We start from the raw sequence: 70,303 nt of genomic DNA on the forward strand, positions 1-70,303 counted from the left end.
TTCATCAGGTGCATAAAATGTACCTCAATTAGGTGGGTCCATATATAGGAAAGGCTGTGAACAGCAGAAAGTGGAGTGTGAGGTTAGGTAAACAAATTTTTATAAAGACAGCCAGGTTCATTTCTAAAATTTGGCTATATAACATTCCTCCAGCCTTTCTGTTGCTCACATCCATCAGATGAGAATCCTGGCTCAGGCAAACTTGTGCTGGCATAGGTTTCATCACTTCTAAAATGCCACTAGAGTTCTGTTTAGCTGCTGGAGACTAACATGACCATTCCTATTCAGTAGCTTTAAAATGGCTTTAAAATGTTGAGCTATCATAAGTTTAAGTCTCCAAAATGATCGCTCAACATTTTAAAGCCATTGCATAGGGATGCCCATAAGTGGCCCAGAAACACAGTAAGATACAGCAGATGAGATTACCTTGACCTAGCCTACCTCACAAGATAGTTGTGAAGTTGAAAGGGCTACATATAAGCCTAGAAAGAAGGAAAGAGCTAACTGGGGGGAATATCCCTCCTTTGAACAGAGGCTAACTGGATAGGTGACCTTTTGATCTCATTGCAGGAACTGTCATCACTTGGTGAATAACGGCCCATTAAACCTAATAAAGGTACATTATTTCCGGGGTGCTGGCAACAGCGCGCCCCAAGCGACATTTTTTTAAACTTCTCATTATACTAGCACTTTTAAAAAAAATCCAGACTGTTCTGGAAGTTCCCATCATTCCGGATCGTAGTAACCACGGCAACTGACGCCGGAGGCGGGGAATACCGGACCTCAACGGATTCTCACGATTTCTTCTTCAAATTTGATTGGAAGAGGCCGTTGCCAATCAGCAAGAGAAGACTCGTGATTGGCCACAGGCATCTTTTTCCGGCGGAGTCGCAGTTCATGTTCCGGTGTCAGTACTGACGGTGCGTGTTAGCAACCGAAAAGGCGGGTAGGCCTAGGCGGTGCTTCCTGCGGTGAGGAAGGGAACGGGAAAAGCCTCACGCGGAGCCGGCAACGATGGGGGCCAGCGGGGAGGATGCGGCTGACAGCGAGGAGCGCTTCGACGGCATGTTGTTAGCGATGGCCCAGCAGCACCAGGGTGGCGTGCGGGAGGTAAGATGGAGGGCTGAAGGAAGGCACACACACGCACACCCGGCCTTCTTTCTGCCCTTTTAGGTTATCTCTAGGGCCTGCCCAGCGGTGGAACATCTGTTTTGCGTGCTGAAGGTCCCAGGTTTGGTCCCTTCGACCTCCAATGAAAAGGGGTAGGAAGGAAGTGAAGACTCTTATCCAGAAAACTTGGACCGCCACTGACAGTCGGAGAAGATGGTGCTGATTTTGATGGGACAAGAGTCATATGAATATAAGGGTCTCTTTGGTCAGACCAGTGGTTTTTTCATCGCAGGGTCCTGTCGGACAGTGGCCATGTAGTTTCCCTGGAGGGTCAAACTGACAGTGTAGATCAGGGGTGTCCAACTCTGGCCTTCCAGTTGTTCGTGGGCATTGATACCCATCAGCCCCTGGCCATGCTGCCAGAGGCTGATGGGAATTGTAGTCCATGAACATATGGAGGGCCAGAGTTGGCCACTCCTAGAATAGAGACTGAGGTCCTCTTTTATTTTGTACATATAGACAACATATACAGAAAAAGCCCAAATCTGATCTCCCCTCCTCCAATATAATAATAAAAAATACACCCCACCCCTGCACATATATATGTGGTGACTTCCAGCTACCTCATTATGGATCCGAAAGCAAATCTAGTTTCATCTTTGTGGTCGATATCTGCATTTTTTTCACTTTTAATCTTTCTTGTAAAATTACTTTAGTCCAATACACTGTTCATTTAAATCTGGAAGCCTGCCGTTATTTCTCTATTCATATTTTTTTCAGTAGATAGTCTGCAAAGAGTTTCCAAATCCTTAAGGAAATTGCCCATGTTTTTGTCTCATATAAATGCCTTCAGCCTCACCATCTCTGCATATTCTGTGACTTTTAAAATCCAGTCTTGTTTTGTTGAAATTTTATTGACCCTCCAGTTGTATGCATATAAAATCCTTGCTGCAGTTGTTATGTGCATTAAAAGTGTTCTGTATTGATCTAGAATATCCTTCCCCATCAGGCCCAACAAGAATGTCTCAGTTTTTTTTCTCAATTGTTATTTTCATACTCTTTTGCATTTCCTTTACAATCATATTCCAAAACAATTTTGCCCTTAGCTCTCTTTTTTCTACGCTGTAGTGTCCCAGACTCTTCAGCTTTTCCTCATGGGAAAAGTGCCCGACTTCCTAAATACTTTGATTGCCCTACTTTGTATTTTTTCTGCAGTATCCTTTTTGAGATTCAGTAACGAGAACTGCCAACCATTTGCCAATCATAGCTTTATACAAGGGCATTACATTATTTACATTTATTTTCAGATCCTTTTCTAATAATTTCTAGCATGGAGTTTGCCTTTTTTTATCACCACTGCACACTGTGTTGACAGTTTCATCGTTGACAGTTTCATTATGCTTTCCACTACAACTCTTTTAAGTCTTAGCATATATTTAAAATTAGAACTGTTTGTTCCAGTATGCATGACCTTATACATAACCATGTTGTATTCCTCTTGCCATGTTATTGCCCACTCATCCAATTTAAGAAGATCCTTCAATTTTTCATTATCTGCCTTGGTTTTAACCATCCTGAATAATCTGGCATTATCTACACACTTGACTACTTGACTATCAGCCCCAATTCCAAATCCCTTATGAAAAAATTAAATAGCACCAATCCTTGTGGGACTCCCATTGCTCATTTTCCACTGTTAGAAATGTCTATTTATTCCTGGTCTCTGGTGCCTGTTATTTAACCAACTTATAATCTTTAATATGATCTATATTCTTATCCCACGATTGCTGTACTTACTCGGGAATCTTTGGTGAGATACTTCGGTCTAAAGCCTTTTGGAAATCCAAATACCGGTATCATGTCTGCCCTATTTACATCTGTGTTACCCCATCCAAACTTCATAAGGTTGGTGAGGGAGGGACTCTCTTTGTTTAACTGTACAAAGTGGAAATTCATCAACCTACTGGTCAGATATTCACTGATGCAGCTGTAACAACAGTGTGGTGTAGTGTAAGTCCCATTGGTCATGTTTTATGTGCCATGCTCAGTGTCTGGCATTGCTAGACAAAGTGTTCTGGGAAAAGGTGCTGGTGGGGGGAGAGGGGACTGAGCCCAAGACCCTGGAGGATCACTGCCAGGTAGAGGAGGCGGTACTGAGTTACCAACCCAGTTGTGATATCAACACTCTGTTTGCCTTTTTGAATTTCTGATGCTTTCTTGTTTTGGGAAGATGGATGTTGAACCAAAGCTGCAAAGAGAACACAGGAGGCATCGTCTTGATCCTATTAGACAAAGATTCCTGGACTAAATGGACTAAGCCTGGTGGCAGGCTTTTATGGTCTGTAGCCATTCATTTCATCCATGTTGGCACATCTAAACATCTTTTAACCTAGTTTGACTCGAGTTGAAAGCAGTGATGGTCTGGACCTTGTGGGGGACCCTCCCGCAATAGGCACTAGGCACACTGTTGCTTAGCATCACCTATTGTACTGTTTTAATTTAATTTTAATCTATGTATTTAGTGTATTTTAAATTGTGGTTACCCGTCCTGAGCCCTGCTATACAGGGGGAGTGCAGACTATAAATTTAAGTATAAAATAAAAAATAAATCAATACCAAATTTGAAGAACATGGTAGTTGTCCACCCATTCAGCATCGGTTTAGTTGTCATGCCAGAATGTGATCTGGCTTTTCTCAACACAGCTTGTGATTTGTAAGCTCCAATTCAGATAGCTGCTCATTTCATGCTCTGGTCTGGATAGCAAGCACAAGTCATCATTCACCAGATTAAATATAGTGGCCAGTTATTGTTTGTCCTAAATGTGGAATTTCTAGTTGACCTGCAGCATACAGACATGGTTGTGGGGAGGGCACAGTCATGTGACACCAAGCCATGACATGTGAACTAATATATAAACACAGTCTTGGATTTGGGGATTAGATTTAAAGAAGTAATGGTTTATACTGTTACATTTTTGTTAGGAGTAAGCAGAGTATTCCTGTTCAATGTTCCCTGCCTTTTCAAGGCTACACATTTTTCTTGCCTTTACTCATTATCTTTCCACCTCCATATCCTAAGGTATAGTTCAGTAGCTAGTGGTATTCTGTTGATATAATTGGAGTGGCATTGGGAAAAGAGGTCAGTGAGTAAGTTAAAACTTGTTATTCATTGTCAAATCCATTATTGGTGGAGATGATTGGAGAAATATAACTCCTAATTTGTTTACTTTGTTTATACCCTACCTTTTTGCCACAAATGGGGACCCAAAGTGGTTTACATCTTTGTCCCTTTCTCCAGAGGTGTGTCTGCACTCCTACATTCTTGCTGGGTGACCTTGGGCTAGTCACAGTTCTTCGGAACTCTCTCAGCCCCACTTATCTCACAAGGTGTTTGTTGTGGGAAGAGGAAGGGAAAGGAGCTTATAAGTTCTCCTTACAGGAGAAAAAAGTGGGGTATAAATCCAGACTCTTCTTCTTCTTCTATTTTACTTTCACAAAAACCTTGTGAGCTGGGTTAGTTAAGTGTGTGTGACTAGCCCAGCAATTTCCCATAGCAAATTGGTTTCCAACCAGGGTCTCCAAGATCCTAGTCTGACATTCTGATTACTACACCACACTACTGCATTAGAGATGTCCTTGTACCTTTGCTCTCTGAATGCTGTAAGCAATCATGAGTGGGATAATTACTTTGTTCTAGCACATTTCCTTCTGGAACATTTAACTATGGCTGTTTCTGCAAAGCCCAATAACAGTGCCCCAGGGACAGTAAAAACACCATCCCTGGGCCACTGTTCACACAGCCGGCACTGCTGCATCTCAGCAGCACCATGCTCATGCCGGCCAAGCAGCACGAAAATGTCACTTTTGAACCTCGCTCAACAAGCGAGGTTTTCCAAAAGCAGTGTCTTCCACCCACTGCCGTTTGCACGGCAGCGGGTAGAAGGCAACATCCCCTCCTCCCGCCCTCCCCAAGTGGCTCTTACCTTCTCCTGGCTTCCGTCGCATTGTGGAGGCCAGGGGACACACCTCCAACTCCAGAGCCGTCGCTCTGGCCACAGGGGCGTGTACCCTGGCCTCTACAACATGGCTGAAGCCATGAGAAGGTAAGAGCCGTTTGGGGACGGCGCAGCCTGTGCAAAGGCTGCGCCATCGGCTGCGTACCCAGTGGGACCGCCCATGCAAATAGTTCCGGGGTGCATCGGCATAAACCCCCACTCAGCTGGCCGTGCAGAAACGGCCTTAAAGACAAAGTTCTGGGGTAAAAGGACTATTACTCTGAGCAGTACTGCAGTTGTGATATCAACACTTTATTTGCCTTTTTGGACTTCTAATGCTTGTTATGGAGAGATGAATGTTAAACGAAAGCTGCGAAGGCTACCAGAGGACTCTGGTACAGGCTGGGGAGGGTGTGTGTGGATTGGATTCTTGAGGAGTAATCTGTGCATAGGTGTAGCCTGAAACAAGTATCTCTGACCTCTTAAGAATACCTTGTCTCTCTTCTGTGCAGCTTGTGAATACCTTCTTCAGCTTCTTGAGACGCAAAACTGATTTCTTCGTTGGAGGAGAAGATAATGCTGCAGAGAAGGTATCAGATCTGTTACGACTTGTCTTGTGGAGGGACAATTACCTCTCTGTGTCAGTGAGAGCTGTTTCACATAGTGTCATTTTTATATCTCACATATACCCTTTAGTTACCCTTGGCTGGTATATAGGAATGGCATCGTGTCCTGTTCTTGGAAACACTAGAGGCCAAACTGGTCAAAGTCTGACCTTGTCTGACCATGTTTATTTCTCTGACACCTTATTGCTTTGACCAAAGGCTAGTTTTGCTTGCCAGATGTACTGATTTTATTGTGACAGGTGAGTAGAGAGTCATAATTCTCTGCTTGCTTTGTTTGTTCACTTTTGAAAAAGCACTAAGTCCACTTCTACAGCTATAGCATTGTCCCTGATAACAAAATTTGGTCAAACCTCAACATTGTTGGCAGACGTGAAAATATTCATTCAGTACATAATCTGATGCCAATTGGGGGGGGGGGGGGCCATTCATCTTTAAACGTACAAGTTCTTATTAATCTGGCAGTTGATTAAGTAGGTCTAAGAAATCAATTTTTTCTGTAAATTTTCAGGGACTCAATGGATAACATCTGTCCTTTTCTCTTTTTAAAAAAAGTCTGAGGCAGCAAACATAGCCATGTTGTTGTTTCTACGGCTGGCACAGGTTGCCAACATGTCACTGTCCAAAGGGCGCATGAGATCACAGGTTACCAAATTTCAGCCATCTGTTCATAGCCTTTCACTGAAGGTCACCAAGCAGTGAGAACCCTTGAAATATGGCCAGTTATGGGGACAGGTGACTGCGTCACCTCTTGCAGCAAGCATGCTAGAGTCCAAGCCCTCGGTCCTTTTGTTCTGGAATCCAGACAAAAGTAGCAACGTTCATTCTGAGTCTGGAGAAAGGGTCATGGGAAATACATTCCCATAATTCCTTCTTTTCTCCTCTCTGCGGACCCAAAGTGGCTTCCAATATCATACGCCCGTCCTCCATTTTATCCTCCCAGCAGCCACCCTTCGAGGTAGGCCAGGCTAGACAGAGTCACTGGCCCAGAGCCACCTACCAGAGTGGGGATTTGAACTTGGATCTCCCAGATCTTAGTCCGACACTAACCTCAAGTATTGTTTGAAAATATATTTCCAGGATTTTGGTGTCTTGGCATCCTGGGGAATATTTTTTTTTTTTGGGGGGGGGGGGGTTTCCACATATTGTAGACACTCACTTAAAGTGGGCATTGTTGACTTTGCATTATTCTTCTCATACCCTTGTCCTGTTATGGATAATATCTTGTGAAGTGCTGGAACTTGGAGTCAACCTATTTTTTCCAAAAAAATTATTTCCTCCCACTTTCATCAGATTTTGGGGTAAGGCGCGGTACTGATTCCGTGGAAGAAGCCCCCTTCCGTTGTTGCTGCTGTTTAGGCACTAGAGGAATGTAAAACATAGAGAATACTAAAATCTTAGAACCTTCATGGTTGAAAAGTTGGGTGCAGATACAGTGGAACCTCGGTTTTAGTTGGTAATCCATCCGAAAAGAATCGATGAAAACCTAAACCAATGAAAACAGAGGCAAACTTTTCCATAGGAATCAATGTAAATCCAATTAATCCGTTCTAGGCACTCCAAAAAACATACCAAAAACACATTTTTGGTGAATAAACATAGTGTTTTATGCTGAAAACACTAACAAGCAATAACACTAGGACCAGCGTCAGAGCCAGTGGACCAATGTCGCACCAGAAAGCTGTCCAAAGAGGTCTGTTTCTAACGCCTCTTTAAGATTTGTCTGAAATGGGGAAGACATTGTCATTAAACAAGTTGCAGACATGGCCTGCAACAGCTTTGTCCGGGTGATTTTTCTCCACAAACCCCTGCACTGCAAATCGATGAAACCCGAGGCAAATATTTCACTGAAAAAAATCGATGAAAACCGAAACCGATGAAAACCGAGGTTCAACTGTATCACCACTCTACCGGATTCTTTCTCTCCCCCAGTTAATCACAGAGACATTCAGTCGCCACAACAAGCTGGCTCAGAAAGCACAGAAAGAGAAGGCGGCTCGCCAAGAGGCAGAGCAGCGGGAGAAAGCAGAGCGGGCTGCTAAGCTTGCCAAAGAAGCAAAGAAGGCAGAAGATGCTGCTGATGCTGAGCCGAGGATTAAGGAGCTCACTGATGAGGAGGCAGAAAGGCTGCAACTAGAAATTGATCAGGTAGACATCCAGTTCATTGTACAAGGGTGGTGTGTTTGTGGACTGCTCATTGTAGCAGCAAAATGAGTATGTTTGTTTGGGATTAGTTTGGATTTATTAGTAATAGGAGGTTTACGATTTGATGAACCTGCAGTCTTCAAATCTCCCCACACACAAATCAAATGTTGTCTCGAAGTAGCTAATTTGCTTAACTCAACTGTGTTCTGATCTAAGCAAATGAGCAGTTTTGAGACAGTTTGTCTACAGTTTAATTTGACATTTTTCTTCCTTTCTGGCTACAGTTTGCAAAAATCTAGAAATTCTCCACCTTCTTGGATGCTATTAGGCAGTGGCGTACCTAGGCAAACTGCAGCCCTGGGCAAAACCTGAGTTTGATGCCCCCCCCCCCCCCCACCCATGGGTTGTCACCCTCCTCCACCGTGACCAAACAATGATTTTTTTCCATTAGGTCGTTTCAAAGTCACCATCACATTATAGAACATGCCCCAACGCACAAATCTGAACACAGCAATGGACCATGCCCACAGCAGAAATATTTTTTGAAAACATTTTCAAAATGCTTTCAAAATGTTTCATTACTGCTATGAAAACATGTTATGGTGTTGTATCCAGTCCCCCCAATTGGGGGAAACAGCATCACTTTCAATGTTATTTAACCTGGGGACCCCAGATTCTCCCTTTAAGGTGGATTTAAAAGGAGAATCTGGGCTCCCTCGTTTAAACAAGTGATGCTGTAATCCACCCCCAAACAGCATAATTTTCAATGGTGTTTAAACTAGGGAGCCCAGATTCTCCTTTTAAATCCTCAGAGGGAGTTTAAATCCTCAAAGGGAGAATCTAGGGTCCCCAGTTTAAACAACATTGAAAGTGATGCTATTTTGGGGTGGATTCTCCCCCACCCTGAAACAGCATCACTTTCAATGTTTAAACTGGGGACCTCAGATTCTCCAAAGGGGGGGGGTTAAAGGGAAATCTGGGGGGTGCCTGCTGTCAGGGGTGCAATTGTTAAGCTAGCAGCACCAAACTTTCAGGGTATATTTAAGAGACTCTCCTAATGATACCACCCAGGTTTGGTGAAGTTTGGTTCAGGGGGTCCAAAGTTATGGACCCTCAAAGGTGTAGCCCCATCTCCTATTAGCTCCCATTGGAAACAATGGGGATGGGGGCACCCCCTTTGGGAGTCCATAACTTTGGACTCCTTGAACCAAACCTCACCAAACCTGGGTGATAGCATCAGGAGAGTCTCCAAAAACATCCCTGAAATTTTGGTGCTGCTAGCCTAAAAACTGCACCCCTTGCAGGCCAAAAACGGAAAAAACACTAAAAATACAAATGAACCTGTATTTTTGGCGTCCACCACAAGGAGGCAACCTGTGCAACTGTCCACTTTGCCCAATGGGAGGAATGCCTCTATTTTATTCCTAGGTGTTTGCTGCATTGCATTTAATATGGTGAGAAGGATACCCCTATTTCTGCTGTTAGTCAATAACATTTTAACACTTGTTTATGAATCTCAGCTAAAACCCTGAATACTTTGGGGGTATCTTTCCAAACAGAAAAAAGAGAATAAAGAAAATGAGTCCAAGGCAGTCACTACAGAATCATCTGATCATCCAATGGAATCTTCAGGGTCCACCAAACAGGTATTGTGTTCTCTGAGTTTTGTGCAACTGTGAGCAGATGTTTTTGATGGGTTCAGGTCTGTGCGAAAACACACAATAGACTAACTAGAAGTCTTGCACAGAGACGTTGGTACAGCTGGGCACCATGTAACACTATTCTGAGATCTGAGTACTCAAAAACTGGTTTCTTCAGCAGGATTCTCTATAAGGACTTTGAACTTGGTGAATGCAGAACCACCAAGTGTATAAACAATATGGCAGGCATAGTAATCCCGCATGAATTTAGTAAATCATATTAAAAAGATGGAAGTACTAGCGTTGGTGTAGTGCAGTGTAGTGGTGTTGGTCTGGGAGGACTGGGTTCAAATTCATACTCTGAATCTACTTCACAGGGTGGCTGCAAACATTCTTTTTAAAGGCAGGGAAGAACCACATATGCCATTATCAGCTCCCTGAAATATAACTGGGGTAAAGGTGCAATCTTCATCGTCACTGAAATCTTGAAAATATTTTTGCGTATGCTTTATGTCTGATTAGGAGACAGATGAAGAGGAGGAAGATGAGAAGGACAAAGGCAAACTGAAGCCAAACTCTGGGAATGGGGCAGATCTTCCACACTGTAGGTGGACACAAACCCTCTCTGAAGTGGATGTAAGTGTGGTCTTTGAGCAGAGGGTCTGTGGCTTGACTTGATTAATGTGGAGTAGGTTGTGTCATTTGCTTCTTCAATGATATACTTATTCACAGGAAGAAGCATCCCTGTCTGTCTATTAAAAAGGCCAAATGGTGCTCGGAGGCCTTTATATTGTTGTTAATCTCCCTTTACCTCGTGTAATGGCTTCAGTGCAAAGTGCAGCATGGAGATCAGAAACTGATCCCTGGACCACACAAACATCACTGTAACAAACATGATTTTCATGTTCTTTTTTCAACAGAGGAATCTGGTGATGCTTGAAGTCTCTCTTAGGGATCTAGTACTCATGTCCCTAATTGCGCAAACTCTCAACTGCTAATTCCAGAATCTACAACTAAGTGCATTTTATCTCTCAATGATTACACTGTCCAAATTCTGCTGATAATGCTGGCTGCAGAATTCGTCCCATCTTCTAATGTAATTTGGATTTACAGAAGAGGCAGTTGGTGGCCCACATAGGTGCCCAGTTGGGGCTGTGGAGGGAGCTGGTAGGGTGAATCTGAGGAAGTTCTGTGGCACCGTTTTTTAAAATGAGAACGCTTCCCTTTCTGGCTGTTTGAGAATTCAGAGAACCTTGCAAGGTGTCTTCTGTCTAGCAATTGGTCAGGCTGAGGCTTCATTTACTTTAATAATGTAATAGCTCAGTGTCTGGGCCAGCATGGAGCAGTGGTTAGACTGCTAGGTGAGGAGCTGGGAGATCCAGGCTCAAATCCTCACCTTCTATGAAAGCTTGCTGACCTTGAGCCAGCTGCACACTCTCGGACGAATCTATTTCACAAGAGAAAATGGAGGAGAAGAGAATATTGTAATTCCCTTTGGATCCCCCACTGCAGAGAAAGGTGCAGAAAGCTTATCAAATTGTCACAGCCATCTGTTAGCTGACAGCGTGTTCCAGTGAAGCTGGAAAAATTAAGACATATTCACAGCCGTTTCTTAAACTTATTTACTCAGAAGTAAGTCCCGGTATATTCAGTAGAGCTTACTCCCAAGCATATAAGGAATGCAGTCCACAGGAAAAGCTGTGAACCCCCAGAATGTAATGGGGAAGGGGGGGTGAGCCATCAAATTTAAGAACTTTGATGTTCATGATTTTTTTTTCTTAAAGTAAGTTGGAGTTTATCCATCGAAGTTGGGAACTTGCTATTTTAAAATCAAAACTTACATAAAGAATGGAGTCAAGTTTCACAGTAAAGTTATGCTCCCTTTTGTTTGGAAAGCACAAGAAGTTGCTACAGCAGGGATGCCAGGCTACTGACCCCAGAATATGCAAGGACTGCAAGGAAATACTTTATTGGTTGGGATAAATAAGGTATATTGTGGTCATGCTTTGTCAATCCTGGTTTAATATAGTTCCATGGTGGCGAACCTATGGCACTCCAGATGTTCATGGACTACAATTCCCATCAGCCCGTGCCAGCATGGCCAATTGGGTTGATGGGAATTGTAGTCCATGAACATCTGGAGTGCCATAGGTTCACCACCACTGAAATAGTTGAATCTGTAATGTTCACATTCTGCTGCAGTACACATTGTCTGTGGCCAGAAGGGAAAATGCCTGACTTTTCTGTGAAACCTCTCCCTTCTCCCATCTTGCTTCTGTTATCTAGCTGGCCATCCCATTCAAAGTGAACTTCAGGCTGAAGGGAAAGGATGTGATCGTGGACATCCAGCGACGGCATCTGAGGGTGGGGTTGAAAGGCCACCCCCCCATGATTGATGGAGACTTGTGCAATGAGGTGAAGGTGGAGGAGAGTTCTTGGCTGATTGAGGATGGGAAAATAGTCACCGTTCACTTGGAGAAGGTAAAAAGAAGGACTTCAGTTACAGTTTCAAATTCTCAGCTGTGCTGGTTTGCTTTCCATCTGCAGTCCTGCAGAGGTGTAGCTAGGAAAAAGGGGTCCCGGGGCAAAACATGGGTTCCACCACCATATGGGCGGCTGCCCTCCCCCACCGGTGAACGGGATTTGTTTCCCCACTCCTTCACATGAAGCCTGTTGGGTACCATGAGCTTATCACAGTTCTCTCTGAACTCTCTCAGCCCCACCTGCCTCACAAGGTGGGTCTGTTGTGGAAGAAATGAGTTTGTAAGCCACCTTGAGTCTCCTTACAGGAGAAAAAAGTGGCAGTGGTGGGGAGGTATAAATCCAAACTCTTCTCCTTCTCTTCCACCCCATTCTCATGGGCTGCTGAAGGGATCAAATTTTAATTTGGGGGGCGGGGATGTTAATGTTACCAGGAGGCAGAAAGTCTTTAAGTTGGGTGGTGGTAGGTCTAAGATGGAGGCAGTGTGTGTATGTCAGGGAGGTTGAGTGGCTCTTCCCCTCTCCTTCCCCCCTGGCTCCCTTTGCTGAATGCTGGGGGAGGGTCCCCTGCCTAAACTGTCAGGCAGGTCTCCAGGGGGTGGGGGTGCTGGTGAACCACCTGAAGGACCCTCTCCTCTCCCACCCACCACCTGGCAGTGGCTCACCTGGGCTTGAGCAGGATGTTCTTGCTGGCACGGCCAGCAGGTGAGCTCTTGCTCTTTTCCATGGCCATCAGATAACTCATGTCAGCCAGGACCGCCTCCAAATCGGCCATCTTGACCCCGCCAGCTGTGGGGGGCCCCAACAGCACCCTGCCTTGCAAGGACCACCCAGACACCCCCCCTAGCCTCATCCCATCTCAGCACCCGCATCCGACAGAGAGCCTGGCAGCAGGTTGTTAGGGGGGGATGCGGCTAGTCCAGGGGGGCCAGGACCCCCTCGCAGTACTCCCTGGAGGCGCACCATCTCCCGTTGCCACAGCACCCTCCTCCCCCCAGTCTCAGTGCTCCTCTGCTGGGCAGGACCAGGTGACCACGGGGGGCACCCCAACCTCCCCAGGGAGCGAGGAGGGGCAGCTGGGGTTGCCTTTGACACGGGGGAAGGAGGAGGGGTGTGGGGGTGATTTTCCACCCCCCATGTGATCAAAAAGGCGGCCGCCCAGAGACATATGACCCATATGTCTCCGAGGGCCCTACGCCCCTGCAGTCCTGAGTAATTTTTTAGACTGGTGTTGAGTAAGTCATCCTAAGCAGAATTAGTCCCAGGTAAGTCCATGAAGTCAGTAGACTTAGAAAAGCACATCTCTGCTTAGGACGGCACTGTGAGTGTCTCAGTCAGAATAGATTACCATGTTGTGACCATCCACCCCAGTTGGACGTTATCTTTGTTCTCTAGTAAACCTGAAATATTAAATCCTTAAAGATATGTCCCCTGTCTGAGGAAATTGCTTTAGTTGTGAAATACTTTGTACCCACAGTCTTTGTTCTTTTTTAGATCAACAAGATGGAATGGTGGAACAAGTTAGTCCAAACAGACCCAGAGATCAACACCAAGAAGATTAACCCAGAGAATTCCAAAGTAAGCATTTATTCTGTCAGAATTGGAGGGAAGGGTGAGGACTGGCCGTTTGGCCATTTCTCAGTTGTGTGATCTTCCTCTAAATGTTTCCAATCGTTTGGAGTCAAATTGCCCAGGGGCTTGTATGGAAGAGGTTCAGGGATGTTCAGAGATGCCTTAATTGGGGGGAGCGGCATATAGAGAGCACGAAGCTGGTGGAGACAACCGTGTTGTTCCCAAAAGGAGCTTCACCCAGGAGGACCCTCTAGATTTGCACCTTCTTATGGTACCTCTTTGAATTATAAAGCTGTCAGACCTGGATGGCGAGACTCGTAGTATGGTGGAGAAAATGATGTACGACCAACGGCAGAAATCAATGGGGCTCCCAACATCCGATGAGCAGAAGAAGCAGGACATTCTGAAAAAGTGAGTAGGGTCCATTCATAGCTCTTGGGGCATGCAAAGGAAAGGAATGGTTGAGCACAGAATGAAGGGGGAAGCTTTGTTTTTCATATGGAAACGAGTGCATGCTGAGCATACACCCATATCTGGTTGGCCGGCAAACCCAGGAAACCATTATTGCAAAAATGGCTGATCTGTGAGAATCAGCTCAGTTCCTAAGTCTAAGGCACAGGAGGGGACTTGTGGGCCTGGTGGTGCCATCTCTGCTTGAACTGTGATGTGAAATGTTTAACTGTAATCTCCACGTGCCTACAAGCAAGATAACCTTCCCTTCCCCTGTGCCAGGACTGCTAGACAGTCATGATTTTTATGATTTTATTGCCCTGTTTGGCAAAAGTATGCCTGGAAGCTTCTGTGAGTAATCCTCTGCTAAGGCTACACAAGGTCACAGCTCTTGGGGTTGGAAAAGAGGGGAATTGGAGAGCTCGCAGCTTTCTTTTGGGCATCCCTGAACACTTCCAGCCATCGACAGCAGTGGGGGGAAATCTGGAAGGGAGGAAGTGCTCATCCAGCATCAGCCTTCTCTTTCAAACAGGTTTACAGCCCTGTTCTGATGCTGGCAAGCCCCACTTCTGTTATCTCTAATGATTCATTTGAACTAAAGATACCCAGAGGAAATGCATCGTGAGTTGCTGATAAGTTGAGATCTTGCACTATACTGGGGTAAACACCATCTCATAAGCAGGATCTCTTCCTCCCAAGATTCCCTTTGTCAGAAATCATAAGGAGGTTGGTTTCAGTCAATAATGTTAACTCTAAAAACTCTATTTCTTTGGCTACCCCCATCCATTCTGGACACAGCTCTTCAGATCCCAGAAGGAAAGAGCCTTCATTATCTAGTTAACCATTTAGTAAGGATGACCTCTCTTTTATGCAAGGTTACGTGTTAAATATACTTTTATTTTTATTTTTGCTTAGCATTGTACAAAATAGAAATGGTCTAAATTTACCACAATACTGTCTGAGGAAATAAAACAAAAGTTAATAACAGTTTTTTCAACAGTACTGGGGCCTGCTTATAGGAATGGCAGGAATGGATTTATATTTTGAGGTTACCCAAGCCACAATCCAGTTTTGTGCAGAGTTACTCTAGATTTAAGGCCGTTGATTGGTAGAGCAACTTGGCATAGGATTATACTGTCAAAATTACAACTAGCTGTGGTACTGACTGGCCAGTGAAGTGTCAGCTTGTGACTCAATGATCTTGGAGAACTCTGTCTCTCTCTTAACACAGTTCAGCTGCCTCTATCCTGCTGAACTACTTCAGGATATGTAGTTAGATACTCACTGAGCAACACCCACGTCTTTGTCCTATAAAACGGCAAATATGGAGTTGGATCCAGCCAGCTTTTTCAAGTTTCCCTCTTACTACATCCCCAGGCTCCCATGCAAGTTCTCCTGATCCTCAGCTTTGCCTTTGGGAGGGGGTTTACTGGAGACCCCTCCTTCTTTTTCACCAGCAGAACTGATTGGATCCAAAGTATATAGTGACACAGAATTGTCATGAAGAATGCTGTTAATCATGTCACTATGTGAACCTGCTTTATAATATTTAATGTGAGAATTCCATATCCCTTATGGAAAGAAAGTGGGCTTAGGTTGTCCCATAACATTAATGAACAGTATTCTAGATATAATCTTGGTAACGTGGGAGAGAAAAATCAAAGTGAATCTACCAATTCTGAGTTTGTTTAGCAGTTATCTCCAAAGCTCTCCTGGTCAACATCCCGTTTACAGTACAAAAATAAATGATTCCTGTATAGACCAGAGTTCTGCGCCTAATGAGACAGGTGCTACGTGTCTGATCGGGAGCTAATAGTTCCCAAGGGCGTATTTGATTAACAGTTACTATGAGGATTTTTATACTGATATTACTAAGGAGATAATTGATTGGCAGCTGTGATCTCTGCACAGCCCCACTGATAGTAAGGAGACCTGCGACCTACAGAACACAAAGGTGCCTTGTACCACCTCAGAGTATTGTTCTGTCAAGAGCAAGGTTGTTGAGGGCAGCAGCTCTCCTAGGTTTCAGGTCAAAGTCTTCCACAAAACCTACTTTCTTATCAGCACAGAAAAGTGGGGAATTGAACTTAAAGACCTTCTTCGTTCAAGAAAACAAACCTTCATATGTTGGGCAACTGAAGGAAGCCCGGAGAAGGAGTTGTTCTTTACAATGGTTTGGATAGCCTTTAAGGTTGGTGTGATTTGTTATTTAAAAAATAGAGACGAGAATTTTATTGAGTCCCAGGGTTAGATTTGCCCATTCTGTAAATGGAAAACTGGCTAGAGGTGGCTGGAGGCTAGTCCATTGCTCTCAGCCTCCACTCACTCTTGCTGGGAGTTTTAGTAAGAGTAAATTAGAACATTGTAAGCCGTTTTGGGCCCCCCACTGGGGAGAAAGGTGGGGTGTCTTTTGTCTTCCTGATCACTGCTCTTCCAGTCACTGACCTGGCAGCTGGAGATGGTCAGCAGCATAATAAAATCAGGGCCATCTTGCTGTAAGTGTTTCCCAGTGTGTTCAGTGCCGCTTGGTACAGGCCAAAACTGAGATAAGGCAACATTGAAGTCTAAATCCATTTTTTTTCATCCTGGCAAAAGCGCTGTTTAAAGCTTTCTTGAGGGGGGGGGGGCACGGCTGCCTGGCTGGTGTGGTGCTTCTTGAAATTTTCCCTGCTCAGCTCTTCACCAGTGTGAAGTCTTTTCCCTCCCGGTGTGGTTGGCATTCCGCCTCTACTAGGAGCTCCGGGGCACTTCACATGGTCTTCTCATGCATGCACTCTTATTCTAACCTCATAACCCTGCGAGGTAGGTTAGGTTGGAAGACAATTTTTGGTAGGTGGCAGACTGGGGATGTGAATGCTGGATTTCTCTGTCCTCGTGGAACACTTCTACTATAATACCACACTTGCTGGGCGCAATACTTGCGAGATTTCTGTGGCATTGCCCATGCTGACTATCTTTTCCGGCTTCTTGTTTCAAAGAATGCGCTTCCTCTTGTTTTGCCAGATTCCTTGGAACAGCATCAGGAGTAGTTTTTTATAAAAGCAAAATTCAACTGATGATCCCCTTTCTCTCCTTACTCCCCCACCCTTTTTTGTAAGAAAAAATATATAAAACCCAAGCAGGACAGGAAGTGCAATTTGGGTCACAGTTAACACTCTCATCGTCTCCGAGTCAACTTCCTGTGCAAAAATAAATTAAATAAAATCTATTCTGCCTAACAGCACAGCACGTTGCCTAGGTGTCAGGTTTTACACAGCAGGACCCGATTTGGGAATAAAATACGACGAAGCTTACTTTACTGGGGGGGCTACAACTCTTTGAGGTTGCGCGCGAAAAGAGATTTCCGCGCTTTGGTTTCTGGCCGCCATGTTGGTTTCCTGAGGACATCAGGCAGGTGTTTCATCACTTTGGGAAACCTCTTGGTCATCCTGTACTCTCTCCACCCTGCCCTTAAGTTAAGTGCGTGGGTCCCCTTTGGACACCCCATTGTCAGTTCTTCCTGTAATCCAGTTCTGAACCAAACAGCCCCTCCAGAACGCTAGCTTAATACAGCACCACTGAGAGCAGTTTCAGGCGGACATCCTGATAAAGGAACCCACTTGTGATAAGTACCCTGTAACATCCAAAGAAAGACTGAGCAGGAGTGATGGGTGTGCCTCCCCCTACGCAAATTCTCATTTGGTCATTATAGCAAAAGTAGGAGCAGGCCCCTTATCTGCTCATCAGCATTTTCTGTAGCCTTCAGAGCCCCTCTCTTGTTGCAAGCACCTGCGCTTGGACGCAAAAGGAAGCGTTCCCTGCAAACATGTTTCAAGCTCAGGATAGAGTATGAGTAAACTGTTTAGGCTGGAGAGGAAGTCGCATCTGAATCGGGTATACTGAGACATTTATTGCAAACGGTCCTATCTCTGAGCTTTTTTGGCAAGGCTCTCGGTTGCCAAATGATGCCTGTCCTCTGCTGATTCTTTTAGAGATGTTGGCACTAGTATGAGCTCAAATGACTTCCTTACCTTCTGTTACAAAGCCAGTGGTGGTGTGGCCTTACAAAAATCAGATTTAGAACTAGGGTGAAGTCTGTTAAATAAGTGATCGGTTGGGGAGGTTAGCTCACTCTCTGTATCCTTGCTTAAAATACATTTGATCCCAGCTCAGAGATCTTACTTTAAAGTGGGAAAAGTTTCTCCCTATGTCAGTGAGAATGCAGTGGATTGCAGGCAGCTCTCTGGTTTGCTGGAGACCAGCGAATCACCTGGCTAGAATGGTTCGGTGTACATTCTTCTGTACATGTTGGCCATGCCAAGCAAGAAGCTTTGTCTGTTCCCTCCTTTGGGTGATTATTGCTGAAAAGGCAGCTTGTAATCTGCATGTACAATAAAAAGAGATGTTTTCATGGGCCGATCTGGTATTGCTTGTCTGTGATGCAAATTGTCGTGGTGGCCAGAAATACTTCACAAGAGGTGGCTGGGATTTAACTAAATAAACTCTGTACCTTTACTCTGTTTTTAAGGTGTGTTGCCTGCTGTTTTTACTCCTGTGATGAAACAGCAGTCCCAAGAAGAGCATGAAGGGTTCAGTGTCTGATCCCTGTCTTTGGTGAAGCCTGTCTTAAAGTTTAAGAGTGAATCCATACAAAACTTAGTAACTGGTGGTTTTCAGTACACTGCAAGCTCTGCATCTTCTCACATGCATCTGAGGTCTCTCCCTCTCGAAGTTGTGGCCATTCCTTACACTCTAGCATGTGTAGTCGAGGGGGCCGGGTCCCGCCAGGCTCGGTTCTAGAGCGGGTGGCGGGAGATCAAGATCGAGTTTTTATTCGAGTTAGAGTTTAATGTGTGAGGCTATTTTGCAGACTGCGTGTAGTTGAAGGTGAAAGATCGAAAGGAGGGCGGCCTACAGCAAGGGAGCCATAGGTCTGCAGGCTGATGGCGACATAACATTGTCTCCACGTCAGTAGCAGTGACATCAGTAGCAGAGGCTCTTTCACCAATGCGAAGAGTCAGCGGTGTTTTCCCAGTCCTTAAGATTCAATGTCCCCCCTTCTGGGTTACCATGGACATTGAGCTTCAATCTCCTCAACCAATTTGCGCAGCTCCCCTCTCTTTATATGGAGACCCTGCATTTAGCTACTTGCTTTGGATTCGTTAGCGTGCTTGTCATAAGCCCTGCTTTTGCAAGCTCCCATACTCACCGGTGTTCCGTCGGACGAGAGGAGAGTGTCCCTAGGGCCGGAGAGTCTCTGGATCTGCGCCCGATCCAGAGGACGAAGCGTACCGAAGCGGTGGTCCCTGGATGCGCCGATCCAGCCCGGACTTGATTACCCATGACCCTTTCAGAAGGCGGCGGTGAGCAGGGTGGAGGATTCGAGGATTCCGGGTTTCGGCACCAGCTTGTAGTCGACCCACGTGGTCAAGCGCCAAGAGCGAGAGCGAGAGGCAGCGAGATAACATCTCAGTGGAGAATGATAAGCTTCAGCGAAGCGGGGTAGCGTGAGGTCCGTGTTCCTAGCCGAGTCTCCGGCGTGCTGTTCCTGGCACCTTTTATTGTGATCCTATCGGGAAGTGAAGGAGGAGCGGGGGAGTTCAGGGAGGAGGCGGAGAGGTCGAGGAGATCATCATGCTTGATGCATGATCTCCACCCTGGCCTTTCATCGGTGATCACGAGGAGGGGCGTAAAGCGTCTGAGCCTAATCCTCACCTGGGGGGCAAGACCATTGTCCCTGCGCCCAGTGATTCGTGAGCTCGGACAGTTCATGACCCGTGACTCATAGGGGAATGAGGAGTGGGGGTGCGATGCGACCAGAAGGCCGTAGGAGCGTAGGTGTTCCAGCGCTCGACCACGGTGCTGCTGGGTCAGCGGTGCACTACTACAAGCATGCTTGTGTGAACTGTGCTTCTTTGTCATTCTGTGACTCTTTGAACATGTTCAGTTTTCCACTCACCTTTGCTAGCTAACACCCAAGAAAAAGTCCTCCTGTTTGCAGGTGTTGCAACACTCATCTTTGCAAATCTGATCATCCCGGTTGCTGTTTCTTCACTTGCAATTGGTGGTGAGGTGCCTCCAGGCATCTGAGTTTTCTCAGTGGTTCACTTCCAAACTATTTTTATTGGAAAGCCACAGGTCTCCTTCCACCTTAAGATAAAGGGCCTGAAGTGCCTCATTCCTAAGATGTCTTGGCAACCGAGCAGGCCCATCCCAATAGGCAGCACAGGTACCTGCTTGGACTGGCAGAATTCCAGGGACTCTAATCTCATCAACAAAACCCTGCAGGAAAACTCAGTTCCCTGGTTTTGCCTATGAACTGGGTCAGGTGTGTTTGAACTGGTCCAAGTAATCTGCCTCCCACTGATTTGCAGCAATTATCAAAGCCTATCAGGACTCTAGTTGCATCTTCAGGATTAAAATGACCTTTGGCAGACTAGAGTCTCCTACATCGTGTGCAAACAAGGTAATATTGAACTTGGGGATGTGAAAAGTTTCATCTGCTCTTTGCCACCTACCAAACCTCTGTACAAAGGAAGAACAGGCCAAGCCTTTGTTTCAGGTAAACCCTAGTGCCATAGTTCTCTTTCTGCAGCTCAGGGGAGCCACATCTACAATAACCATCAACCTATTTACTTCCATCCTTGGCACATGAGGCTGCACTGCAGAGCTGTTTGCAACTTACCTGTTCTTCTGAAAGTGAATGGTTCAAGTGAATGGTTCAAGAAGAGAATGACTCACCCACACAAGCTGCACTACAGAGGAGCTGTATTCCCTTTTCTGGAATATGGAGTAGGTGCCATGGGGAGCAGAGCTCAGAAGCACCCCAAGTATCTCCCAAGCCACTGAACAACAGTGAGATTTATGCAATTTATGGAACTACCTAACTGCAGCCTATTTTTCTGTTGCACTTGTGCAATGTGAAACTCCCTTCCCTTTCATACACTTGCATATAGGGAACAGGGGGAAAAAGCTGTAATCCAGAAAGCCACTGAGAAGGAAATAATAACCCTGGTCTTTATATAATTGCAAGGGAAGGGCCATGGCCCAGTGGCAGAACCTCCGCTTTGCCTGTTAAAAGCCCCAGATTCAATCCTTGGCATCTCCAGTTTAAAAAAGGATCAGATCAGAGGTGATGCAAAAGATGTGCACTTGAGAACCCTGGAGAGCCACCACCAGTCAGAGTAGACAATATTGACTGATAAACCAATATTCTGACCTGGTATGTGGCTTTCTATGTTCTGGGGTCAGCACGGTGCTGGCAAGGGTACAGCTTTCCTTTCACGCAGTCCAGCAAAATCCATCTGCCGCTTACAGGTGACCTTCCCTTCAAGGAGTTCTGGGCAGCATGGGCCGGTCCCCCATTCTGTGCTCACAACAACCCTGTGAAATGAGCCAGACTCAGAGAGACCAACTGCCCTGGGTTCAGTCAGTAAGTGCCTGACTGAGAAAGGGTTTCGGCTCACGGTTTTCTCCATCCGCTGCACCACGCCAACTAGGTGCCATTTAACTGCCTCCCAGCTGCGCCACCCTTTCATTATCAGCAAATAGCAACCGTCTGCATTAGACAAACAATTTGCTGATAACTTGACTTCCAGTTTGCTCTTTCCAAGGCTAGAGTTTTATGAGCTGTTTTGCCACCGGGCTGCCACCGCTGAGTTTATGCGTGACCTTGTTGGCAGTGACCCCGGACGTCTTCTGAAAGCTGATAACGTGCCCGAAGCCTTGGTGCCATGGTACGGCCTGGGGTAATGACTTTGTTGATACTGATGAGGGCAATCCAGAGTGGGCAGGTGGCCAAGCCCTCAGGTCTCCTGGCCCCAGCTGGCACCTTCATTGAGAAAACCTTTCTCAGGGTCATGTGGGGCCCAGTCAATGGGTTCAAGGCTGAATTGTTTTTCAATGAGCTGCGGCTGGTTGCAGGGAGGTCAAGGCTGCCGATGGGAGGTGGGGGTGGCACATTCACCCAGAGGAGCCTTATAAGGCAGAGCTCAGCCAAAAGGGGCAGTGAAGCAAACAGTGCCGGAAAGCGTGCACTAGTTCCAGATGTGAGCAAAGCATTTGCCCTCCAAGCAACTGCCTAACTGCTCCGTCGCAGACATGGAGTATGAACAATGCCGATGCCTCGAGAGCCAAAATGCCATTCTCTACACTCTCCTGAGCCGAGACCAGCGAGAGAGCTGCAGTCCTTTACAGCAGCGCTGCCTATGCCAGAAACGCCGCACCGTCTGCCTCCAGATGCCACAAGTCACCTGCCAAGCCGCTTTGGATGTCTTAGTGAAGACGGTCAGCTTTGTGAAGAATCTCCCTTCCTTCCAGCTGCTCCCGTGGGAAGATCAGCTGCTGCTCCTGGATGGCTGCTGGGCTCCCCTTTTCCTCCTCGGCCTGGTGCAAGAGATGGTGACCTTTGAAGTCATTGAGACCCCGGCTCCCAGCATGCTCAAGAGGATCCTTCTTGATGGCAAATGCAAAAGGCAGGAGCTGCAGAGAGCTCAGCCCACCCTGGCCAGCGTTCAGCGACTCCAGTGTAGCTTAAATGAATTCTGGAACCTGGACCTCAGCCCAAAGGAGTATGCCTACTTGAAAGGGGCGATGCTTTTCAATCCCGGTAAGTCCCAGATCTTCCTAGAAAACAAGTTTTTTGCGAGTAGGATTAGGGGAGGGGGCGAAGCATAGCCTTGGAAGGGGAAAATGGGCATGTGATTTTGCAAGAAATTGCAACCCCCATCAAAAGCCTTCAAAATGTTGCATTGCGCCTCTGCCTTCCTTGGATGGTGACGGACAATCCCAGGTTAACTGTTCAGATTCAGTTTCCTGCACACAAGAAGCCTTCTTATACTGAACCACATCCAAAGAAGACCAGTGCTCTATCAAAGGCAGTACTGGCTGGCAGCAGCTCGCCAGTGTCTTGGATATGAGGCTTTCTGATCGCCTACTACCTGATCTTTTTAAATTAAAGATTCCAGGAATTGAACCTGGGACCCTCTGCAGATCAAGTAGTTGCTCCACCACTGAGCCACAATCCCTTGGTTTCTTGTGGAGGGAGAGTTCTGGAGGCTTGTGGTTTGGTTAGAATATCCCCCTATACAAATAAGCAGATACTGAGCAGGTGTGCAGAAACAACACACAGCAGAGGGCATCAGTTTCAAAGCAAGTGCAGCATCCCTTTGGCTTCAGCTCCCATGGGCTGCAAAGACACAGAGCTGCTGTTCTTTCTTGAGGAACATTAATACATTCCAAGTGTTTTTGAGCCATACCCCACATTTAGATTGGCCGAGTAGATGTCGTGATCTGCAGTTTCCCTTCCCCGCTCACACCCTGTGAGGTGGGTGGGGCTGAGAGAGCTCCGAGAAGCTGTGACTAGCCCAAGGTCACCCAGCTGGCGTGTGTGGGAGTGCACAGGGTAATCTAGTTCCCCAGACAAGCCTCCACAGCTCAAGCAGCAGAGCTGGGAATCAAACCCGGTTCTTCCAGATCAGAGTGCACCTGCTCTTAGCCACTGCTCTTACCCACTACGCCACTGCTGCTCCTATGATATGCTTATGAACAACCTTGTAAAATGTGGGCTAGACAATGTTAGGTGGATTTGTAATTGGTTGACTGATTGAACCCAAAGGATGCTCACCAATGGTTCTTCTTCATCTTGGAGAGAAGTGACTAGTTGGGTGCCACAGGGTTTTGTCCTGGGTCCAGTGCTATTCAATATTTTTGTAAATGCCTTTGATGATGCAATAGAGGGCATGCTAATCAGATCAGCAGATGACACCCAATTAGAAGGGGTAACTAATACCCCTGAGGACAGGATCAGAATTCAAATGGCTAGGACAGGTTAGAGAGTTGGGCCAAAACTTACAAAATGAATTTCAATAGATGTGTTACACATAGGCAGAAAATATTAAATGCACAGATATAAGATGGGGGATACTCGGCTTGATAACAGTACACGTGAAAGGGATCTGGGAGTCTTAGTAGACCACAAACTGAACATGAGGCAGGAGTGTGATGTGGCTGATAAGAAAGCCAATGCAATGCAATTCAGTAGGAGCATAGTATATAGGTCAAGAGAAGTAATAGTACAACTTTATTCTGTGTTGGTCAGACCTCACCTAGAATACTGTGTCCAGTTCTGGGCACTTATATGCAGGAAGGATATTGACAAGCTGGAATGGGTCCAGAGGAGGGAGACCAAACTGGTAAAAGGCCTGGAATCGATGCCCTATGAGGAGAGACTTAGGGAGCTGGTAGGTTTCATCTGAAGAAGAGACGGTCAAGGAGTAACATCCCATCCAAACCATGTTCTGCCAGCAATGTTAGCTTTCAAATTTGAGAGAGAGAAGAAAACGTGGACTGCACAAATGTTCTTCCCCTTAAAGGCCATGCCCCCCCCCCCCTCCAAAGTGAGGAAGATATCCTGTATCATCACAGAATTACCCTCGCTGGGAAGAAATCCAGTCCACTCAGAGCCACATGAGTTGAGTGCAGCTACAGTTGGCTGGTAAGGTCTGGGACATGTTCACGAAGAAACATAGTATTGAATGAGTATGATAGGTCCTGGCACAGGGTAGACAGCTTGTCTGACTCAAGGTCACCTGACTCAAGCCACATCTCTTCATACTGCTCACGGAGGACAGTCCAGTCCTCCAGTGGTAGCCTCCTTTTGGTGGTCCCTTGCCCCAAGGACATTCCGTTGGCCTCAACCAGAACCAGGGCTTTTTTGGCCCTGGCTCCAGCCTAGTGGAACACATTGTCAGCTGCCCCTGTGAGACCTAAGACAGTTCTGCAGGACTTGTAAGACAAAGATGTTTCACCAGGTCTTTGGTTGAGGCCACCCTTGAGTCTGTTTAAAACAGTGGTTCTCAACCTGGGGGTCGGGACCCCTTTGGGGGTCGAACGACCCTTTCACAGGGGTCGCCTAAGACTCTCTGCATCAGTGTTCTCCATCTGTAAAATGGATAAATGTTAGGGTTGGGGATCACCACAACATGAGGAGCTGTATTTAAAGGGTCGCAGCATTAGGAAGGTTGAGAACCACTGGTTTAAAACAATGATAGCCAGTCTCCCTCACCCTGTGAGCTTTCAAACTGCACCCTTCTTCCCCCTCCTGACATATAGGGACTGGGGTGGGATAGCTTTTGGCTAGATTTTTCTTAAATAGTGCACCATTACAGTGTTAGGAGTTAGGAGCAGCAGTGGTGTAGGAGGTTAAGAGCTCGTGTGTCTAATCTGGAGGAACCGGGTTTGATTCCCAGCTCTGCCGCCTGGGGAATTCAGATTAGCCTGTGCACTCCCACACACACCAGCTGGGTGACCTTGGGCTAGTCACAGCTTCTCAGAGCTCTCTCAGCCCCACCCACATCACAGGGTGTTTGTTGTGAGGGGGGAAGGGCAAGGAGATTGTAAGCCCCTTTGAGTCTCCTGCAGGAGAGAAAGGGGGGATATAAATCCAAACTCTTCTTCTTCTTCTTCTTCTTCTTCTTCTTAGATTTTAAATGTCAATTCAGTTTTAACTTACTGACTGTGTTTTAGTCTATTGTAAGCCACCCTGAGCCCAGCCCCAGCTGAGAATAGACAGGTTATAGAGCCAATAAAATAGAATTATGTGTATGGCTTGAGAAGCCATAGAAGTAGCCAGATTGTACAGAAATTACAAGATTTAATGCTATTTATTTAGGGTGTAGTAGCAGGTCAGGAAAGAAAACACTCACAGCAGGAAATCTTGGTGCCTGCCTGGATTTGGGGCCAACTTAACTGAAAACTGCACATTTACTTACATAGATTTTTAAAAGGGTTGTTTATTTATTTATACCTTACATTTTTCTCCAATGGCCTGAGTGCGATGACTCACCACATCATTTTTCCCTCTTCCAGTTTATTCTCACACCCACCAGGCTGTGAGGCAGGTTAAGGTGAGAGTATATGTGACTGGCCCAAGGCCAGTGAGCTTCCACAGCAGGGTTGGGATTCAAATCCAGTCCTCCCAAATCATAGTCTACACTCTAATTACCATGTATTCATCTAATTCATTCATTACTTTGTAATGTACATATTTTAAAAAATTCGCTTAAATGTGTACCTAATACATATAATGTATGGATTGGGCAACTGATGATTATCTGTGTCAGCACGGAGATGTGGGTAACGTGTCAGACTCGGATCTGGGAGTCTCAAGTTTGAATCCCTGTCCATCCATGGAAGCTCCCCGAGTGACTTTGGGCCAATCACTCTCTCAGCCTAGCCCTCTAGCCCATTTCACAGTTATTGTTTTGAAAATAAAATTGAGAGAAAAATGTTCTGAGGTATCTTTAAGAAAAAGACCAGCAGCCATCTTTGGATGTCTTTTTAAAAAAAGGATTAGTACCACACCAAGGAGGGCTGGTTTTAATTAACAAAACTATGCAGGGGTGGAAGGTTAAACCCCTTCCAACACAATCTGGATCCAAATCGGAGCTGCACAGAGTTACAATATCCAAACACACCTTCCTCAGAATGGCAACCTAGATAAACCCTTTTGGTTGTCGAAGGAACCATGTTCACCACAACCTAAGCAGGCCTCTTGCAGATCCAACTTAAGTCTATGCAGTGGTGCTTACTCCCAAAGAAGGTGTTCCATTAGGAAAAACTGAGTACATCTGAATGCATGTTGCAGCGTGCCTGTTTCCACTATCCAAGGGTTTGAATGATTTGAAACATTAGTTGAGTCCTTGATTTAGCTGGACTTCTTCTCTCGCTTCTCCCAGATGCACCTGGTCTCAAGGCCTCTGCTTACATTGAGAGCCTCCAGCGTGAAGCCCAGAGAGCACTCCAAGAAGTTCTGGTCGTTTTCCATCCGGAGGACAAAGGCCGCTTCGCTCGGGTCCTGCTGATAGCTTCTACCCTGAAGTCCATCCCTCCTTCTCTCATTACTGACCTGTTCTTCCAGCCAGTGATTGGCAACACAGACATTCTGAAGCTGCTTACAGAAATGCTGGTGATGAAATAGGTCCATTGGCCACAACACCTTAAATAAGATTGACTTTGGGGCTTCCCACAACACACTGGGCCTTCTGCTTCACGCCCAGAGGCTGTGCAATTTGGAAATGGGATGGGACTGTAGATCTTAATCAAAACTGCCTTGTAGAAGTCCACAAGGCATCTATCAACCTAGGTCTGTGCTCCTACTGTGTTGCTATACTGAAGTATTTAGGACGGGCAATAACTGCTGGCAGTGTCCTGACAATTGCAAGCTGACTTGGAATTCTGTGTCAATGTCTGCCAGCAAGTCACCATCATAGGTTGTGAACTGTGGGCAGCATACAAAGCTATCCCTGTTGCAGGCAAATTGGCAGGGCAAACTGCCAGGGCACATCTTCATTGCAAATATCTGTCCCTTTGTATTACTGTTTACCTGCCGTAGCTCCTTTCTCCTTCAGAGAGAATCCTGACAATTGTAGTTTGGTAAGGCTGTTGAACAGACCTCTTTCACCCCTCTTCACAGAACCACAGTTGCCAGAATTCTCCAGTGAAAGCGGTTCTCATTTTACCAGCTTGACTCTGTGGTTTCGATACATCTTCTACTCTCTCACACTTGTGGAAGTTTCAATCACAAAATGGTCTTCTGGTCTTCAAAAACTTGTTCACTGTCAAAGTCAGTGGAACAAAACTGCTCATTCTGAGATGTGCTACTCCTGCTAATTGGATCTCAGAAAGCTAACCCATCATGAAAGAGGTACTCCCACCAGGACTATTTTGTTGGGCTTACTGAAACAAAAAAGTGCTCATAAGCACCTCGAGAACACCCTTCCCACCCTTCCCCATACACCCATCATTCCAGGAAAAAATCTAGGTTCTGAACATGCCAAGGGCTAGCCAACGCATCTCTCTTACTGAAACAAAGTTCCAAGGCTGCACGAAGATGTCACAAGAAATAAATCCAGAACTTCTGTGAGCTGATTTATGAAAAGACATTATAAACTGCTAGGAAAGGAAACCTTGACTGATTTGATCTGATCTTCGCTACAGAAAAGCATACTCTTACATGGGTCTGTTTTCTTCAACTCCAATGTAAACACGTGTGTTGCCCAGTGGGAGTACTTTCCCCCCTCCCTAGTCAAGAGTGTTGTTGTTCACTGAACAATTCTTTCTTTACACTGACTTCTGATGTCAATATTTTGTGAGTACTTTTCTGTAATTTGTATGTAGCGATAAAATGTGCTGTAAGTTATTTTTTAAAAACAAATAAAATGTTTTACAATTTGGAAAATGACTCATGGCATTATATATATACATACATATATATATATATACACATATACACACACACACACACACATATATATACACACATACACACATATATATACATTTCTAAAGGCCAGTTAGCAACCCTAGATAGCACCTCATAGAAATGTTGTCCCCAATTATTCATTTATTATTATTAATTTTGTTTACTATCACAGCTGCCAGTTCTGTAGCTGGTTGTTGGCCTTTCCTTACAATTCAAGCATCACCCAAAGGTCTAGGACATTGTAATGTAACAGCGTAGTATTGTCGAAGGCTTTAACAGCGTAGTATTCGTATAGATCCCATCATGGCTGCTTTCTGAATCTGACAGATGTTGTTTTTGTCAATTTGAAGGAGTTTTCAGTGCCACCCTAGTGTTTTTGGCATGGCTCCTAGGGTACCAATTACTACTGGGACCACGTCGGTTGGCTTGTGCCATGGTAGCTGAATCTCAATTTTCAAGTCGTGGTATTTAGCAACCTTCTCATGTTCTTTTTCAACGACCCTACTGTCACCAGGTATTGTTATGTCAATGATGGTCACTTTCTTGTCCTTGATCACTGTGATGTCTGGTGTATTATGTGCCTGCACTTTGTCCGTTTGGATTTATATTACTACACCTATCTCGCCTTTCCCAAACAAGGTCAGACTCAAAATGGCTACAAACCAATAAATACAATTTAATAAATACACTAATAGCATAACATTAAAATTATTTCCAAATGATACATTGAAAATTCAAGCAGCATCCCTGCTAACAGTGGGAGAACAACAAAGAACAAGAGGGAGGAAAGAAGAGGAATGGGAAAGGGAGGGAAGACAAGGAAAGGGAAAGGAGAGAGGAGAAGAGCAAGGCAGGGAGGCCAGAAAGGGTGGAATCAATGCTTGCTGTCCTCTGCCATAGGCCTGGTGGATGATATCAGCCTTAAGATCCTGTGAACTTAGCCAAATCCTGCTCAAGGAGGTCACTTAACATTTAAACTAAGGACACTCTGTACATGCTTGGAGGTCGTTTTCACTTCACAGACTCCCAGATTCAATGACATGCTTTGTTCTCCTTTGTCAAATTATATGCAGAAATTAAACAACTGCAGCATATCTCCAGCCTAAAGCATGCTGCACCTATTCACTTTCTGCCTGCCATGCAACTGCTAAACAATAAAATTTAAATGCCAATTCTAAAATAGAAGGAGTTAACTGACTGTCCTATCCAATCCCTAGCATGTGCTCAAACCGAGCCTTAAAAAGGGACACAATCACACACTGCACCCCTTCTGAATCCCAACTGAAAGTGGCAATAGGCATGAGCCACAATGGAACTAGAAGGGCCCATGGAACAAACTACTGGTAAATCTGCAATCATCAACCACGTTTTCCATGAGTGCTCTCATCTCTGGAATCTCTCATCTCTGGAATCTCTATGGTTTAAACAAATCCCTACAATATTTTTTAAAATTTGATTTTCATAATTAAACCCAGCCCGCCCCATAAGGGCTCATTTAGATGTGTAGCACAGGCATGCCTCTTTTAGATTGGAAGTGTGAACAATTTTCATTTACAAAAACAAGTACAAAGTCCATGCAATAATACCAAATTAGCACAACCCCCCTGTGCACACTTTCACACCTACCAGGACTCTTCATCAGGCGTGAAGTTACAAGACTTAAAAAGATAGGAGGAAATCAAATCTCTTAAGTCTACCTTTTGTCTGTCACTATGGATAGGAACTAAATCGTGTAAAACTTTTCCACCTAGGCAAAAAATAGGGTTTTTTTCCACAAAAATAGGTGGAATCTGGAATTCTCCAGGCACTGAACGGGTTCTCCAAACTACAGTCCCCTAGAGAAAATGGTACCTTTGTAGGTTAGGCTCATATCTCCACTCCCTCAAACTCAGCCCTTTCCAGGCACTGCTCTCAGATCGCCCGGAATTCTCAATTGTGCTGGACTTGGCAGCACAAACTATTACACTATTTTGTTTCTCTTTATGGATTTTCTGTGGGCCTCAGGTTGTCAGCTCCAGGTAGGAAAATTCCTATAGCTATCAGGGGACCGGCACCTGGGGAAAGGAGCGAGCTAAGCGGGGGTGCGGATGTCGTAGATTCTGCCCTCCAAAGCTACCATTTCTTAAACTGACCGCTATCGTCTGAAGATAAATTGTAATTACGGGGGAATCCGGACCCCACCTGGAGGTTGGCACCCTTCCACCGGGGGGCAATACGGCTATTTATATTCTTTTTCCCACGGCTAGAAGGCGTTGTTGGACCCCCTTGGGTCACTCTCGGCTTCTTTCCTCTCTATGGTTAGAACGCGTAAGAGAAGGCTGCGTGACGCTTTAAGAACGCTCTCCCACCCACGCTTCCGACTTTCAGGGACTCACGTGACCAGTCTTCCAGGAGTTGCAAGATGGCGGCGCCCAGTTCTTCTGCCTCCCTCGAAACCGCGGGCCGGTATTGCCTGGTGAGCCGCATTCCGGCCCGGCTTCGCTCCGCCGATCTCCGAGCTTACTTCAGCCAGGCCGTGGAGGCCGGCGCCTTCCTCCGCTTCCATTACCGGCATCGGCCCGAGCGCGGAGAAGGGCTAAGCCCCGGGCCGACTTGCTGCTGCCTAGTGACGACGCAGCCCGGTTGGGCCTGCCGTTTTGTCCGCATGTATTCGGGGAAGCGCTGGATCGACGCCCAGGGGGAGACGCTGCCCGGCCGCTGCCTCATTCGGAGGGTTCGTGTTTCCCTGGACGAAGGTATCGGTAGGGCAGATGGGGAATAAGAGACACTCTGGGAGAGTTTCGTTTTCCTGTATTAGTGTATCCTGCTTCTCTCTCAGTGACGACCTTCTAAAGGCGGTTCTAAGTCTCACAGTGACGACCTTCTAAAGGCGGTTGGTCTTATTGTACCAAGGTAACCAGCATGGCAAGCATAGTGAGAATTTGAGCCTGGGTCTCCCAGTTCCTGATGTGATGCTCTTCCGTGCACAGTGCTGGCTTTCTTACACTACAGAATTATTTTGTTGGAATCCAGATGGGAATGATTGCGGTAGTTTAATGATAGCATGTTATTTAGTGCTATATGGATGCCAAGTTCATCATGTGTCTTAATAGTATGCCCTGCGTGGTTACAGACAATTACTGGCATGCTTCTTCTACATGGGAGTAGGTTGACTCAGGTTTGAAGTGTGTGTATACTTGGACAGAGGCGATCATCCCTATTTTAGTCTTCTGTGGCAGATCTGATAATTTATATGAATTCTTTGAGAAGGGAGGTGTATGCCTGTTAATTTTCCTAGACCCTCTTAATGCCTTTCAATTGACCTGATTTCAGATTTTCACTCAGCTATGATAACCATTGGGTAAGGCACTAATCATACTTGGGTTGCTTACAGCCATGTTGTCCATAAGGGGGGGGGGGGGGGGAACCAAAAGCAAAGAACACAATCCACCTAACATATTTTGTTCAGACTAACGTAATAACACAGAACTGTTGTAAATTTTTGCCCACCAGAAGTTGTATTTTATCTTGGTCTAAATATCATGATGTTCTGAAACAAAGCTAATTTTCCTTTCTTTGTTACGTTCGTAGCATCTGGTTTGCTGAAAAGTTATGGGGAACATAAAAGTTTGTACACTTGCTATGTCTTGTTGGGTTGGCCACAATGAAAGGTATTACAATAAAAGGTGAATCACATGCTATCTCCATAGAACCATGGAATGCACGTAGTCCTTCCAATCTCTTTTATCCACTTTATAAAATATAAAACACTATTTAGTGACATTGTGAAAGCTACCATGGGATATACATAGTCCTTCCAATCCCTTTTATCCGCTTTATAAAATATAAAACACTATTTAGTAACATTGTGAAAACTACCTAGGAACTTGAAGTGTGTGAAAGCACTTCCGTGATGTGATAAATTACTAAACTAGGCTTGGAAGTTATTTTGGAAAATGATCCTTTTTTATTTTGTCACCTTGTTAGTCATCCAGTTGTATATTTCTTTATAGATGTCAGCTCATTCCCGTATAAAACCAAAAAGGAGCTCCACAAGAAAGCCTCAAGTGAAAATTTTACTGAGGATGATTTAAAACAGCTGCCTGAGTTGAACCCTCCTGCATTTATGCCCTTTGGGAATGTGGGCACCCCTGTGGGTGTCTTTTTAGAACTTATCAAAGCTTGTCGCATGCCTACTCGTGCCATCAGGAAGCTGCAGTTGCAGTTCCCCAAGACTGGATCCTCTCGCAGGTATGGGAATGTGCCATTTATGTATGAGGAAACTGAAACTGTTGTCCAGGAGGAGCGGGTTTACACAGCAACTGGGGAGGAGATAACAGAAGGTGACCCCCTGCTACAAGTAGGAAGCACAACTGTAAAAGATGACAGGGAAGACAGAGACTGGGAAGATCTGGAGAAGGAACCAGGAGAAGACAACAGTCATTCGGATGAAGTAAGTAGTTTCTCTTCCTCGCAGCAGTTCAGGTAGAGGCCTTTCTTGTCACCTGGTCCTTTCAACTAGAAATGCTAAGACGTGAACCTGGGACTTTCTGTGTCCAATCAGGTAGTCTATTACTGAGCCAGGTCCCCACTTCCACAAGTCTTCTTTAATCACTCAGCTTCATTCTCCCATCCCAGCTGACTAAATGGCTTCTGAAGGCCTCTAGCAGCTTTTCACACAGCCTGCCAGATTACTGACTTGAGGACACACATCAATCTATCATCTATTAGAGAACCAGCACAATTAAAGTGTTGGACTAGGATCTGAGTGACCCCCACTTGTATGATGGAAGCTTCCTGCGTAAATTTGGGCCAGTCACGTACTCTCAGCCTAACTTACCTCACAGGAATATTGTCAGGAGGAATGGAGAATTGTGTGGGTTTATTTGGAACCCATTTGGGTAAAAGTATAGGATATAAATGAAGTAAATAAGAGGACATCTTCCTATTTCCCCTCACCCCCATCCAAGGAGTTTACATGGTTCTCCCCCTTTATTTCTCACAACAGCTCTGTGAGGAAGGTTAAGATAAAAGAGTGTGATTATAACACCTAGGAAGGGTCCAAGAATGCCTGAACCAGAAGAATTTTTTTTTAAAGCACAGGATTTTTCTAATCCTGTTTGAAAGCAATTTTTGGTTGCATGATAAGGGAAATCCAATTGGAAATACTTTGTATACTCTGAAAGGATGATTGTGGAAGAAGTAGTTCACAAAATCAACATCTGCTCCTGACCATCCCATGTGCAGAAATTTGCTAGGATTAGGGCAGTGGCATAGCGCCCACAGGGCAGAAGGCGCAATGCCCTGGGAGGAGCCGTGGAGGGGGCGATGCAGGGTGGGCGCTGCCGCTGCAGGGGCGCAGGGCAAGCGTGTGCCCCAGGCGCAGTTTCCCCTCGCTCCGCCTCTGGGTGAGGGGTTGTGTCTTAGCAGTCAGCTTGTTCCAGTGGTTTTTCCAGAATCAAAACAGTCAGAGTGGAATTAAATAATGGCGGGGGGAGTGATTAGAACAAACCTTTCTGTCATTCATCTGTTTCTGACCTCCCAATCTTGCAGGACAATGATAGATGTGAAGAGTGGGAACGGCACGAGGCTTTGCATGAAGACGTCACCAGCCAGGAGCGCACAAAGGAGCGTCTGTACGAGGAGGAAATCGAACTGAAGTGGGAGAAGGGCGGCTCCGGGCTTGTCTTCTACACAGATGCACAATTCTGGCATGAAGAAGAGGAAGGAGGTGTGATGTTGAGGGAGACATTCTAACTTAGATTCTTGCATGGAGATCCTGTTTCACTTTTGCCCTGTCTCTGGGAACTTCATGTGGCTTGAAGGGCAGACTTATTAATGATGTACAAAAATTCCAAAATAGATCTATGCCATTAGAATCTGTCTGCTTCCTTTCTTCCATATTTTTGTTTGTTTGACCTCTCTTCAGCACACTCCTCCCCTTTCCTTCTGTTGGCTACTGCCAGTCCTTTCTGTGGATTTCCTGCTGTCATTTCTTTGTCCAGATGCCATAAAGATTTACAAGATGGCATTGATAAGGGGAAGCTCTTTCCCTTGTTTGTTTTATATAAGATTTTTCTCCCAGTTTTCCAAGAAGCTCAGGGCAACATGCATGGCACCCCTCCCCCAGTTTTATCCTGGCAGCAGCTGTGTGTGGCTAGGCTAAGTGAGTAATCATAGCAGAGGCCTCCTGGTCATGTTTCCTGGTCATGTTTCAGCATACTGGATCAATACACTGGCTCTTTCTGTCTGCCTCTGCTTCAGAACCTGCAAAAGGTTATCTAAAGCAGCTACTTGCAGCTTCAGAGAGGTAAAGCAACATCCTATCCTTTACTTAGCCTACTGCCTATATAGGTGGACTTCTTCTTGTACCCAGCATAGATGAGGGCATATACATTTACGTAACAATGGTGATGAAGACTGTCACCAAAAGGAACAGAAATAAGGATCCATAGAGATCTTTGGGATTATGTGCGGTGCTGAGAAAATGGGCAGGGAGAATTTGTTTCTCCCTCTCCTATAATACTACAACTTGGGGGCAAGAGGTAGCCCTGTGAAACCAATTGGCAGTAGATTGAAAGAAGCTTTGCTTCAAACAACCGGCCATTGACTTGTGGAAGTCACTGCCACAAAATGCAGTGAGGGCTACTGACTGAGATTATTTAAAGACTGGCTGTGCAGATGTATGGAGGCCAGATCCATCATTGGTTGTTGTCACCATATCCAAATGGTACCTCTGGTTTTACAAGCAAATGGAGACCCAGATAAGGGCTATTGCCAGTGGGCCCTTCTTATGGGCTAGCCTGTGGCATTTGGCCACTGATGGGAAGAGTGGGGATTTGGGTCTCTGAGATCCTAGCCCAACACTTGAACAACTGCACCATACTGGTTTGATGCTTCACTACCTAGCATTGGCCACAGCTGTGTAAGACTACCTTCCCGTTCATAAGACTTCTGCCACGCCTATGCTTAAGGGCAGCAACAGCCTATGCTTGAGGGTCAAACAGATCTGGCTTCCCTCTCTACCCCTCTTCCCTCTCTTAAGTTAGAAATTGGTTAAGGCACCATTGGTTGTACTGTATAGGAAACTGCATTGGTTTTATTGTTGATATTGTTGTAAGCTGTCCTGAGCTCATCGGGGAAGGACAGTTTGTAAATCAAACTTTAAATAAATATATAAGATTAACATTTTGGGGCGGGGACGATGATTCCTGTAGTCAGTGCTTGTGCAGAATTCACACAGCCATGAGTGGGTGAGGACTTGACTCAACCTTGATGCAAACTGGAACATGCAAATGCTTGACCCTTCACTTCTCTTTGTGCAGATTTTGATGAGCAGACTGCAGACGACTGGGACGTGGACATGAGCGTCTACTATGAGAAAGGTACTCGAGCCGTCAGTTTACTGCCACAGAAGAGAGGGTAGACCAGCGGTCATCTGATGGAGAAGCTTCAGCCAACAGCTTCATTTGCCCTCCTGGCAAGGTTGCAGCTCTAAACATCTTGAACTGCTGTTCTACCATCTTCACTGGCTTCCAGCGGCCTTCCAGGCACCATTCAAGCTGTCATATGTATTAGTATGGGATTTTTAATCACCCTGCTTTTTTTAATGACTAGTTTCTCAAACGTTTGGTATGCATTTATTTATGACTTCTGTAGTTCACTTTTCTCTAAACAGGATCCAGGTGGATTAAAAAGATATTTAAAACCATTAATTAACTATGGAACTAGTATATAATAATATGGGAACAACAAGTAATAAAACATCTGTGAAATGACATTAAAAACAGCCAGCTGACAAAAGTGTCCTCTTAAAGAGTTCTGTCCATATATATTGCATGGATGGAGATCACTGAGGGGGCTCTGCTAGAGTCCTTCCATCAAATCTCTTAAATGCTGAACTAATTCTTCCAGCATGCCCTGTCTTGCAATTCCATTCTGACTTCCCACAATTCAAAAAGCTAAGGGTGGAACAATTCCCTATAACCTTCCCTTTTGATACTTTGTCTTATGCTCAGCAGATGTTGTTGGAGATCTTTTATGGACAAATATTAAGGACTTTCAGTGCACATGTCCTTTTGCCAGCTGTCGGCCCTCCCCTTTCTATCTCCATGCCACTTGTGGTTTCTGATATTAAGTGATGTAGAATTTCTTTTCTTTCTAGATGGTGACAAGGATGCTCGGGATTTGGTTCAGATGCGGTTTGAACAGAGACTCCGGGATGGTTTGGAAGATGGTTCCGTTCTGGGACAGCAAATTGGAACCTTTGAAAAATATACCAAGGTAAGAACAAGAGATTGGATGTGTTTTGATGTCACTAGCAAAAGAAAACTAGCAGTCTTGGAGGAACTTTTTAAAAATTTAAAATGTTAGAAAGTCACAGTCAAAAGGATGCGGGTGGTCTGGTTTGAATATGTGTTTGTAATGTAAAGAGGAGGTCAGCGTCCTATTTCGTTCTCAAATAATTACCATCACAGCCTTAATCTTGTTCCCATCCTTAGTGAAGAACTTGGTTCCTGTTCAGTTGATAATTGGCTTACATTGAGAGGTTTCTCTCCCTGCTCCACCCCCAGGGTATTGGCAGGAAAGTGCTAGAGCGGCAAGGCTGGACTGAAGGCCTCGGCTTGGGTAGCAGCAATTCAGGGATGGCTGAAGCACTCGACAATGAAGGCCAGAATCCCAAATGCAAGAGAGGCTTGGGGTAAGTATAGCTGGATCCTGTCTCTCTGTGAGCTACAGCATGAAAATAGAGAACCAGCATGCAGTAGTGGCTAGAGCAGGGGTCTGCAACCTGCGTCTCTCCAGATATTCATGGACTACAAATCTCATCAGCCAATTGGCCATGCTGACAGGGGATGATGGGAATTGTAGTCCATGAACATCTGGAAAGCCACAGGTTGCAGATTCCTGGACTAGAGTGTCTGCGAGACCTGGATTCAGATCCCTCAAGGAAGCTCGCTGCATAAAATTCAGCCCTTGACTATAAATGGAGATCAAGTGGGAGCTGGTAGTTGGCTGTAGAAATCTTTAAGCATTCCTGGGTGCAGATTTAAAGAGGATTTGACCTGGGGAGTACAGAACTACCAAGCGGTTGGTTAAGAAAGCCCAGCAAAGACTGTACTTTCTGAGACCCAAAGGAAGCAACAACTAGATGGAAAACTTCTGGTCCCTTTTACGTGCTATAGAGATGTCCCGCAACCTACTGCATCTGTTTATGGTTCTCCAGTTGCACAGTGGCGAATAGGAAGGCGCTCCAAAGGGTGATCAATACTGCACAAAGCATTATCGGCTGCCCTCTCCCCTCCTTGGAAGAAATCTATAATGCCCGAAGTCTAAATAAAGCCCAAAATATTCTAAGGGACCCGTCTCATCCAGCACACTCTCTTTTTAAACTGCTACCATCTGGCAGACGATACAGGGCCCTCAGAACTAGGACAAGAGGCTTAGAGACAGCTTCTACTCTAGAGCTGTGGCTATGCTAAACTCCGCTGCTTCATATTGATGTATTTGGGGCTATGTAGGGATGGGTGGAGGATGATGATGTATGAGTCTGAAATTGCATGAGTCTGAAATTGTATGAGTCTGAAATTGTGTGCATCGAGGAATGCTGCTGTAAATTTCGTTGTGCGTGCACAATGACAATAAAATGCTTATGCTTATGCTTATGCTTATAACTCTCTTAGCCTGCCTTACCTGACAGGGGGTAGTTGTGGGGATAAAATTGAAGACAGTGCTGATGAAAGATGCTTTGGGCCTTCCATTGGGGAGAAAAGCGGGGTATAAAATGTGTCAGAGCTAGATAACTATGTTAAATGTTTCTGAGTTCAGTAGCACTTTAGACACAAAGAGTTTTGAGCTTTCGAGTGCCAGAGTTCCCTTTACCACAGACTGACATCTGACAGAGGGAGCTCTGACCCTAGAAAACTTATACTCAGAAAATCTTGTTGGTGTCTAAAGTGCTGCTGGACTTAAATGTACTGCAGACCAACCAAGCTACCCTCTTGAAACAGAAATGTTTAAATCTCCCTAACTAAGGAAAATGTCAGGAGAGTGCTGCAAAATTTAGCTGTTATTTTTTCACAAGTAGGAGTCCAACCATGTGCATTGTATTGGTTTGTGGTTCCATATGTCAGCAGTGGCATAAGCCATGCGTTGGAAGGTGTTAATGGTTGCCAGTTGACTAAGGCTCCTTCCGCACATGCAGAATAATGCACTTTCAAACTGCTTTCAGTGCTCTTTGAAGCTGTGTGGAATAGCAAAATCCACTTGCAAACAGTTGTGAAAGTGGTTTGAAAACATATTATTCTGCGTGTGCGGAAGGGGCCTATACGTATGTGACCCAGATTGACTTACTCAGAACCTCACCATCCTTCACTGAAGCCTTCAATGTAATGTTCAGCATCAACTAGGTGAATCAACACGCAAATACAATTGTTGGCTGGTTTCACCTACAGCTGAACCTTTGCAAAATTTGGAGTCTTCCTAACCAGTGTGATGGGTGGGCAAGGGGGTGGAGTGGAAGATACTGGCACATGGATATTTAAAAGAGCCACATTGAACATCAGAGAAGAGACAGGAAGCCATCTGGGGTTTAGAAGCTTCCCCTAATTCAGCTGCGCCCCAAGCAACCCTTGCTTAGGCCATTCATCCACAGAGCTCTAGTACTGTGATATTTATTTGTGGAGCCCCAAGGATTAAATATGCAAAACCGGTTTCTGAGTCAGGAATGTATGACATCTCTCTTTTCCTGTCAAATTTGATTAGTGAGTGAAATGGCAATGGACAAACAGTCTCGAAGTGATGCCACTCTGTGTTTGTTTATTTTATTTTATTAAATTTAATATCCCACCCTCGGCAGGGCTCAGGGCAGCTGACAGCCATAATTTAATAACACTTATCAAAAATAATTAGCATAACTAAACTTTAAAACACTATTAACCATATCAGTGATGAATAATGAGTTTCCAGGTGACCCCCACATAGCCTAAAAAACGTTTAATCCCTGTCCCATTTACATAACTAATCCTTAATTACTAGCAAATGGATGCAGGGGAGGGGTCCACTCGGTGGCCAATAAGATGGAACGGACTCATGGCTGCCTCAGTCAAAGACCTGGCAGAACACCTCTGTCTTACAGGCCCTGCAGAACTAGTTAAAGTCCCATAGGGCCCTGGTGACAGCTGGGAGGGAGTTCCACCAGGCTGGGGCCAGGGCTGAGAAGGGTTAGGATTAGTTTGAAGACTTTGTTCTCCTTCCTTCACTTTTCCTTAGGTACCACGGCGAGAAACTCCAGACTTTCATCAAGCCCAAGAGACTTTGCAGGGACCACCAAGTTCTCATATCCACCATTTATGATGACCCCCATCCTGTGGACACAGGAGAGCAGTTGCTTCGGCGCTCACAGCCAACAAGCATGAAGTATCGGCAAGAGGTGGCATTCATCCACAGTGTGCATCACAGCTCCAGTTCCTCATGAGAAGCACAGCAGCCTTCCAACAAGGACTGGGGATTTGGGGTCTTTCTCTTTTTAATTAAGTTTTTTTAAAAGAAAACAGCAGATATGGTCCTGTCAAACCCTGGGAATTACTGGGCCATTGTTTATTAAAAACAATCCAATTTTTAACGCATCTGTTTCACAGGATCCTTCTTTCCCTCTTTTCTTATAAGTTCTTTTTGAGAAGAGTGGTAGGTTCCATATTCTTGGATTCGTCAGTTCCAGAGTCTCGTTAGGCATATTTGTGCGGCAATCACTGAAGATGTAATGGGTTGTATATCTTCAATCACAACATCATTCTTAAAGAATTCTAACAGGAGCCCCTTCAGTTTCAGGATTGTTTTGTACTGAATGAAGCAGTTCAGCATTAACTCTAAACTTAGCTTTGGCAAAGGAATATCCTCTGTAATCCTTGCTACTTGCAAAGGCGCTCTTGTTCTCAGCAAGAAATATGAGGTGGGGCAATATGTATAAATGGAAGGTGTTATGGAAGGAGTGGGGGTAACAGTGTCTTTGTTCCTTGGAAACCCCTTTAGACCAAAGGTTTCCTAGAAAACACTCTGGCAATCAGCCGCCACCATTCAGGGACCTCTTAACAACATCTAGACTAACCTGCTGAGAAGGTATTCTTCTAGTTCTGTACTAGAGAAATAATGAAGTGACAGGGTAGAAACTCTACAGAACACCTTATAACCAGCTATGTAGAACTCACATGATCTAGCACAGCGGTTCTCAACCTGTGCATCACGACCCCTTTCACAGGGGTCGCCTAAGACTCTCTGTATCAGTGTTCTCCATCTGTAAAATGGATAAATGTTAGTGTTAGGGGTCACCACAACATGAGGAACTGTATGAAACGGTCACGGCATTAGGAAGGTTGAGAACCACTGATCTAGCATGAGTTGAAGAGATTAAGAGAAATATCTTAGAGAAGGACATTATACTTCGCAGAGCCAAAACAAATTATTTATAAAAAGATCAGTTATAGAAGAGAAAAGAAGGAAATAGGTAATTGGGTTCAAAATACAGGGTAAACAAACAACATACACCACAAAGATTTTCAAATAAAAAGTGATAAATGGAACAAAGTCAGCAAAGAACACATTACCTAGGCTGTAATTACTTTCTCAGGGCATGTACAAGATGCTGAAAGAGTCCTTAATTTCAACACAGCCTCCTGTGGACTCCAGTTTCCATAGAAGACAAGGGAAAGGGCCTAAAGGTATAGTTAATGTATCTAATCCAGCCTCCTTTCTAAGAATGATGAGCTGATTTATTGAATCCTAGGCAAAGCCCATTCTTTGATATCAAAGGATGTAGGGGTGAGCCCGCGAACCCGGCAGAACCGTAGAAGGAGCGCTAGGCGTGCCGGCTACGGCCTTCCGGGCGCACACGCTCCCCCAACCCCCGCTCCCCCATGAGTCACGGGTCGTGAACTGCCTGACTCGCGGTCACCAGGTGTCCCACACAAAGGGACACAAAGGCTCCTGCCCTCAGGTGAAGATTAGGCTCAGACATGGATGCTTCCTCCCGCACGTAGCAGCCCGATGAGATCATGCATCACATGATGATCTCCCGCTCTCCTGATCTCCCGACCTCCCGTTCTCCCGCCTGTCCGACCCCTTTTACACGCCCCCATTGAAACCCTAATAAAAGGTGTGAGGGGCGAGCGCATGGCAGAGTTGCCAGGATCACAGGATCCCGCACTTCCTGCTTGCTGGCTCTCTCCACCAGATGAAATCTCCGCGTGTCATCTCTTCCCTGGGACCTCGTGGGTACGACTACAAGCGGTTACTGTTACCAATTGGAGATTTGCAAAATAATAGTCCCACCTCCATCTAGCATCTGGTAATGGCTCTGAACTTCCACAACAAATAGAAGACTTGGCCCAACCAGATTGTCCTTTGAACGGAATTAACTCTGACAGGATGGTCCAGTGAGGAATGGAAATGAATTGGTTGTTCTGATGTACTCCTTATAAAGGAAAGTGTAGTGAAGGAATTCTGGCATATAAATACCCTATGAAGTGCAAATGTGGTTTTAAGCAAAGTTAAGGTTCTCCACAGTTTCTAAATAAGGTTAAATCCATGTACAGAAGCTGGGGGTAGGTGGGAGAGCAAACCTACATGGGGCTGAGCGTATTCAGACAGAACTGTGACTAGCCCAAGGTCACCCAGCAGGCTTCATATGTAGGAGCAGGGAAACAAATCCAGTTCACAAGATAAAGAGTCTGTGGCTCATGTGGAGGAGTGGGGAATCATACCTGCTTTTCCACATAAGAGTCCACCACTTCTAACCACTACGCCACACTGCCTCTCTTGGCTGTTTTGGTGGTTGGAGTTCATGGCATTATACCTTGCTGAGATCCCTCCCCCAAGCTGCAGGAATTCCCAGACCAGGAGCTGCCAAGCCTAGGAGCCACTCGTTTTTTCTCCTATTAATCAAATTCAGCACAATTCCCACACCTATTCCCACAATTCCCACATGGGACTCGGCAATACTTGTAATGTCTGGTGTGTTGTGGGTTTTCCAAGTTGTATGGCTGTGTTCCAGTAGCATTTTCTCCAGACGTTTCACCTTCATCTGTGGCTGGCATCTAGAGAATCTGATGATAGTAATATATATATATATTTATATATATACACACACATACACACACACCCCTGTGGAATGTCCAGGGTGGGAGAAAGAATTATTTGCATTGGTTCACAAATGTAATGGTTACAATTAGCAAGTGTGATTTGCACGTGTTGAATGGGATCCATCCATTTTAGCATATGTAAGTAATGTCCTCCCTCAGCCGCCAAGGGGCGAGCAAGAACAAAATAAGCTCCACCGCTTCCACTTGTGTCCTGTAGAGGGCGATCTCTGCGCAGGTTATTCCCGGGGTCGAAGAGCGCTTGGGATCCTTGTAGCTTCGGCCCACGTTTCCTTACGGACGAGGATGCTGGTTGCACGTTGTGTCTCGCCGCAGGCATCCCAAAGGCTACACCGATATCACTCTGCACCTATGCAGACTCAATGCCAGCAGTAGTAGCTTTTCCATTTTCCCCGAAGCACAGCCTATGTAGACTTTTTTGTCCTCTTTTTCTGTGTTGCATCTGCTTGGGAGGTGAGTTGCATTTGCTCCGGTTTCTGCTCGTCGCCTCCCTGCCCTTGTGTGTTTTTTATTTGTTCCCCCGTCCATTTAATGGCAACATAACGCCTTTCTCTTAAGCATGGTTGTGTGCATTCAGCTGTGTGGGGTGAGTTTATGATGTACCTTGCATAGGGTCCCTACACACAACTGCAAAGGCCCGGGGAGTTCCCACAAGCAGCACCTGCAGGAGATGCTCTGTTTGTTTCCTTCTTCCTTTCCCAAAAATCCTTGAGCGTCAGAAATTGCACAAGGAAATTCCGAAGAAATTGGAAATCTCTCTGCCATAATCAAGCATCACAGCAATAGAGATTATAGTTATGTTATTGTTTGTTAAATATATATTCTGCTACTTTGATAACCTCCAAATATTGTTCTCAGGTGGTCAGGAGCCAAGAAAGGAGGACGCGAAAATGGGTGAACTGTGAAACATTTGGGCTTTGACTGCTACGTAATGGTGAGAAACAACCATGGTATTGTAGCCTGTTTTCAAGGATGAAAGTTGTTGGAAAATCTGAACAAATGAATTTATAATATAAATGTGTTCTACTTAGCTATAAAATTATTATTATTATTATTATTATTATTATTATTATTATTATTATTATTATTATTTGTTTGACTTTTATACCGCCCACCCCCGGAGGTGGTATAAAAGTCAATGAAGCTCGTGTTTTAAGTTGGAGAAGTATGAAGTAGTATGGAGCAGGTGGCTTTTTAAAAAGCTGTGTACGTTTATGAGCAAATCCCACTACCCAAAAAATTGGTGACTGCTGCAGTGCTGCTTCAAATGGAGTTTCAGGGCCATTGCCGTGCTAAGCAGAATCATTTTAAGTCCATTGAAGTTGGCTTAGGGCTGCAATGTTAATATCTCAGTTAACAAGCAGGGAGGAACAGAAGAAGAGTTTGGATTTATACCCTGCTTTTCTCTCCTGTGAGGAGTCTCAAAACAGCTCACTAATAACATACCGGGCCTAAATGGGACCCGGGGACATGACTGGCTCCCTGCCCCCTGCTCCCTGCCCCCCCCTCCCCTCCGGCCTGGCTCCTCGCACCCTATTTATGGGATCCAGCAGGGAGGCCAGGGGAGGGCGTGGCTCAGACGTGGTTTGGACGGACGCCACAGCAGCAGGCCGGTCCTGGGCTCCCCAGCCTCCCTTGGGGGGGCAGGAGACAGCCTACCCCCCCAAGGGACAACCAACTCAGCCAGCGAGCAGCGCCCCAGCACGGGGGGAGCCACCAGGCGCCAGTCGGGTTGTCGTGCCACAGGAGAGGCTGGGTCCCTGTGCCCAGCACCCCCGCCCCCACATGACAAAACGGCATGCACCCGGGACATGGGATACCCCATATCTCCATGGGCGGTACACTCCTGAAGCTCACAACTCCTTCTCTTCCTCTCTCCACAGCAGACACCATGTGAGGTAGGTGGAACAGAGAGAATTCTGAGAGAACTGTGACTGTCCCATGGTCACCCAGCGGGCTTCATGTGTAGGAGAGGGGAAACAAATCCAGCTCACCAGATAAAGAGTCCACCGCTCGTGTGGAAGAGTGGGCAATGAAACCCGGTTCTTCACATGTTGCTTTTAGTCACTACACCAACTGGATTATTTAGCTGTGTTGTAACTTGTGGCATCATATATGTATTGATTTCTAACATACGTCTTATTTATCAATGTGGGCAACTTTATACATTAAGTGTTGTGTATAGGTATACTAGGTTTTGAACGGGTTTCTTAATATATAGAGTAAATGCAGCTGCACTCTAGTCTAGGCCATCAGAACTGGCTGCGTTACCTGAAGCAATGTGGATTTTCTGGAAAAACATGAATTGGGATTTTCTGGAAAAACTACCAATGCTCTAAAAAGAGTGCGATTTGTTGCAGCACTTTTATTTGAACTTATAGTTAGTAAACAACATTTAAAAACATTAATGTCTGTTATATCTTAATAGCAACAAATACTTAAACTGAAATAGGCAAAAATACAAGGAGTGTTTTAAACAAATTCAAAGCTTGATGTTTTAAATGGGAATCATACCTGTAAAAAAATAGACAACATAGTCTGTATTTCTGTTTTATTATTTAAATTTTAGGGGAAAACCCTGAAGGCCCTGAAACCTATTGACATACTAATTTCAGCACACCCACAACATGCTGTAGGCATGGTTGTCCACTCATCCATTTTAACATTTTTTTCAGGATGTCTCTGGGATATCTCTGCACATTCATTACTTGTTCCATATCAGATTGGAGATTTCCATCATATGAAAGGAAACATACACATAGGAATTTGAGCTTTGGTTTTGATTTCATCTGCACATTCAATCCAGTGAAATCATAACTTGATTTTTAAAACTGGGGTTGTGATATGAATTTTGTGGTTTCGCTTCCCTCCCAGTCCCTGGTTTATAAATCAATAAAGCATCCATGTACTCTCGCATAATTTCTAGGAATAATCACCTGGAGAAAACTAATTGGAACTTGGAAGCTACCAAACTTGATTAATACTGTCTCGGCAGCGGCATCCATTCATTGTCATTAATTTTATGAAACAATCTTCAGAGATGGAAAAAAAATTCACCTTGCATCTCTGAGCTAGCTGTGTTTGTCTCTGAGCAGTGTGTGAAATGAGCCTCATGAATAAATGTTGTCCTTTGTGTTGCCCTTTTATAGGAGGAGAAAGAAACGCTTGTCATGTCAAAAAGCCGCAAGCAGTCTTTAGTGGCCTTTGGGCAGGCAGTGATTGGGCCTCCTGGCTCAGGGAAAACAACGTACTGTCTTGGCATGCAGGAATTCCTTTCTGCGATTGGGCGCAAGGTAGCTGTGGTGAATCTGGATCCAGCCAATGAAGGGATTCCCTACAAGTGTGCTGTGGATATATCTGAGCTGATCACCTTGACCGATGTAATGGAGAACTTGAAACTGGGCCCCAATGGTGGCTTAATCTATTGCATGGAGTATCTTGAAGCTAATTTTGACTGGCTGCAAGAAAAACTGTCTCAGTTTAGGGGGCATTACTTCCTGTTTGACTGCCCAGGGCAGGTGGAACTTTGCACCCACCACAGCTCACTGAGAAACATCTTTGCCCAGCTTGACAAGTGGAACTTCAGGGTATGTTTGGGGGTGAGATTAAAATAAATTGAGCTGTTAACGCTTTTCAGGGTAGAGGGAGAAGGAAGCTAACATTTCTGGAGGTCTAGCCACAAGCTACAATTGATTTCAGTGCACCATGCCATTTGTAGTATGGTATCATTTCAAACTGCAAGCCATGTATATAAAGTGGTTCAGGGAACATCAACCATTCCATTGTATATCCTTAGTTTTTTAGGCTTGTGTTAGCTAGTGAAAATTGCCACCAATTGCCGTGGCGAGATGCTTCTGTGCCACAGCATTTGCAAATAGTACTGTGCTGTGAACATTTATGTGTGAGCCTTTGGTTTTCTGTCTTCCATCTTTCCTCTCTGAGGATAAGCTTGCTTTGTGAATCTTCTGAACCTGTCCAGATTCAACCTCAGTTGACTTGACTGTATCCAGTATCATCTGATAATTTAAATACTGGATGAATATTTGGCATATAAGATCAAAACCAGCGTGATTTGTTAGTATCAGACTAGTGTTCACATCTCTGCTTCTCCAAAGAGCTTAGTGGGAGACTTTTGGCCCATCACACTCTCCACAGGTTTGAATGGGTAGAGGGGAAAACCATGGAAACCCAAGGCATTTATATATATCAAGACAGAAAGGTGCTGAGGAACAACACGGAACCTTTCTGCTAAGAATGAGCCAAAATCACTCAGGCGGGACCAGGCGCTGCAAACAGGCCATCAACTGCTGGAGAGTTGTATCAAAAGATGAGCTTATAAGTTCATCAGAACGCTTCTATCTAGTTCAGTGTCGCCTCCAGAGTAGGCCGGCAGACAGGGGGTCCAGAAAACTACTAGCCATGATGAGTAAAGGGCACCTACACATTCAGTGGCACTAAACCTCTTGGCACCAGGGCTGGGAGACAACATTTGTGTGTGGGTGGGGGGGGGGGGGGTTCAGCCTCTGTGCCCTATTTTGTGAGCCTCCATGACAACTGGTTGGCCACTGGGTGAGAGAGACTGTTGGACTAAATGGACCACTGGTCTGATCCAGAAAAGCTCTGTTTGTGTATTTGTAATGTCCTGGTGTGTCAGCATAGCAACTGCATAATCAACTTTCACACAAATGGGAAAGTAGGAAAACAGATGTGGGAAACAGGCATCCAGATTTGATTTGAATTATTTAAATCTGTGATCTTGAGATCTGCTGGCATCTTGCCCGCCTTTAAAATTGCAATGACAGCCCCAGATGTTAAATGTCCTAGCTTCTCCCACCTGGCTTTCTTTGGCTAGGATTGGCAGGGCACACCCTGGGGCAGAGGAAGGCCTTGCTTACCTTCAAGTATGAGTTCTCTTTTGCTCCAGTGTGTAATAAATAAGCACAGATTCTTTTTCTTCCTTTGCTATGGACATAACCAAAAAATCCCCTTTTATTGTTTTTAACTTCTCTCGCAAGTCTGAGTTCATTGTGAGCTGTAGTTTTTCTGACTTTCTCCCTACATGTCTGGGCTATTTGTTTGAATTCCTCTTTAGTAATTTCCGCCCTTTCCCATGTCTTGTACATGTCCCTTTTATATCTTAGCTCACTTGAGAGTTCTTTAGACATCCATCCTGGTTTCTTTAGACACTTCCCATTTTTTTCTCCTCATTGGAACTGTTTGAAATTCCAACCTGTAGTTGGCTGAGACAGGCAATATACCTAGCTGGAAGCAATTGGAAAGAACCATGTGGATCAGCCAGCCACTGTCAGAGAGGCTGTGGGTACTTATTTATTTGTTTATTTATGCTGAGGAGGAGTGAAAAACAGGAGACCACTACTCTGAACACCTCAATCTGCAGTAGGCAGAATGAGACAAAGTTGCACTAAGTTATTTGACGCTATACCATCCTGATATATTTTGGTTTGCTTGAAAGCATCCTAGCTAGAGGTTTAGTAAAGGCAGTTGTTTATAATTGTGTGTGTATGTGCCTCCCTTGTTGTTCTGGGGCAGGGGTCTGCAACCTGCGGCTCTCCAGATGTTCAGACTACAAATCCCATCAGCCCCTGCCAGCATGGACAATTGGCCATGCTGGCAAAGGCTGATGGGAATTGTAGTCCATAAACATCTGGAGAGCCGCAGGTTGCAGATCCCTGTTCTGGGGTAACCAGATAGACAGCGCCAAACTGGAAAGCTTTAATTCTCTCTTTTTTCCCCCTCCCTGCCCTATTTCTTGTTTGTTTTTAATCATTTCAGCTGGCTGCCGTTCACTTGGTGGATTCTCATTACTGCACAGACCCTGCCAAGTTCATCTCTGTTCTCTGCACTTCCCTCTCCACCATGCTACACGTGGCACTGCCCCATGTGAATGTCCTCTCCAAAATGGACCTGATTGAACAGTATGGAAAACTGGGTGAGAGTTGATGGTGGGAGATGGTTGAATGGCTCCACAGCAGGTGGATGTATCTTCTTAACTAAAGTGGCTTTGAGAGGGCAGATTTTGTTCATAATGTCTGGCTAATCTAGTTCTCCGGCCTGCAGAAGGTCATAGCTCAGGAGTGAGGCATACCTTTTGGATTCATACAGTTGCAAGTTCAGGCCTTGACACCCCCGTTTAAAGGCTCTTGCAATCGCAGGTGCTTGGCCAGACTCAGCCTGGGATGGACAGAGTGGCTGCCAGTCACAGAAGACAGCCCTGGATAGCTGGCCCGTTAGTCATGTTTCGGAAATGTCTTGAGAATCTTTAAAGGAGGCCAAATTGTGCAAAAGTCATGAATTCCTGAGCCAAATTGAAAGAGGATGATCTCAGCTCCGCAGAACTAGGGAGCCATCATTAACCCCAGCTACTGCCGTTTGTGAATGGTCTATGCATTCGTCATAATTACAGTTGACATTTTACAGAATCATGTCTAGCCCTGGCTTTCTCACATTAGGTGTCCCTTTTTTGACCCTACTGTTTATAGCCTTTTTTTCTCTGCCCCATGTGTCTTTGTCAATTAAGGATCTACCTTCAGGCATCTGTGTAAGTGGGCTGTGATTCATGAAAGCTTATGCAGGAAGAAAAAAGTGTTAGTCTTTAAGATGCCACAAGCCTCCTGTTTGTCATTTTGATGGGAGACTGCTTGCTCATGTCATAGAATTGACTATTCCTTCACCCCCAGCCTTTTTAATGCCTTATACCAAGTGAAAAATGAGAGCCAGCAGAGTGTTTCTCATGCTGGGAACCAAAAGGTTGAGCTAGCATAATCCATAAAATAGTGGTTTCATTATTATGTGCACAAATTAATAAAAAGGTTAAAAACCAAAGCCTCATATTAAAACAACTTGAACATGTCATTTTATTTGTTAGCCATAGGCCATACAAACAGCATCAGCAATTACACACATGACTTACATAAAAGATTAAAACCAGTAGCTATATAGCACAGGACAAAATTAAAATCATAACAACATTCGAACAGCATCTTATGATTATGTCTATACACTAACACAATTGCTCTCCTTCCTTCTGAACTTAATCGATAAGAACATAAAAGAGGCCACTTCCTGGTGATTTCTGTGAAAATATCAGCCATAAGATAACATAATATATTTTCCTCACTATCTTTCAATTTCTCTAATATGTTTGTAAGATATTTATTTCTGATATGGAGGTATAGAGAACAATATAATACATGATGTACAGTATCCTCTGTCTGTCCAGAACAACAAACAAATATGTTGATCGATTGGCTTATTTATGTATCTTTCACACACACATACATTTTAAACAATACTTTTGGGTAGCAATAAACCACTGTGATCAAAGACCTTCTATGTGGCCTCAGAACATATATATACACACAAAGATAACAATACAGTTATTTTTCAAGCCTGAGCAGATTGCATGTTAAATTTGGAGGTATAAGACAAACAGCAAATAAGATGATGTTTAAGTTAACTGGGTCACTTAAATATAGATGAAATCTGCAACCTTTGCCCTCAAACATCTAAGAAAGAATGCAGATTTAATCCTGTAAGTTTAACAAAAGTAAATAACAAATAAACCCTAAAGATATTTCTTTTTTCCATCCACCTGCTGTGCAGCCTTCAATCTAGATTATTACACAGAGGTTCTGGATCTTTCCTATCTGTTGGACCACCTGGCTTCGGATCCATTCTTCAAGAACTACCATCGACTGAACCAAAAGCTTGTGGAAGTGGTTGAAGATTACAGCTTGGTCTCCTTTGTTCCCCTTAATGTGCAGGTAACCAAGTCCATTTTGGGAACACACTTCTGTCCTACTTCAGAAGCCGCTGAGGGTTTTGTTTGTTGACAAGTAGCCAATTCACTGCCCACACCGATGAGCAGCTGGATGGCACATTGGCGCAATTACACAGCTTTGTGTGTGTGTCTCTCTGCCCAGGACAAGGAGAGCATGCAGCGTGTGATGCAGGTGGTAGACAAAGCCAATGGTTACTCTTTCGGCAACTCGGAGCAAAGAAGCCTCCAAGCTCTGATGTCTGCAGCAGTGGGAGCCGAGTTCCACTTTACTTCGTATCCTTCTCATTGTCCTTTCCTCCCATTGCTCAGAAGCTGGATTGTTTTAATGCAGTGGTTCTCAACCTGGGGGTCGGGACCCCTTTGGGGGTCAAACGACCCTTTCACAGGGGTCGCCTAAGACTCTCTGCATCAGTGTTCTCCATCTGTAAAATGGATAAATGCTAGGGTTGGGGGTCACCACAACGTGAGGAACTGTATTAAAGGGTCGCGGCATTAGGAAGGTTGAGAACCACTGTTTTAATGTGTCTAGGGAATTAACAGGCACAGAGGGTTGGAGAAACCTCCTCGGACAAAACTGCACTGCTGTTTTGAGGAACCATTTATACTGGAAGTGGCAGAGGCTGGGCAAGGGCATAAGCCCAGGTGTGGAACACCTGTTTCACATGCAGAAGTTCCAGGTTCGATCCCTGGCTTCTCTAATGAGATTGTGCTGGGTTTCAATTCAGTTTAATCACCTTTATTAGGCATAGGTTAAAATTATAAAATAGGGGTAGCCAAAATAAAATCAAGATCGAAATGACTGGAGTTTTGAGAATGTCAGAACTAAAGGCTTCGCCACAACTTCAGTCCTTTTAGAACAGCGATCATTGAGGAGTAACTGGATCTTATTGGAGAGAGCAAAATTTAAATTAATATGGGGCTCGATGACTTGTTTACGTAAATCAGTGTGGTGGGCACAATGCAGCAAAATGTGTTCCGTCGTTTCAGTCAGAGTTGAGTAGCAGGAGCAAGTCCTTTCATTTGACGGAATGCGGAGATATCTTCCCAGAGTTATCACTGTGTGGAGAGTATTAAAACGGGCCTGCATGAAAACACGTCTTAAGGTTGGGGATGTGAGGTTGAGGAAATAGTCTGGTAAAGATCTGTGAAATGACTGTGGGATCCCATAGGTCCGTGGTGGCGAACCTTTGGCCAATTGGCCATGCTGGCAGGGGCTGATGGGAATTGTAGTCCATAACATCTGGAGTGCCAAAGGTTCGCCACCACTGCATAGGTCCATGGTGAACAGGGTCTGTTGGTGTGAGATGACAAGGTTTGTTTTCGATGTCTAGTATTCTTTGTTTTATTGTATGGAGGATTTGAGTCTCACCTTGACTTGTAAGAGTCCAAGGAAAAGCCGAGAATCTTACTGGTGCTGTTAATATTGTACTCTATCAATGGTGATAATATTGTACTCTTGAATAGCAATGCAAGAAAGAATACTGAATCCATTACCTCTCTAGTGCAGAGTGCTTTTTTAATGCATATCTTGCAATGTTCTCAGTGGCATGAGTGTTATAAGATACCCAATCTCCTGAACAGCTCTGATGTGCTCTTTTGTGAAACTGTTGCGAATTTTATACTGCAAATTAGTAGTTTTAACTGCATTTCTTAACCTTGTTTTGTTTTTAAATTCTGTCCTGTTTTATATGCCAATAAAGGCTTGTGGTGTTGTTGCATATCAGCTGTGCTTGCTGCATTTTCCTTAATTCCCAAATAACCAGCACTCTGGCAGTCCAGGAGAAGTATATTGAACCACAGGAGAGCACTGTAAAGCAGGAAGACATGGATACTTAGCAACATACTTACAGCTGGTAGTAGGCCACCAAGGAAGGATAACTCAGCCAGGTGATATCGTACTTTGCAAGAGCGGGAGTAATTGCAGCCTTGTCCTCAGTGGGCAGAAGTCTACCTGTCACCAACACGTCGGCCTTTTAGGCTCCTTCCTGACAAGAGCCACAACTTTTAGATGTTTCAAGTGCAATCAGGAGTCTTTGCAAACAAGAGCATCCTCTCAGGACGATGCTAGTAGCTGACCAAAGAACGGGAGACAGTATGGTGAGTGTTTGTGAGGCCCAGAGGTCAGCCAGAGTGGGATGTAGCCCTGATCAGATCTCCCAGTAAGACGAAAGGAACTGGGATTTTTTATCAGAGGCAACCCAAGTGATATCTCTGCGGTTGAGTAGTGTGGAGATCTGAAAGAGTCAGCCACTCCTCTCTCGCTGCCAAAAATGCCCCATCTTCTTTAGGCCTTGTGAAGCACTTGACAGCACAGAGGAGAGCAAATTCCACCCCCAACTCTACACAGCATTGTCTGTGCCTTTTTATTTGTATGAAAAAGCTGTGTTGACTACTAAATAAAGGAATTTCCATGCTCTCTGCTCCTAACTAGTGTGTCTACCTACATGGCCAGTCTTGTAATATTGGGGCTGCCACCGTGCTTTTTAAGAGAAGAGAATTTCTGGTGCACATTTTTCTTGCACTTGTAGTGCTGGGGTGTTACCACGTTCTGTGCGGCTATTAAAGTTCCAGACCCCTGATGCTAAACATTGGCCTTTTTGTAGAGTGGGATTCTCTATAGTCAGCTTCCTTTTTTCCTTTTCTGATCTCCCCTCTTCTTCCCCTGCTCTGTTATTTCTTGCACAAAACATTGAAAAACTGACAATGGAAGGCGGCTCATGGTAGAGGCAGCCAACTTTCCTTGCAGCAACTGAACATAAGCATTCAGCTTTTCGGGTTCCTGCAATTGACATGTCAGGGGCTCTTCAGCCTGTATCTGTATGTGGCTGGCCGGAGATGCATGTTGCCCTGATGTGACATGACTAGCAGTCTCTCATTGGAGGGATGCGCTTATGGTGGCATGCAGATGCTACTTTGTAGGCCTGTTGTGAGGTGCAACTGCCAACTGCATCATCTTGCTAGAGAGGGAGGAGAATCATGCGATGCTTCTACCCTTGTTCAGAAATCTGGGGGGACAGGGGAGGCCGAAAACCCTTCCTGTTGTGCCTTTTGGGTGACAGCCCCTCTGAGAGCGTACAGAGTGCTCAGTTAATAAAGAAGCAGAATTACTTCAGCTGCTTGGAGTTGCTAATTCAGCCTTTCATTGACTTTTGCTGGCAGGAAAAGCTTGGTGCCCCACCTAAATGTTCTTAATTGTGGATACAATTTGCACTACTTTCCTGTTACTTTGGTTGGGTGGGGCGCAGAGGAATCTTTGATGCTGCAGGCATACAGGACAATTCCCCAAAAAGGCAAGGGGGGTGATGGGGAGCAGCTGGGATCATTTTTTCCAAGCTTCGCTGCCAGGAGCGTCTGACTCAGAGACGTGGCAGTGGGACACCACTCTCTCCTTGAAGGGCTGCCCTGCTGTACCTTTTCTGCTCAGGATTCCTTTGGATGCCTCGTAGGACTGCTGTTGGCGCAAGAAAGAAGTACAGGCGAAGATCACACGAAGCTGCTTGTGGACAAAGGCTGCTAGGGCCCCTCTGCATTTGGGAGGGGGCATTGATTCGTGGTTGCCATTAAAAAGAAAAAGAAAAACCCACTCTTACAGAATATCCTGCATGTTGCTTGAAAAAGAATAATCCAGATGCTGATGAGATCGATTTAAAGCATTTCCTAACACAACAGCCTGCTTGAACTGACACTTTTAGAGATTTTCACACCAGAAATAGAAGGAAAAAGGACCATAGAGATCAAAATCTGCTGGTTGCTGTTTCATAGGCTGCTGAAATGTTGTTTTGGTATGCATTGTTTGCCAGCTTGCAGATATTAATGCGATTAGTTTGGTATAAAGGTTAGGATGCTGGGAACCCCAGGTTCAAATCACTACCAAGCTTGTGTTTGAGCCCAACTCCATATACCCACAAGTGGCAGGTCTTCCATTTGTGGAGTATGGTTTTCCTACCTCTGCCCACCCCATGGCAGTTCCAAATGCCCCTGAACTGCTATTCAGGGAGTGCAGGGGAACCCCTGAAATGAGACAGGAAAAGTGCACTTCTCAAGTGCAACCCCAGAACCACTACTTGGGATCTAGGCCTTTTAGTAAGCTTTGACCAAATCCTACACCCTCAGCCTAATCTGTTGTGCTGGCTTGTGGTATGGATAAAAGGGGAGAGACCCAAGCATGCTAATTAATAAGGCTGTTCAGCCTAGCATTACTTTAAGCACTTCCACAGCAGGCGTGGATGTGCCTCCCAGCACTTTCAGTAGCCGTCTGGAAATGAAACCCTCTGTGGGAGCCAGAGAATCCACAAGGCAAGCTAGAAGTTGCATCCAATCCATCTCAACCTATTTGGAGTCCGTCACTGAATAGGGAAATGCATGAATGAATACATGAAAATTTTATTTATACCCCACCCTTCCCTGATGAACCAGGCTCAGGGTGGCTTGCATGAGAAAGGATGCAATTATATATAATATAGAAGTGAAATTAGATTTAAAACCTAGACTACATTAAAATCACTAAAATCACAACGTAATTACATATCGGATTTAAAATTAATTGTATACATGTTTACCCCACCCTTCTCCCTGAAGGATGTCATGGGAGCCAGAAACCTTTCCTTTATTAACTACACGTTTGTTTGACCAGAGGTCTTGAGCCGTACCATAGAGCCAGAAACCTGACCGCACAGGGGCCAGAGAGGCTTTTCGTGAGCTTAGGAGCCTCATGTGGGAATGGCAGCGATCAGCTCCAAGCTTCCTACGACTGCTGTCTTGGCAGTTTATGAGCTTGGCGCACCGTTCCATGTGCGGCTCGTTGACTTTAATATCATCTTGGTTTCCTCATCCATGCCTTTCATCTCTCCTCACCTGCAAGCGAGCAGGCTGTTCTCACACCTGCATCCCTCAGAAGCTGCTGTGGTTTCTGCACTCTTTAAACATGAGGTGGGGCTAGGCAGCCGGGGCTCCTTTGCTCCATTCGCTCTTTGGACCTGTTGCTGAGTTCATGGCTGAAAGCAGCGTGAAACAAGGGGGGCCAGGCTGGACTTCCTCAAAATCCCACGCCTAATACAAAGGCAGCTAGTTGGGTGCCCTTGGGCCAGTTCTACCTCAGAGGGCGGGTGTAACAATATAGGAGGGGAGACGCATGAGCCCACTTGAAAGACAGTTTGGGATAAAAAATGACAGAAAAGAAACGGCCCTCCATACAACATGCAAGCAAAAAAAGAAGGGGAAAAGGAAAAGTGTGGTCTTGAAACTTGCTTGCAAAATTGGATATCTGGAAGCTGAGTAATTCTAAACGTCATATCAGCTATTGTTCCTCATCTGTCTTCCCCAGTCCTTTAAAGGCGCCTTGCATTGCCATTCCTTTAACATGCTTTTTTCTTTGCCAAAGAAACTTTCGTTTTAGGGTGATACTTCCATCTGCTGGCAGTTGAAGACATAGCCATACAATGTGCCTCACTGCAGTTTAGTGCTGTTCAGTTAAATCTTCCACACTGCATGTCTTCATACGATCCATGCAGTTCTCTCTGGAGGGCACATAAATGGCAACGAGGCTTAACTGGATGTTCCAAAAGTGCAAAGAGAAAGAAAGACCTCAGCCTTATAACTGGGATGAGTATATTGCAAAGTATGGGGAGGAAAGCTATTGTATCCTTAAGGACCGCACCAAATTGCTGCGTTAGTGCAAGAGGTTTTACCAGCCTTGTAACTGGGCAGCTCTGTTTCCAATTAAACTCTGTTTCCATTGGAGGTAATTGAAGTAACTTGGCCATGGTGGAACACTAGGTGGTTATGAGGCCGGAATCTTCCCAAGGCTTCAGCCCGCTCTTGAGCTGTACACTCACCACCTTCCTCCACTTCATGGAAACATTTTCTCAGGCACAGCATCACTCTGCTAGTTTGGTTGCACCAGCTTTCGTTCCGCCTCCTCCACCTGACCCAGCCAAGCTGGTCTCTTGGTGCAAACAGCTGTGTTAGCAAAGTTGCCGGTTCTTTGCTGGCCTGTGTGATGAAGTGCCCCATTCCTCCACCCTATATAAACTGCTTAGTAACGGCTTTGTGTGTGTGTGAGGCAAGCCCAAGGCCTTCCAAGTACATCCCTGGAGAAGCCGTTAGACCGGCTTTGCAGCTAGACTTGCACTCCCCATGGCGATTGTAGCCTTCCAGCCCGCTGTGTCTTGCAAAACTGGGCAAGTCCCTACCAATCTACTCCCTGGTAGCTCTGATGAGATTTTTGTTCTCAGCCTAACAGGTCCATTTACAGAGTCCAGGGACCAGAACAGACCCTGTGCTTCCCATGATGTAAGACTGGGCCAGGCCTGGTTTGCATGTTTTAGCTACATATAATTTACATATTATGAACTGCTTCTATCAATGGCGATTTCACCTGGCGGCGTCAGAGGAAGAGGCCTTCTCTACCAGCTGCGATTGGGTTGCAAACCCTGGGAAGGCGCAGTCATGCAAGGAGTAGGACCCACCCAGTGGTAGTGCCAAGGCCCACCCACCCAATTTGGGGGCAAAACCTATATGCTCAGGGGAGGGTGGAGAGTCAGAGGGTGGGGCCCGGTGAAAATACGAATTTACAAAAAGTGCAGTTTTCTTTTGCTGTCTGCTGACCACTGAGAAGAGGGAAATGGAAGCAGAAAATGCTGCCAAAGACCGCTGGAATGTTTAGAGAAACTGTTTCTGAGTCACCAAAGCCTGGGCTGAAAAACGCACGTTAAATAGGCGGCAAGCTGCCTGGCACCACAACAGCCTGAAAGGTGCAGCGCAGCCAATTCCTTTCTCTTTAAAACATAATAAACAGCTAATACGGGCCTGCTCCCTCCATTATACTGGAAAAGACCCCTTATTGGGCATCGAGTCAGACTTGGGCGAGGGGAGGGTTCCTGGACTTGCAAGAAGGAAGCTGGCTGGTTGGCAGCCCCAGGATGGGACCACCTGCGATTTGGCTCCTTTCCACCCGGAACTGTGGCCGTGCCATCCGATAATTAATTTGTCTTGGTTTCAACTGCTAACTGTCTTGACTGACTGGAGATTGAAGTATTTAAATATGTATGAAGGAATTAATTAATTCACGTAGTTTGCTCTGACTGGCAGTAGCTGTCTGAGAACAATCTTTCCCAGCCCTGAGATCCATTTGACTAATGAGGCCAAGGATTCTGGGCTTCTCATTGCTAACTTCACACACCCAGCGGGCTGGCACTTTATGACCCTCTCCTGACCCACACTTTTTTGCAAAGTTGTCCCTGCCCTCCATCCCGCAGGATCCAGAGGTTACAAGGCCCAAGTTACAATGTTCAAGACAGAAGCGTACCGTGAGGGACTCAGTGAGCTGTGGCATATTCAGGTGTGTTCCACAGTACTTTTCTGCCATTGCCTGGCCATGCTTTCTCTATTTTAGAGAATAAAGGGATACAAATCAAGACCTTACAATGGGACAGTCAGTGGTAATTGAGAAGCATTTCCATTTACTCGGACATTCTATATCAGACTTCAATCCAGCCTTACTTTAACAAAACAGTATCTAAAGGAGCCTAAAACATGAAGCTGATGAGTTAGAACTCATTTTAAGTGACACCAGCATTGTCCCCACAGATAAAATATCCTGGGATAGACCCGGGACCATATATCCTAGAGTGTTTTTATCCCGGTTTCTCCCTTCGCACGGCTGCCCGTCAGTGTATTCAGACCGGGAGGAAAAACTCCAGGGAATTACGCACGAGCCCCCGGTTTATTTTCATTTTCCACATGAACGTTTATGTTTACGTACATTTACGTCGTTTACGTAGATTCCATTTTTCCAACGTTTTGATTGGCTGCAGCTAAGGGGCAGGGAGAGCAGGCGATGAAGCTAGAAAAATAAACCGGCCCGTCTCCTGCTGTGTTTGCATGCGAGCAGTGGGGGCTTTTCCAAAAGAACCACCAATTTCATCGTTTTTTGAAACCCACGGGATAAGGGAAATCTCACGGGGTGACCTCGAGTTAGGCCCGGAAGCCATGCGGAAGCCACGTCCGAACCAGGATGTTTCTCCTCCTTACCCTAGGATATTTTGTCCATGGGGAAAACACCACTGTTTCAAACTATGCTTTCTCCCTCGAGAAAGTTCTTGCCTTTGTGTAAACACTGATCCTGTTTCCTAATTCTTTCCTAATTCCTAATGTTCTAATTCCTCATTCATTGCCTGTTTAGTCATCACAGGTTATCTGATATATTATTATATTGGTATATGACTGGATTTGTCTTTCACTGGCTCTCTGCATAGAAAAGTGACATGCTTGTCTCGTGTGTTTGCTGGGATTGCTGTCTTCATTTTGGAAAAAAAAAATCACACACACACCCTACCTTTTTCTGCACCTGCCAATAGAAAGTGCATCTAACCAATGTGGTCTCTCATTGATTAAAGTATGTACTCCACTTACTAGTCTTTACCATGCCACAAGAGTCTCCAGTATTTTGTTACAACAGACCAACAGAGCTGCTCTTCTGTAATCTCCAAAGTGTGGTTTGTCTCTTCAATTTACTGGGAAAATTCCTGGTGGGTTTCAACCCTGGAGGGCATTTAGTGACCAAGAGCAACTGAAGGTGAAAATGGATGCTGGACCTTTGCCCCATCCCAGGTGGTGACAATGGGTGTAGGGTCACAAACTGGTGGCAGCAAAGGATAGGCCTATACCTACTCTGCTCACTCCTGAGCCATTTTAGCCGCCCAGTCCACCCTTGAAATCTGCTAGAAAGAAATGAGACAATCCTCGCTAGATGGAGATGTTTAAAAGCACTCCTGACGTCCACTCCAACCTCAAAGGCTTTTTAGAAAGATGGAGGCGTGGTGGGATTAATTGGAAAAAAGGAACAAAGAGTTAACTGGTGGCTCTGAAGTCCCAGTGACAATTACAGGGAAGAGACTAGGTGGAGCTGAGCCCAGGGTGTTGCGAACAGGGCAAACAGGTTTGGGTTTACGCAGAGCAGCCTCCCACAGCATTACCTCAGACAGAAGTTTGGGACGGGGCGGCGGGATAGAAGGCAACTGCTCCCATGAAAGTTGCCGCGAATACCAATAATCTGTGATTACATCATTGAGAAGGATGGCAGCTGAGTTGTCCTTCCTTCCAATATGGGTGGAACTGTCTCCTGGATTGCCAGCCAAAGAAGAAACCATTGGCACTCCTTGGCTAAATGCAGCAACCTCTGGGGCCCCAGGCCAGATTCCTTCAGGACATCCATCACACCATCTGAACTCAGCCCAAATAACATAAGGAAGTCAACTAGTTGCCTTGCCTAGCCCTCTGGGGATAGCCAACCCCCAGTAATGTATCCTCCTAGTCTGTGCCTGGATAGGAGAGCTCAAGTTTTGCTATAAGAAGAACCCTGCAGTTGACAGAGTGTAACAAAGGGCCCTTTCGCATATTACCAAGATCATGGGGTACATATATGTGTACATGCCTGTGTGTTTACATGCCAATGTTCCATCTACCAAGATCAATTTTTATTAACAGTATGCACTGGGCAGGATCCTGCAGAATGTACACAGAGAGAGCAATCCTACTCAGGTCTATTCAGTTGGATTTACTCCCAGGACAGTGTTCCCAGACTTCACAGATAATGTACAAATCAGAGAATGTGGTTCCACCATGGTACGGGAGGAAAACATATTTTGTCTAATCCTTCCCATAACTTGGAAGGGAGACTGGCTAAGAATCTGGTGGGAACTGTTCTGAGTCAGTGGGAGGAAAGGTAAATACCTACCAAAGAAAGAAAGCCACCAGGAAAAAGTCCCCCAGACAGTCCATTTGATCTGGGACCACCAAGTTTTGCAAGACATACAGGGAAACATGGTTGATAGCCATGTACATGATGGGATGGGGAGAGGCGAACACACCTGCAGCATCACAGAAAGTTCTGGGCAAAATTGTGGTGGGTGTTAGAGCTGGATGTGTGTGTGTGTGTGAGGCCAGGCTGAGATGCCACTTCTTGGCTAAAGAGCCCTTCAGGATCACACCAGTGGTCCATCTGGTCCATCATCCTGTCTCACATAGAAGCCAACCCATTGCCTTGGAGGGTGAACAAAGAGGAAAGACAATAAACTTTATTCTGATTTCAGTTCCAATGGGTATCCAAAGCAGTTCACATCCTCCTCCTCCCTGCCACATTTACCCTCACAACAAACCTATGAGTTAGGGTAGGTTGAGAGTGTGTGACCAGCTCAAGATCACCCAGTAAGATTCCATGGTCACGCAGGAATTTTAATCTGGATCTCCCAGATCCTAGCCTGACACTAATCACAACATTACACTAGCTGCTCAATAGAAAGGACAATCAGCACCTTGCCTCAGGAGACCCCGCACCGCTTCCCACCCCCAGCACAAAGGACGTTCCTCTACAGTTGAATTTGGGGCTTTCCATCCACTGGCTGGAACATCAGTGGTAATACCTGTTTCCCACATAGACTGTTTTCTGGGTAATGTGGCTCTGGATACCCACCCTACCTTATTTTCAGACTAGTGCTGATGCTCACTACAAGACCTCTGTAGTGGACACCTGGAGGGATCAAAAAGGTGCTTATGTCTCCCTCGCTGGAGACAGTCTTGGCTTTCAAGATGCAGCTTTTTGAACAGCAGGGAAAATGCTCTCACCTCTTCCAGCCAGCGAAGGTGTGGTTGTCAGGACAACTGGCAGTAGAATCCCAGAGGTATTTCCTTATGTGTAGTTAATTGTAGTTATGTGTAGTTAACCTACAAGCTGTGTTTTGTCATAACACACTTGCAACAGCCCTCTGAAGCAGCCACAAATGTATGAAGCTGCCTTATTGCCAAGGCCATGGAGCCACATAACCCAATTCAAAGGGCTGGTTCACAAATTCCTGCTTCTATTACCACCATTCTCAGAAGGGGCAACTAAGGACTGGGCTTGCCCTGTTGTGATGCTCTGGTTATGGTCTACCTCATCGCTGGCGCCAAGGAAAAGCTTTCCTGTCCCCCCAGATTTTTGTAAACTGTTGATGGGAGAGCGCGGTGTGCATGTGGAGAGGATGGCTCTGGATTTGAAGGATGGTCTCATTTTTCAAAGGATGTGTGAAGCCATCTGTTTGGTTCTAGTAGTTTGGAAAGTGCTTAAAAGGTTAAGTGTTTTTATGACAACTTTGTTTTAAAGGAGGTGGCAGATTCAGGGAGGAGAGGCCATCGATGGCTATTAGCGATTAGTTAGTGATGACTAACAAGAACCTCCATGGCAAGAAGCAGTCAACCTCTGAACATCAATGCTCGGGGACAACATTGGGGAGGGTTTTGACCTCGATGGTCTGTCTATAATCCCTTTGGTGCAACTGATGACCTATTGTGAGAAACAGATCTAGCAGGATACTTATATTCTTACGTTTTATAATTGATTGCTTGTTATTTGTGTTTTATTATAGCTAATTTTATTACATGTTTATGAGTTATTACTGGAAATTGTGATGATGATATTGTTCTGGCTGGCTTGCCATCAGATATGGGCTGTAATTTTTATGCTGCTTGTTAATCTGTTTTATTTCTGTTGGCTATTAACTGTTAACCATCTTTGTCTATGGGTAAATGTGGTATATAAATACATATTTAAGGAATTAAATCCACATTGTCTAGCCTGACCAGCAACAGCCCTCCGATAGAGATCTTTCCCAGCCAGCCCTGTTAACCAATATCCCTTTAAACTATAAACACAACAACAACAACCTTGGATGGTACTTGAACCATCTACATATTGATAAAATCTCCACCTATCAATTACAAAAGGCTATATTGCTTGGATCCGCACATATACTATGCCAAGACATTACAACATCTTAGGTCCTTGGGAAGAACCCAACGCATATAAAGGCTAATAGCAACTGAAGATCTGAGGGTCATGATTTCATACAATAATAACAGCAGCAATAACAATCATAACTAATAAAGCAGGTATTCTGGGCTATTTATTCCAAAATTCCACAACTATAGAGCTGACCTTTTATGAGACAACTCACTTGATCTGACCCAGCCCTATTCATAAAGCTGCCCCCGATGCATGACCCAGTTCTTGGCCCTCACTGTCACCCTGATACGGGCAAGCAGGTAGGAATGTACTTGTGGGAGGCATTGCTGCTTCCAGCTGTTTTGCTGAGTTGGGCAAATTAGTAATCATCCCATCAAGGGCCTTATAAATCTCACCCAAGTACTGCTGACTGTTAGGTATGTATGAGGATGAAGGACAGGGCATGGGGCAGTTCTGGAAAATGCCTGGCATGGGTCGCTGCAGAATGGGCTTGTCTCTGGCACAAATATGCCCTCTCCTCCAGGCCTCCACCTCATTAAATGGGGCACCACTCCCCAAAAATACATCAAGGGAATGACAAAGGATGAATGGACGATGACAGGGCTCATCCTGATCCGTATCTATCAGCCTCACCCTAAATAGTCTCCTTCACTGGTACCCACATCAGGGGAAGTGTTTTTTGGAACTCAGCTGTGCCTCAACCACATCAAAACACCTGCTGTCAGAACTCCCACTGGGTTCATATTCTGGAAGTAGGGTAAAAAGTATCTGAGGGCAGCAAAAGGCTGTAAGACAGAGGACAGGGGGGAGGAGGGGGAACCACACCTGTCACCTTTGGAAGACATATGGGATGAAAGTGAAATAAGTACACGCATCCATGTGTCTTAAAAGTAGGTCTCACAGGCATCCACACAATTGGTGCAATCAAACTTTTGTTGTACAACTGGGGGGGGGGAGGGGAGTAATTTTAAGTAGCCAAGTGGTCAGCAAACCCCCTCTTCCTTCTTCCCTGCTTCTACTCAAAGTCAGAGTCTCTAAAGCAGCGATTCCCAACCAGGGTTCCATGGTACCCTGGGGTGCCGTGAGCATGTCCCAGGGGTGCCACAGCAATACTACCGGCCCCCCTCACTTTTGCGGTGTCTCCCACTGGCACTAACAAAGCGTTTCCAGGGGGCAGGGCCTGCCACAAGGTCAGCAGCCACTTCCCTCCCACCCACCCCCACCCCCGTACTTCCCTTCACCCTGGGAGGGGAAGGTGGGAGGGGGGGGTAAGCAGGGGAACTGGGAGGGGAAGGTTGGGGGAGGATGGCAGGGATACCGTGAGATATGAAGAGTGAGGTCAAGGGTACCGTGACATTGAAAAGGTTGGAAAACACTGCTCTAAAGGTTGGTATTTGTTACATAGGAAAGATCTTTACTAATTGCATATGTACCAAGATCAAACAGACACCAATGCTATGGACTGTAGCTCAGTGACCCAGGGCCATAGTTCAGTGGCAGATCATTTGCTTGGCATACATGGAGTCCCAGGTTCAATTCCTGACATCTCCAGATAACAGGACCAAGCAGCAAGTGATGTGACAGACCTTCCCTTGGGACTCTGGAGAGTTGCTTACTTTGCTGAGCTTGATAGGTCAAAAATCTGACTCAGCGGAGGGCTGCTTTGTCTAGGAAGGGGCCTCATCTTATGGAACTGCATTTCCTAGAGTCTGCTGAGAAGAAGAAATGACTTTTAAGCTATTTTAAGTCTGTAGTGTAGCTACACCCATTAAGGAGGGCAGGCTTTGACATTCTGAGAGATGGAAATGCCCAGCTTGCATTCAGACATGCCTAGATATGCAAAATCATCGCATTTGTCATTTCCATTTGAATACCTTGATCACAGAACATAAACTCTTTCAGGCTCAAACTGCAGGCAACGGAGTTTCATAACTGGAAGTGTGAAGTCATGGGGTGGGGCAGAACTGGAACACAGGGCAGTTTAATTCTTCCCCATATACTGTTTCCCCAACTGAAAATAGGGGAAGGAAGCTGAGATGCTTGAAGCCCTAATATAGCACTAGTCTTTTTTCTTAGTGGTACTTTAAAAAAAACCCGGAAGTTTTTCAGCTGGGGAACCAATGCAGGAAAAACTTCACATCCGTGCTGGGGGTCCAGCCCCAAATTGCCACCCTACACAGATGCCCGGCTAGGCATTTCCAAGTCAGATAATAATTGGAGTTCCCCTCACAGAATTCTGACATGAAGCTGCATTAGCTGCATCCTCAGCAAAACAAAGATCAGGTTTTTAACATTAAAAAAGTTAAGAGCCAATGGAACATAATAAGTCGAAGAAGCAGACTAGTTGTATGGTGAAGTCGGCCCACGAGGGTCGCAAGGAAGAGGCGAGACGCAGCGATATCATCCAGTGGAGAGAGCCAGTGGCAGGAAGCGTGATCCGTGGATCTGGCAACTCTGCCGTGGTCTGGTCTTTGGCACCTTTTATTAGGGTTTCAATGGAGGCGTATCGGGAGGTGGGAGAGCGGGAGGAATATACGTGATAGTACACTTGACATCTCATGGGGTTGCTCTACGTGCGGCGGGAGGAAACGATTCGCTGCCTGGAGCTTCAAGTAATCCATACTTGGGGGCAAGCGCTCCTTTGTCCCTTTGCCTGGGACACCTGGTGACCGTGAGTCAGGTAGTTCATGACCTGTGACTCACGGGGGCCTGGGGGGTAGGTGAGAGTGTGCGCCCAGAAGGACACAGATGGCACAGGCATTCCTGCGCTCTTTCTGAGGCTCTGCTGGGTTCGTGGGGCTCATCCCTACAGTATGGATAAAGCCCCTCTCCCCTAATATTTTTTCTTTAAAAGATTTAATTACTTGATTTCTTTATTTCATTTATACCTCTCTCTTTTTCTCCTCCCATATTCAGGGCAAGGGAAGAGGGTGGGCTTATGAGAAGGAAGGGGATGTTTGATTATCAGTGTTGTGTGTGTATATATATGTGTGTGTGTGTTTTTTATAGATATTTCTCCAAGGAACACATACCTTTCTGTGTTTTATCTTTAACCCCAAACTGGTAAGTCATGGGCTAAGAGAGTTTCAAGACTGAATGGCTAAGAGAGTTTCAAGACTGAATGGAGATTTGAGCCCAGATCTAAGCCCTTTGCCAAGTTGACAGAAACACACAATAGATTCCCCCTCCCACCCCAAAAAATCACTAGCAATTTGTTTTCCACTAGGATTGTACGTAACACGTGTTGACCTAGGTATCTGGTGCAAAATCTTGTCTTGCACTTTGAGAAAGAACCTGGCCTTCGTGTCGTGAGTGATGAGCTTGAAATCGTGCAGGTGCGCTCGCTTTGAAGTCAAAGACTTCTTATAGTCATTCAAAACGTTTTTAATACATTCGTCTCTTAAATTTTGCAGTCCCCATGATTAGTGAAGGCAAATTCCAGGAAGCAGCAGCAAGGAACTGGCACTAGGCCATCCAGGGACCTGACAGGGCGTGGGGATCTCAGGAGCGTCTTACTAAGCTCAGCATTAATGCCTGCTCCTTGCAGAGAGGCTCTGCGGTCTGCTAGCACGCCCACGGCCACACCTGCCTTGCAGAGAGCTCCTTCCAAGCAAAATGCTTAGGAGCACCTGGAATGCAGAATGGAATTTTTCCAGGCAGGCATGAGATCACCTCATCAGGGCATTCTTCTGAGCCCAGGAGAGTAGCATTAATTCCTTTGGAACACACGTGGATCTGTAGTGAGACTTTGCTACTCTTGGTTAGAGTGTGGAAGAGCCAAGTTTGCAGCTGGACACATACCTAAGGGCTGTCAGAGCTGGCAAAACTGAATGTCACACAGGTTTGCTGAGGCAATCTGTTTTAAAAAATGTTATATCCCTTTAATAGAGCATTATTGTGCAGAAAGCATTTCATAGCACTGAGATTCAACCTGATCGCCTGTTGATTTCTGTATCAGTTACGGAGCCCACATGGCTCAGACACACCATATGTTCCTAATGCTCCTGTCTTCTACCACTGTAGCACTTCAAGCAGCAGCACATCCAAGTACCAGTGGCTGCTTACTCTTTTTCTTTCTAACTGGCCTTGGCCCAATCATTTAGCAGGAGTTCAATTCCTGAAATCCCCAGTTACAGGATCTTAGCCAACAGGGGTTGGGAAAGATCTTTCACACCCTGAGATCCAGGAGTCTGCTGCTAATCAGAGCAGACAATAATAAGCTACATCAGAGATCGATCGCCAACATGTGCCATCACACCCCCAAATATATTTCCTACAGCCCACTTCCGTTCCCCCCAAAGCTTCTGTTCCCCAAGTCAAAGGGCAAGTCCAGGCTTTCTTCTACCTCACTGGAACAGGAGGAGCTTCAGAAGTCCCCAAAAGGAATCACTATGTCTGCAGAGAGCACATATTCAGGAACACTGTCCCTGCTTGTGTCTGACAAAAGGAACTCTAATGCTTAAAAGTTTATACCCTGAAACTCTGGACAGTCTCTAAGGTGTCATTGGACTTATAGCTAACTTATATCTAACATGAGGATATATATCTATATCTAACTTATATCTAAAATGAGGATAGTTAGCTGGATTGGGCTTGTGGCCTCTATTTCATGGTGGTGTCCACTGCTATCTCAGAAAACGATGTTAGTATGGTGAGTTAAGGTGCAGGGGATGGGAAAATGATATGCTTCCGCATTAGAATATAGTCCTGAACGAATATGAGAATTATCATTCATTTTTACATGCTGCCTTTGTCCAAACCATTGTTTTGTGCATTATTGAACATGGTACTTTGATACAAGAGCAATTTATTTTTTACTTTCAAACTGATTGGGGGGGAAGCAGGACTAGGTAGCCACTAGGACTCAAGTGAAGCATTCTACAACAAAGCAGGTCCGGCATGTTGAGTTCAGTATATGACCCTACTAACATCTTTTTCTGAGACAGTTTTCAAAACTAAAACTGCCTCTGTGAAAGGGACAGGTGGAAACTATGCCAGGATTTTAGAGTAGATCTCCCCTTTAGCCCACAGGAGAGGAAAGGGGGGAACAGAATGGAAGCTGCAACAATACCAAAACAAAGAACAAAATAGCGGGGAAGAAATGCAGTAAGAAGCATCTCCAATAACTGCAGGAGGGAAAATGACCAGAGCAAAGGCAGGCAATACCATCCCACCCACCTACCTGATTTGCTTGCAGCTGCCTGGGCCTCCTTTCCACCTCCTGGCACACCTTAGTCCTGTTTTGCTGGCTTAGACAAGTTCGTAGCCCTAGGAGGCATGACTCGCTTCTGCTTCAATTATTGGTCAAGTTGAAACTAGTGAGAAACCCCGGTACGGTTGAGATTGCTGAGCTACACCCAATTTTAGGGAGAAATTAAATGGGAAGGGGGCCAGTTCAGGAATGGTTCTGCTTCCCCATTCCCAGAGGAACACAGAAAAGGGCGTGTGGTTTGGAATATTCCGAATTCTTTGATGTAGGCTTCCTGTGGATTGGAGATGATACAATTTTTGCTTGGAATGGCATTAATTTCTGGCATGCCCTTTTGCATCTTCAAGTCCATCAGAGCTAAGCACATTCCCAGGGCGGCCAGCTCCTTTCCTGGCACAGGTTCTTGTGCTTTTGACACCTTGTGTAGCTGGAAGACATTAATCAAGCACAGCTTTTTCCCCATTGCTCACTGCACTTTGAAGAATTCCTTCCTATCCTGCAGCTCTTCAAGGCACCAGAGGTGACCAACATAGGTGTTAAAACTGTCAAGTGCAAGAAATCTTAAGTTGATTAATCACAGATGCTCAATTGATTAATCAGCTAACCAAATATTGAGAAATTAAAATCCATTTTCGCACTTGAGACCCACAGTCTTTGTGCATTTCCCCTGGTGGCTTCTCCCCACTAGGTATTCTCAGCAGTTCTGCTTCTGTACATGGAGGCTCAATTGCAAACCGAAATATTCTGCTTCTGCACAAGGAAGTTCCATTGTTAATTATAATGGATAATAAAGATCACTCTCATCAAAAGCTCCCAGCAACAGCCAACCAAGAATGAGACGGAGCTGCCTTCTCAGCATACCAGGCACAAAGAAAATGGGAGAAGGGGGTTGCCATTTGTTCATCAGCTTATAAAAGTACTCAATGGCAAGTAGGAGGAAAAGAGTGAATTGTTAACTAGCTTCAAACACACTCTGTACATCTGGCTTATTTTGTTTTATTCCCCTGTTTGAGTGTACTAGCAAGCAGCTACTTTCTTTTTTAATTAACAGCAACCCGCCACACAGAGCGCAGTCCTATGGAGACAAGCAGTAGGGAAATGCTTCAATTTCTCAATTTCTTCATTTCAGGCAGTTGCCAAGGGCAGGAAGAGAACTGGGAATCCCAGTCTCAGATTGTTGCCTTTGGATGCTTTGACAAACTTTGCTCCTGTTTGAGAGCCAAGGTGGAGCAAAGCCTCCGTTTGGAAGCAGCCCCAGTTAAGCAGAGGGAGAGCAGCTAACTGTGGTTTATTTATTGGGTTTCTGCCCCGCCCTTTTCTGATGAATTGGGCTCCGGGCAGCTTCAAACAAAACCCGAAACAATTTATATGCTCTATACATTTAAAATCCCAATTGGAACAACTCAATGGCACCTTAAACAATAAGGGGGACCAATCAAAGGGGGAAGGATGTCACAGGAAGACAACTAAAATAATAATAAGGGAAAGGGGAGGAAGGCGGCCAGCCGGATGAAATCATCACTGTCCTCAACCATAGACCTGATGGAATTTCTCTGTCTTGCAGGCCAGTGGAATTGAATCAGGTCCCACAGGTCCTGGGTATCACTTGAAAGAGAGTTCCACCAAGTTGGGCCAGTGCTGAAAAGGCTCTGGCCCTTGTCAAGAACAGCCAGATATCTGCCTTTGCAAGTAGCTGAAGTTAGTTTTGAACTGCATGAGAGATGGGAAAGGAAAGGAGTGTCACCAGTTAAATGGGATGACCCAAGGCTCAGGGTCTCCCAGTCTCTGTGAGTGGCTTGAGGTCAAGAGATGGTGGTTCTCAGCCTGTGATCCACAGTTGAATGACGCTGAATGACACTGAATAACAGAGGCCTACTGTATTGGGTTGTAGTGACAGGGATGACGAAAGGAAGGATGAGTTAGCAGTTGGTTGGTGCTTTCCCCAGGTCAACACTCTTAAGACAGTTCCTTTAGACCCTCTGCCAGCATAGGTCAGTTCAGAGATCAGTTTTTATGAACGTTACCTGTGGAAGGTATCAACACCTTCCAGAAACCCAGCTGCGATTTCCCTGAGTACATTAATGCTCGATTGATACAAATTAAATACTATCTGTATTGGTCCACTTGAATCAGCAACTATACCCTTGTGAAGAAACTTTCTCTGCTTGCCTTCCCTGGACACTTAAGCTCATGCAATGAGCAAGTGAATTCTGTATCTCTTAATGTCCACAAGTGGGGCTGGAATCAACTGCTCTAACCACTGCCTAGCCTATGACTGTTGGACATTTATAAGATAGCTTCTAGAAGCACAGACCACTTGGCATGCTTGTTTTGGTGTCAGAAATTCAGGGACTGCCTCAGGCAGTGGGTGTTCGAGACTGAAAAGGGTAGCTTGAAGGGGAGATGAACAGATCTGGGCTACAGAGCATGGGATGTTTCCATGTGGATAGCACTGTTCCAATTTGTTCTCAACAAACTTGCACAGGAGAATCCTTCAAAAGAAAGCCAAGAAGGTGTAGTAGTTAGAATGTCAAGCAAGGATGAGGGTAACTGGGGTTCAAGTTGATCTCATCCATGAAACTTGGGGTGGGGTGGGGTGGGGGGAAGACCTTAGGCCATCTCTGTTAGGACACTGGGCCAGTCACTCTCTCTCAATTTCTCTCACAGGATAACTGTGATAATAAATCAAGGGAGGGTGAGGCATGCATGCTTCTCTGAGCTTCTAGGGTGGGAAGGAAATGTCAGAAGCACAGAGCCTCCTTGTGCTATAAAACCTCTGGGTCCCACGCAATAGTAGGGACAGTTGTTTGAAAAGATTTAAAGAACTAGTGACACTGAACAGAATCTTTTATCTATCTTTTAAACTGGCATAAATCTATTAATTTAACTGTTCTGAAACAACTGTCAGTATGTAAAAATGGGCGTGTCTTGACTCTTTCTTAGCCTCGGTTTGGTTTCAGTCCTTCTTTTATACAGGCTTTTTTGTTTTTCTTGCTTCCTAGTTTATCTGCACAACAACCCTGTGCTGTAGGATAGCCTGACTGGCAGAGAATTATGATAACCCAGTAATGAAAAAAATAACAATAGTGGGCTTCCAGCAGTCTTTGGTTCACTCCTGGGTAGT

The 70,303-nt window shown here is 45.3% G+C and overlaps 4 protein-coding genes across 5 annotated transcripts; all 4 read left to right on the forward strand.

Moving 5' to 3' along the window:
- The first annotated feature begins 888 nt into the window (after window positions 1-888).
- On the forward strand, window positions 889-18,410 carry NUDC (nuclear distribution C, dynein complex regulator). The gene is made up of 9 exons (XM_048501115.1): window positions 889-1,110; window positions 5,618-5,695; window positions 7,661-7,876; window positions 9,433-9,519; window positions 10,036-10,149; window positions 11,800-11,994; window positions 13,489-13,572; window positions 13,859-13,977; window positions 17,020-18,410. The coding sequence occupies exons 1-9, from the start codon at window positions 1,015-1,017 to the stop codon at window positions 17,111-17,113; spliced, it is 1,083 nt and encodes a 360-aa protein (XP_048357072.1). The 5' UTR covers window positions 889-1,014; the 3' UTR covers window positions 17,114-18,410.
- Window positions 18,411-22,095: 3,685 nt separating this feature from the next.
- Window positions 22,096-26,974, forward strand: NR0B2 (nuclear receptor subfamily 0 group B member 2). The gene is made up of 2 exons (XM_048500123.1): window positions 22,096-22,603; window positions 26,733-26,974. The coding sequence occupies exons 1-2, from the start codon at window positions 22,096-22,098 to the stop codon at window positions 26,972-26,974; spliced, it is 750 nt and encodes a 249-aa protein (XP_048356080.1).
- Window positions 26,975-30,636: 3,662 nt separating this feature from the next.
- On the forward strand, window positions 30,637-39,862 carry GPATCH3 (G-patch domain containing 3). The gene is made up of 7 exons (XM_048500120.1): window positions 30,637-30,993; window positions 32,251-32,690; window positions 33,791-33,968; window positions 35,563-35,622; window positions 36,402-36,520; window positions 36,811-36,938; window positions 39,509-39,862. Exons 1-7 carry the CDS (start codon window positions 30,660-30,662, stop codon window positions 39,711-39,713), a joined length of 1,464 nt encoding a protein of 487 aa, XP_048356077.1. The 5' UTR covers window positions 30,637-30,659; the 3' UTR covers window positions 39,714-39,862.
- A 2,793-nt stretch (window positions 39,863-42,655) lies between these two features.
- GPN2 (GPN-loop GTPase 2) lies at window positions 42,656-52,618 on the forward strand. Of its 2 annotated transcripts, XM_048500121.1 has the most exons (7): window positions 42,657-42,843; window positions 43,249-43,324; window positions 45,540-45,977; window positions 48,184-48,340; window positions 50,014-50,174; window positions 50,334-50,464; window positions 51,955-52,618. In XM_048500121.1, exons 2-7 carry the CDS (start codon window positions 43,322-43,324, stop codon window positions 52,025-52,027), a joined length of 963 nt encoding a protein of 320 aa, XP_048356078.1. In that variant the 5' UTR covers window positions 42,657-42,843; window positions 43,249-43,321; the 3' UTR covers window positions 52,028-52,618. The 2 variants fall into 2 exon arrangements, with proteins under 2 accessions (XP_048356079.1, XP_048356078.1); XM_048500122.1 differs by lacking the exon at window positions 43,249-43,324 and having other exon boundaries at window positions 42,656-42,843.
- The last annotated feature ends 17,685 nt before the right edge of the window (window positions 52,619-70,303 follow it).

Source organism: Sphaerodactylus townsendi, linkage group LG06 (assembly GCF_021028975.2).
Source record: "Sphaerodactylus townsendi isolate TG3544 linkage group LG06, MPM_Stown_v2.3, whole genome shotgun sequence".
In the NCBI taxonomy this organism is placed as follows: domain Eukaryota; kingdom Metazoa; phylum Chordata; class Lepidosauria; order Squamata; family Sphaerodactylidae; genus Sphaerodactylus; species Sphaerodactylus townsendi.

Coding starts and splice junctions, on each gene's coding strand:
- GPATCH3 (XM_048500120.1), top strand. CDS start 30,660: ATGGCGGCGCCCAGTTCTTCTGCCTCCCTCGAAACCGCGGGCCGGTAT. Junction 30,994..32,250: donor TCGTGTTTCCCTGGACGAAG/GTATCGGTAGGG, acceptor ATTTCTTTATAG/ATGTCAGCTCATTCCCGTAT. Junction 36,939..39,508: donor AAATGCAAGAGAGGCTTGGG/GTAAGTATAGCT, acceptor ACTTTTCCTTAG/GTACCACGGCGAGAAACTCC.
- GPN2 (XM_048500121.1), top strand. Junction 45,978..48,183: donor TTGACAAGTGGAACTTCAGG/GTATGTTTGGGG, acceptor TAATCATTTCAG/CTGGCTGCCGTTCACTTGGT. Junction 50,465..51,954: donor GCCGAGTTCCACTTTACTTC/GTATCCTTCTCA, acceptor CCAAATAACCAG/CACTCTGGCAGTCCAGGAGA.
- NR0B2 (XM_048500123.1), top strand. CDS start 22,096: ATGGAGTATGAACAATGCCGATGCCTCGAGAGCCAAAATGCCATTCTC. Junction 22,604..26,732: donor GGCGATGCTTTTCAATCCCG/GTAAGTCCCAGA, acceptor CGCTTCTCCCAG/ATGCACCTGGTCTCAAGGCC.
- NUDC (XM_048501115.1), top strand. CDS start 1,015: ATGGGGGCCAGCGGGGAGGATGCGGCTGACAGCGAGGAGCGCTTCGAC. Junction 7,877..9,432: donor TGCAACTAGAAATTGATCAG/GTAGACATCCAG, acceptor CTTTCCAAACAG/AAAAAAGAGAATAAAGAAAA. Junction 13,978..17,019: donor AAGCAGGACATTCTGAAAAA/GTGAGTAGGGTC, acceptor TTGTTTTGCCAG/ATTCCTTGGAACAGCATCAG.